The following is a 72089-nucleotide window of genomic DNA, read 5'->3' on the forward strand; positions in this document are numbered from 1 at the left end:
CAGAATAGCCTGAGGAAATCAGGATAATGCTGGAGCTGGTGAACACCTGTGAGTTGCTTTGATGGAAAGTTAGGAGAGAGCTGAGACAAACAGATTTAGAAAGTTAGAAGTGTTCCTTGATGCACTGTCAGGTAGAGTTTAGTTGTCACTGTGCTTGTGGGAAGCTGACGCACAAATCTATGGAACTGTTTTCCACTATAGATTACAACAAAAAAATATCCCAAAGGCTTCAGAGAAGGAAAATTTGTGGATTTTAATTAGAAATTTCTATCACGTGGTTCTCGCTAAGCAGATTGTTAGAATCCTGAATTCCCTTTACTCAGCTTGGGTGAGATTTTTTCCCACAGAGATCTTAGTCTTTAAATTAAGGTATTGTGGGATGTGTGACTGAACTGGGAACTTCAGGAGAAGGAAGGATATCACAAGGACATGTTATGGGATAAACTGACCCAATAAGGCCGGCATTGGAATTAGTACACACTTAACAGTATCTTAAGTTGTCCAAGTATGAAGTTATATGGGAGCAGAACACCACTGGAGTTTGCAGGAAAGCTCACTTCGGGGTGAGATATGCTCAGACCCCAACAGGACAAGAGCAAAAACATTGCCATTTTTTTGTCTCTGAAGATTTACTGCCCATTCCTGTAGCCAGCATTACAAAGTCTTTGAGCTCCAGGAGTCCAGAGGGAGGGGTGTAGGCTTTACAGCCTCTCAAAGTGCAGAGCATTTGGATCAGCTGACTTGTTGGGGATAGGAGGGTAAGATCCCTACCACTCCACCTCTCAGCTCACACAATTCTTATTTTTTCCCTTAAGTGCTCAAGGACTTCACAGGCACTGAATGTGTTGACTTGCATCCTACATGTAGCTGTTCTCTTACTCATATCTTTTTTGTGGCACCCTATATATGCTGGCCTGTCAGACTTGAGACCCTCTGTTTAATGCTGCAAATCCTGGAAATTTTAAAAATAAGCAATTAGAGACACTTGCTTCATTGGAGTAATGGCAAATGAAATGAGATGCTGACAAATTGATCAGCACTCCTGTAGGTGAGGCAAACAAAGGAGAACAAACCAAAAAAAAAAAAAAACCCACAAAAGTAAATAAAGCAGGTTCACCAGCCTTTCATGAAAGCAAATAGAAAAGTATTTGGCATGCTGATTGACTCTCTATCAATCCGCTTTCTGTGTACCTACCAAATCACTGCAAATATTTTCCTCCTGGTGACAGGCAAACAGCAGGTCAATGCTGAAAAACAGATTATGTTGGTTTTGAACTCAGAATTGAATACCTCTTATTTTCTGGCTGGAAAAAAAGTAGAAAAAAGATTCATGGAGGTCAAATAATAATTATCACAGTAATTTAGGGAGCTGAGATTGGACAAAAGGTTGACTGAGGTAGAACCATAGAATAGGCTGAGTTGGAAGGGACCCACGGGGATCATCAAGTTCACATCAATTCAGTGCTGGGTTTATTAGGAGCACTAACACTAGAACAAAGTACACCTTGTTTTTGAGAAAATTTGATTTGTGTCTGACACGCAGTGTCTGCTTTAAGTTCAGTACAGGCTATCCAGCTATCTGGGCTCTGATCTTCTACCCATTGTACCTATAGACAGAGACGATGTGTTCCTATGCTGTGTCCTCTGTTCTGTGCTGAATTTCCATTGAGAGTACCAAATCTACATGGAGTTTTTGAGAGGATGAGATGGGGCTCATTTGTAAGTTAAAAGGAAAGAAGGAGTTCTAGGTAGGACAACAGTACAGAAGATTGCAGAACACTTGGGATACTTTGCTAAAAAATAAAAAAAAATGAGAAAGAAGACCTTCACCCCTTGTCAGCTTTTCCCTTCTCTCTCTTCTTTCTTGAGCATATTAATATTCTATCACTTCTCATTTACTTGGTGACCTGGCTCACATGTTTTTGACACACTAAAAACAAAACTTTCCTCAGTGTAACAGGAACAGCTTTAGAGAAGTCTGCTAAGGCCAGAAAAGGAGCTTTGCTGTGATGGGGAATGGATGACACTGGTGAAGAAAAACAGTGTGAATAATTCATGCAGCATATTCAGATGCCATGTGATCCTGAACTAGTGTGAACACACTATTTGCTTTGCATTCATAATGTTTCATTAGCCACCACAGAGATGAGCAAAGTAAAGTCATTAAGCTTAGTGTAATGTTGTTTTAACACCAATTCTTGGTTGTATTACCATGCAAAGACCGTGACTACAAAGGACTTTGGTTGCTTCCATGTGAGTTTGATTTCAGAAATCACTCCCCACTCCAGGGAGCAGTTGCTAGAGAGCAGCTTCATTCTTCCATCTCCCAGCTCAGAAAATGCAATTGTGTCATCTGAGATTTCAGGGCAGAGTCCCTAGGGCTGAGGAGATCTTTTTCAAGTAAACACAGCGCAGACCTCTCATGCTGCCTTGTCAGAATTATGATGTTCAGACTGAATCAAGTTGGAGAGAACAAGAGGTTCCCACCTATCCCTTTTAAAGGTGTCAACTGAGGTTATTACTGCAAGGTAGTATTTTAGGGTAGTATGGTTAGGTTGCATTTGGATTTGATGATCTTGAAGGTCTTTTTCAACCTGAGCAATTCTATGATTAAATTAGTCTAAAATGCAACGGTGTGAAGACTGAACAGCCAGGACCCTGTTGTGGAAGAGAACTGTGCTTGGCCCTGTGGGGAATAACCTGCTACCCAGGGAGAAAAACTAGATAAGAAATCCTTGCTGGAAAAAAAATCCAAATTTTAGGTACAAATCTCATCCCATTGTTGAATCACCCATTTCAACATGGGTAACCATGTCCACGGCAGTGGGTTGGAACTAGATGATCTTTAAGGACCCCTCTAACCTAAGCCATTCTATGTTTGTTGACACTACTTTTAAAGGTGAACATTTTCATCCAGAACTTTTTATCACCTTTTTGAGAGGTATATCTGTAAACAACTGTGTTTTCTCCCATTCCTGTTGAGTTTGTCCCACCTTTGTTTAGCAGTTAGTGTGACACCTAAGTTTTTTATGACTGCTTTAATATTCAGTTGGCATAACTTCCTTAATGCAGGATCCCTGAGTCCCTGCTCTGTCTCTCGCTCTCTGAAATGAAAAGCATTGATTCATCTTGTTTTATAGAGAAACACACATGTTTGCAGACTTGAGTGAATTAATTTTCAAAAAAACAGGTGCTGAGTTAAGTAGTACCTGTCAAAGAGAATCTGATTTTCCATGATGACTAAGGGGTGAAAAGGACAGGTGATATTTATAGATCAGGCAAATCTGATCGAAGACTTTCTACCCCAGGTTGCACCTGCTGTGATGCTCTTCCAGCTGTTTTAATTTTTGCTTCCCACTGGATGAATTGCAGGGAAGTTTGAGAAGGCATTTACTGCCTGTGAGCAATGAGCCTAGTGGTTTTAGCTCCAGTCAGAGAGAAGTAGAATTTCAGTCACAGAGTCAGTGAGATCAGGCTCTGCGGACTATTCTACCCAAAGCACATTGTCATATGAGCCAACCTTGCAACCTCAGTGGAGTATAAGGTGGACTGGAGCAGGGCCTGGTTATTTTCTCTGTGTACAATGTGCGATTAATATGAAAGGTTCCTGAGAAGTCATGCCAGATCTCGTAATCGTTTTACGGCATTGCTCCAAGATTAACTGTGTGAAATTTATGGCAATTCTGCTAGAAAAAAAAAAACTGTACAGAAGTATCCATGTTTTTCAACAAGAGAAGTAAACAATTTGTCTCAATCCATGCTCAGCTCCATTTCAATGTCAAACTGAACTGCTCAAAGCTAGACCAAGTGTTTGAAGGTTTCTGACCTAATTCAAACTTATGATTGTAGGAGAGGAATTCATTCCATGGAGCGTACAAAGGGCAAACAAGTGTATAGAAAGCAGAGAAGCATGGGCAACATACACACCAAGGAAGGCTGTTAGCTCTCATGTAGTCTATTTTGTACCCAGACATCTCAGAGAGGGGTATGTGAAACTGCGAACAGGAGACTCTGATAAATCCTTATTTGTTTTTTGTTGTTGTTGTTTTTTTCTTTGCAAATTACTGTCAAGCAAACACGTAAGATAAAATATAGACCAATCAATATGCTGCTGTGGGCATCAGGACTGCTCCCTCGTTGCTTTATGCTGTGCAAATAGTAGAGTCTTGCATGAAGTTGAAATCTAAAAGCAACACTGGATTTGGCAAGCAGGGCAGCAAACAAGCACAACTTGAGTTCCCAATAGATGAATAAAAATAAAATTATTTAACATTAACATACAGTCAAGCCTGGATCATAAACAGGAATTAATGATAAAAGCAGAAAAGGAGACTAAGTCTCCTAAGGTATAAGTCTCACTCAGGTCAGTGGAAACCAGGTCATTACCAGGGATTGGTGATGGAGGGAAGGATATGGCAATGTCACCACCTCAGGGACACTGAAACAACAAATCTGGGCCGTGTGGAAGTCATGATTGAGACAGAGCAATAGTTTGTGGCAGACGTGGGCACAGAGATAGTGTGTTGAATTGACCAAAAGTAAGCTGTGCAATAGTAAATCTTTACAGTTAGGTAACCAAACACTTCAGCACCTCAGGTTTTTGTGTAAATGTTCTGGTTTCTTCTCACTAAATCCAGCAATGAATATGGCTTGGGTACAAAGATGATGTTCAAGCTGTCACGTGAAATTCTGTCTTCTCACATCACCAGTTTTCAAGACTCTCTTTGAGGTCTTCCTGCCGGCATTCTCATCAGCCAAGTAACTACCTCAAAAAGCTGTCACTACTTCTGTTCCTGTTCTTTGGTGCTGTTATGTGCATTTCTAGAATTTTTTTAGATAGAACTGCAGGTGGTTTATTTTGTTTGTTACAATAACTTTGGGCCCAGCGATCTTCCATCTGAGGTCAATAATAAATTTCTGTAAATTTAAGAATTCTATCAAGTAACAGATGTACGTCTGCTTTGGAAAGACATAACCGTTAGATCCTGTTAAGGAAAGGAAATAACTTTCCCTGTTAGGGAAAGCAAATAAGTTTGCTTTCCCAATTTTACTCTTACAGTGCAAAGAAGAATTGTAACGAAAACCATATGCCAGGTGTACTGACAGTTAATATACCTTTTGGAATGGAAAACAGAGATGCATATCAAGCAATTCTTTAAACAATAATACCACCCAAAATCTAAGGCTTCTTTTATGGATGGTGAAAAACTCACTGGAGGGTTTTATCTGTTGTATGAGAATATGGAACAATGGGCAAATGGAAAAAATGCAAAACATGAGCAGGACAGCACCTTACAGGCAAAAGACTCTGCTGCCTGATATTTAGGTTTTATTTCAGTAAGATTACTTGACTGCTTGAGGAATCATAAATCTCTGAATTTTTAATCACCATTATTGCCCTGAGCATTGCAACAGAAACAACTCTACGTCATCCCAATCATTTTAGCTAATAATGGACTTTGCAAGTTTAAAATTCAATAGGGAAGTGTCAACTCCATATAAATTAGAGGAGGAGGTCTCTTTCTAAGTACAGCATGTACAGTCATCAAAATATATTCATGATCCTGCCATTCAACATCCACCATTGTTCTGGCAAAATCTCTCCAATGTGAGTCAAATAAATATAATTCATTTCAAAAATTACACTCTGAAGGCATCTGTTATTATAAATATTTTAAACATCTTGTCCACAGACAAATTCCTTATCAGCTGTCTTCCCAGCCCATGAATACCCTTTGTTGTCCCATATCTCTTGGAAAACTATTTGTGATTGTGTCTGGACAAGTCTTGTAGGACTTGTCTAGTCCTACAAGAGACTAAAAGCCCTGTAACTCTCCCTTCCCCTCCCAAAGCTGCATGTTCTTCTTGTTTTCTTAGTTCTTAAGGTGAGTGAACCCTAACTAAAGAGAAAAGATGTACCAGTGCTATCTCTAAACAAAAGGAGATGGTTTTGCACAAGCAGTACTTTCTACAGATCCAACAACATTGGCAAATCTGGGATTATATTTGCCCTAACTGATCTGTTCAGGGAAACCTCCATGTAACAGGACTGGTTTAAGTAGAAAATCTTCATTTTATTACAAAGATATCCGAGCTATCTGTGTATGAGTTATCTAAGTATTGGAAGCATCCTAGGCATAACAGCACAAATCTGAGTACCAACACTGATACCCTGATGCGTTTATGGAGGAGAACTTCTACTTAAATTCTGAGATTTAGTCATTGTGAAAACAATGACAAAAGTTTTTACTCACTGAGGTGCTCAATAAAAACTCCTGTCAGCTTCATTATGTAAGAACAGTGGATATGATGTTAGTGATTCACCTACTGCACAGTTAGTGCATTCACCTACTTCAGATTCTTGGTTACAGCAGGGGCCAGTAGCAGATGCCTCTTGGAGAATATAAAACGAGGTGACTGTATGTTGATATTGTCTCAAAGTACTCTCACATCCTCTGGGAAATTGTCAGTGAGAGATTTCCTGTACCAGAGGTGTTTTTCTGTGTTTAATAGCCCTCCATGGTTTTGTCAGCAATGCCAAGGCATACTTGCTGTGTCATAAGAAGACATGGAATGTATTCTTACATGGTTTTTTTAGCATTAAAATATACAATACATTCAATTGAGTATAGTAATGTTAGCCTCTTTCTGTACTTTCATGGGTACTCTGTGTGGATTTCAGAAGGAGCATAGCAATCAAGTTGCCACTTGGCTGGATTCTGGACTGCAATTGCCTGTCCAGCTCTGCTGTGGTCTCACCAATCACTGTTAAGACTATTAGAAATTGAATAGCACAAGCACAACTACAATTGGCCAAGCAAGGCATTTCTAAGATGCCAGCTGTAACTGAATGAGACATATAGATGTTCTGAAATGCTCAGAGGAAATCAACACTTATATTTTGGCTTTTACCTGGAGTCAGTGAGGGTTGGAATGAGGTGGGAAGAGTGAAACATTCTGGGAACGAGTACTGCAAACTTTCTGAAATGATAGTATTAAACTAATTTAATAATTGGGTAAGGTTGAAATTTTTAACATTTTTTATAAGTCAACCAGAACTTCAGAAAGAAAGTTACATGTACTCACAAGGCAGCACAAAATTAGGAATAGCAAACAAGTAATGAAATTTAGGAAATACAGGGGGTAAATCATACATAAGTGAGTAGAGGAAAAATAAGAATTGGACACCAGCAACTTAGATTCTCTGATATCTGTTTCTGAATTAGACCATTGTTTCAAAGCAATTCATTCAGCATGGATGAAATACTTAGTTATTGTAAGATTTCTTTTTCTTGTTCTTCTTTTCAGTGCTAGTCTTCATCCATCAAGGTCTATCTTCTTTCTCTTCGTATGTAAGAAGTATTAGAATTACTATAAGGATATTCACAGATGATTTAACATGTTAGGATATTTATGTTATATATTGACTTCTGTCTTTGTTCAGTTAGAGAGGCCTTCTCAGGCATAAGAAAAACCTTCTTTGTCTGCTCTTTCTATGTGTTAGTTACAATGCTCCTATCAGAAAACTTCTCATGTCACCAAAGATGTAGACACTGAGATTATCCTGATCTTATAGTTGAAGAGATGAAAGAGATGAGACCTTCAATGAAGGTCAGTACAGCCAGGGGGAACCTCATAATTCAAGGCTTTCTCTGTCTTTGATTCCAGTTTTTGTTATTTTAGGAACTATGAGATGAAAGTCTTATTTCTCTGATATTTACATATAATTCTGTGGTACTTCTGAAAAACAGTGCCGCATGCATCTGCTACACGGTTTTGATCCACTTAACTTTCTGTAATTCACATACTTTTCCTCTTGTTTGAAAGACATACAATATAGAGTTGCGTTCATTACAAAGTTTATTGTACTAAAGAGCTTGTTTTGAACATGAGAGGCATTGCAACGTGTTGGTTTTTTTTAATAGACTACTGTATGGTCATATCCATTAAGAAAACATGTAATTATTTTGTTCAACTCCAAATTAGAATAGAAAATAATGAGGAAAAAATATATATTTTTTTATGTTTGGAGTTTCTTCAAAACAGAAATTTCAGAGCTTGAACAGTTCAATAATAGCTTATTATTTTCATTTGTCAGTCATCTAAATAAATTTTAAACAATTTTAATTAGCTTGGATTCAAGTCAGCTCCTAAGACTAGAATAGTTTTTTGTCTTTCTGAGAGAACTAACCATCACTCCTCTTTTTGTGTGTGTGTGTGTTTTTTTTATTATTTGTTTGTTTTGCAAATATAATCTCCCTTTTTATGCTTACATCACATCCTATGTAACATGACTCTGTGGCTGAGCACAGAATTGTAACCTATCGCCTACTATGTCACTGTGGTTCTATCACCTACTTTGTGACTTTCAGTGTGAGGGTAATCCAGACCTATCTGTAGCTGAGCTGGGTAGATTTGGTTATGTGGCTTGATAGCAACTACTGAAAATTCTCCTTTTGACAGCAGAAATATCAATCTAGAAAGATATTTCTTGTGGACAGACAGAACTTGAACCATTCTCCCCACATCTGTTCCTCTTCCTCTACACAATATCTTCATCCTGGTCATGATTTGGATCACCATCTTCAGTACCAAGTTTTGGCTCTGGCGCACCAAAAGCCTTTAGCTGACTGTTTTGATGCATGGTCACTGCTGGAATTGCACTGCAGCTCCTGTGAATGTCTTGCTCTACTGACTGTTAACAAACATTTGAGTAATGCTATCTATCTCAGCATGACTTTCAAGGCTACCAGATGACATTTTTTTCTTTTCTATCTTGGAGGCTGAACAAGCCAGTTTACCCTGAATATCTATCTGCATGTGCAACTAAAAGTCACTACCATTAGTTTTTGTGGATACATATACAGAGGGAATTGTAGACCCACTTTCCTTGGAAACCATCATCTTCAAGCTCCTCACTCTATGACATAACATGAGTGGCAAAGTGGAAGATACTTTCCACAAGAATATCAACTGAGGGGATAATGGTATGCATTTACCATTGCCTTCCAGCCAGCTGAAAAAACTCAGTTTGACAGGTTATATCAACTGCTGCACAGATTAAAGTTTTAAGGAACTAAATTTTCAGTAATAAACTTGCAGCTTTTGTGGCAATCGACTTTTTTCTCCCTCCAACTATGTTGAGTTCAGTTAACCAGTGATATCAATAAAACACAGTTAGGCATTTTCATTTTCAAATATCAAAGAAAAGCATACAAGAAAAAGCAAAAAGAATACAAGTATTTAGTACTTCTTGTACTAGAAATTGCCTTCTCAGAAATCAGTGCTTTTCTCTTGTAAGAAACTCAATTTACTTGCTGTTTTTTTGGTTGCTTTTTTTTTTTTTTTAATGTCATGTCATGCATCAGTCTTTAATCATCCATATATGAAAGCTGAAAATCAGCAATAATGTACATGTTTGTCACTTTGGGGACTTGAAGAATAATTTGATATTAAACTGCCCATGAAAATATGATCTGAATTGTGAGACCAAACAAACAAAAATATATTAGATGTCTTCTAGTTTATGATACAACACGTGTAATGAATAGTGAGGGCTAAAACATGAAAGAATATATTGTGAGAGAGGAAGGGGAAATATTTGGCCTCTAACACAAATATGTTTTCAGAAAGTCGTTTCAAAGCTAATACATGAAAAGTTCAGAGACAATCCAGTGTCTTTAGGCTACCTGAGAATCTCTAGGAAACTACACTTGCGTAATAAAAACAAGATCTTAGGCATACTGTTGTCTCTTATGTGCCCTTTATCTGTCTGAGACTTTGGTGTTCTTACCAACAAACTTTACTTTCTGTTCATGTTTCGCTCTCCAGCAGCCAGGGGTGTTTTGTGGGCTGTTACTATAAGAAGGAGCCTAATTCTCCAACAACACGTTGGTGTGTGAATACGAAACAGACAACTGCACCCCACTTTCCCAAGTCTTGTTTTGTTTCTATAAAATGAAATCTACCAATTTGGAACTTCTCTTTAGATTAAGAAGCTGACAAATATTTTAACCTTTTTAAAGAGTAGAAAAGACCTGGCTTATTAAATAATTGCAAGTATTCCTACTCTTTTTAATAATCTTTGAATCAAGCTATAATTTTGGATTGAGATGAAAAGCCTGATGGTATCTAACAGATAGTAGATGAAATTCCTTGTACTGCAAAATGAAGATTCTTCAGATGTTTTTAAATGTAAGAGGTTAGGAAATACAAAAAAAAAAAAGGGGGCTGTAATTAGAGTCAATCAACATTGTTCTGTGGAAAAAAGGCCTTGTCACACAAAATTTAATTTGTTCTTTGACAAGGTTGCAAGATTGGATGATGAAGGTATCTCTGAAACTGTCATATTCTTAGAATGAGATATTGATACAACCAGCCCTGCCTTGGGTTTTGGGACAGAACTGATTGTGCTTTGTATTTCCCCAAGCTATATTTTTTCATAATCTATTATGTTAGAGTTCTTTGAAGTGTTTCAAATAGAATTGCCTCGAAATTTCATTAAACATCTGAAACAATCATCAATATGATATACGGACAAAGAAGTAACTAGCAAATCCTAAAAGATCATAGAATCATAGGATGGCCTGGGTTGAAAAGGACCATAATGATCATCTAGTTTCAACCCCCCTGCTGAGTGCAGGGTCGCCAGCCACTAGACCAGGCTGCCCAGAGCCACGTCCAGCCTGGCCTTGAATGCCTCCAGGGATGGGATATCCATTACCTCCTTGGGCAACCAGTTCCAGTGCGTCACCACCCTCGAAGTGAAAAACTTCCTCCTAATATCTAACCTAAACCTCCCCTGTCTCAGTTTAAAACCATTCCCCCTTGTCCTATCACTATCCACGCTCAAACAATCATTCCCTCTCCTGTTTATACGGTCCCTTCAAGTATTGGAAGGCCACAGTGAGGTCTCCTCAGAGTCTTCTCTTCTCTAAGCTAAACAAACCCAGTTCCCTCAACCTTTCTTCATAGGAGAGGTTATCCAGCCCTCTGATGATCATAGTAGCCCTCCTCTGGACCAACTCAAACTGCTCCACGTCTTTCTTGTGCTAGGGGCCCCAGGCCTAGACAATAGAAAATCATCAGCAAAGATGTAACTCTTAAGTAGGTGCTCTGGAAGTGATTTTGCCTTGGGGCTACATTGTCATACATATTTCATCAAGGGGTAGCAGGGAAGTATGAAGTCATTTTTGAGTGTGGATGAATCATTTGGTTATCTGGCCTATACAAATGGCTTCAAGATTCCCAGCAGCAAAATGGTATGTTGTATCATGGAAAACAAGATTCTGAAAAAAGGGTTTAGAAATCAGGAAACAAATTAAAGTAACTGCTTGATAAAGAGATCTGATTATGGGAAGTTTCTTTAAGGATGGGTTTTGCAAATGCCTTTGGAATTGCATGGGTTACATCTGAAAGCAATGTGAAAAGAACAAACTTCTTGAAATCCTTTTCTGTGATTCTTGGCTTCTGTAAACAGAATAGAGATCAGAAAACACGAAATGATTTTGCAGTTTGTAAGCTTAGAGTTTCTATTATGGTGAAATTAAGCCTGTGTTTTGTACAGAAAATGGATTTGTGTGTGCAACAGAGTCCCAAACTAAACCTATCTTACCTGCAGATTCAGATCACACAGCAAAATGTTTTACGGAGTCATAACATCAAGTCCCAGAAACAATAAGGAAGTCCTATCTATAGGAGACAATCTCAGAGAAGTATTTTATACTGTTAAAGTACAGAAGCAAGTGTACACTGGAAATGTCTTTAATCTGGAAAAGTATATCAAGCCAGATGTGGTCAAGTGAGAAGTAAAGGATAATATTTGCTTAAGCTTTGAAGTTAATTAATCACATAATGAACTGCCTAGAGATGTGGTGATCTCCTTACTTCTTGAGGCCTTCAAATCAAATTATGAGGCTGATACTGACTTATTGAGCAATACAAAGACCTCTGGCATACCTCTGAGCGAGAAGACTTGGCTAGTACACCCTTCTGGCCATAAATATGGACCTCATACAACTCTTTTTAGTATAAGTTCCCAGCATCGATTCACTTGTGTTTCACAGGCAGATCCCTCAGCCTCTGTGCATTCCAAAGCTCTTTGGGTCAAGGAGAGGAGGGCATGAAGAAAGCCAGAGCATGATGCTTAATGGCAAAGGCAGTGCAATGTGTATGGCATTGATTTCTAGATGTCATCTCGTGAAGAATTTGATCTTTAAGTTGCACAAAGCGCTTGAATGCTTTGAGGCAACCAGTAGAACTGGCAGAGAAATGCTCTTTTTTTTTTTTTTTTTTTTTTTGGATGTAGTCAAACTTTTGAAATGCCAAAAAATAGTTTGGATTAAAGTGAGGGAAATCTGAATATCTTTTCTCACTCCTGAAAACTCTATCTGCTCTGGATATGTTTTGTGGAGAAAATAAGATATTTCTCATGAAAATTCATTCTAAGTCCATAGTAGAAGAACTACGAGCATAATCTTTCAAATATCCTAAGAAAGTAGTGATTTATTTTAGAAATATAGCAAAATAAGACATTACTTTCTCTCCATATGTGTGTATGCGTGTGTAAAGGAAGGCACGCATATATATATTTTATATGCAAACTATGTATTCATATCCAAAACACATGCTCTGTGAGACTGTGTAGACTTTCTCTGGCTTCCTGTAAGGTTCCCGAGGCTTTAGGATGTGTTCAGCAGGTGGAAAAAATAAGCCAGAAAAACTCAGCTCTATCACTGCGCACTTGAGAGCAGCGCAGCCTCTTAGTAGCAATGTTAAATGCAGTACAGACAGCTACATTGTAATTGCTTCTGTTGAGAGAGAGAGCATTATTTCATCTGGAAGCTTTTGGTTTATGGCTACACTCACTTACAGTAAATCATTCGTTTGCCTTGGGATGAGCTACAGCAAGCAGCAGGAGCCTTCAGATAGCAGGGAGCTCAAGTAAGGTTGTGTTTGGCACCATCCAATGGCATACAGTCCTGTGGGTCTTTATTCATTTCAGTTGTGAATGCCATGGCAAGATAAATTCAGCTTCATTCATTCCTGTGATGGGAATGGTATTTCACCATGCTGTTACCTACTCTCGTGGAGCCCCACGTGTGCTCAGAAAGGCAGCAGATACTACAGCAATTTTAAGATTCACCTTCTGAAAACATCATTTTGAAGCAAAATCACCCATGCTCAAAATGAAAAGCTCCACCATGAATGTGGAAAGAGCTGGAAACTAACATTTCTTTTTTCATGACCTGACCCCTTGCATCTGTCCATTTTGACTGACAAATAATGGGTTAATTTGGATGAAACCCAAAGATCAGAACTAATAATTGTACTGGCAAGAACATCCATGGAAACTAGTTTATTTAAGACAGTACTAAAAAACATTTGCCAAGAGGGAATTTTAAATATACTGTCCTCAAATGCATGCACTGGGAAATCTGGATGCCATTCAACCACATAATGAACAGATACGTATTGTTTCCTTTAAGTGAACAGTCACAGCAATGAAATTTTGATTGCACAGTATTCTCAAAGTGGTTATAAAGCGATCTACTAAGCAGAAGCAATTCACAGGAATAAATCTAAGAAAACAGCACACTGATCCTAAGGATGAGAAGAAAAATTGAAAAAAAAAATTGCCATGAGATATGCAGATGAATGTTGCTTAAGTAAAAACAATGAATACACCGAAGTCAGAGCAAGCTGTTAGGCTACGCCTGACTCTCAAAACCTCACAGCCTCAAAGTGGGTCTGGGTCTGCTCTGTGAGGGGTCAGGTCCAACCTGAGGATGTCCATCGCTGGCGGCTGCTTCCTCAGCTGAGCACGGCTCCTCCCGCTCAGACACAGCTGTAGCACCAAGCACTGCCCCAGGGAAAGATGGGCAGGGAGTGAACTTAGGCTACAAAGTGCAGAAAGTGTAAAAATATTTCTTGGTGTCTCAGAGACTTCTTGTTCTTTTATTTTTATCTTTGTTCCTGCTAGCTCTGACCCTAACTTGCCTTCTTGTCTGGACAGAAAGAATTATCAGAGATTTTTCCTCCAGCTTTTCTCTACTGCATAGAAGCAGTTCTGGGCTCAGAAAAAAATCATAGCTTCATTTTCTTTAAATTCTTCCCTGTCTTTTCCTATATTTGTAGATTTTACCATCCAAAAAAAAAATGTGGTGTTCTCAGCAAGGAATTCTACAGCACTTCACCCCATTGATCCATGCCTGACAGCTCTTCTCCAATCGTCAGCTTCTTTTCCCCCACCTTCTTAGGGACTCAGAGTGGGCAAATGGCTGCTGCTCATTTCACTGCAGCCACAGTCATCATACAGGCCCAGCGGGGGGATACAGCAAATCTGCTCTGATTAACTAAGGTAAGCAGGGACTGTGCCATGCTTGTACCCTACAATGAGAAGATGGGCAAGATTAAGTTATATCCAAGAGAACAACCAACCATTTTTCGGAGTGCTGGCCAAAATCCTTATGTGACCTGACAAGAACGGGGGAGCATCAAAACCTCACTGCTGTTCTCTCTGTGTGTGAGGGACATTGGTTCTGACCTGCCTTTTCCAATACAAACATAGTTTTTTTGTGCGTATTATAAAAACACACACACACAAAGAACTGCTTCGCTGCCCATTCGTCCCATGCTGGGAGGGAACAATCTGAACAAACAAATGGCATATGTTAGTCACATTGCTTCATACACTGCTGGAATGTGTTCAGATACTCTGGTGCCTTCTATTAGGATCACTGTAAATTAAACTTAAATGGTTTTTAAGGACCATATTGTGACATGAAGCCAGACAAATGTGATATCTATTAGAAGAAGCATCTACTAGCCGTCATGAAGTATACATGCGCTGTGAAAACACTCATCTGGCCAAACTGAAAATGACTGAATAAGGTAATTTTGATTTTTTTATTTTTTTATTTTTGTAGTGCTATTCACATTATTTGAGTAACCATAACTGCAAAGTGGCTTTTTTACAGATACTGTGCATCCTACTCTTGCACAAATGGCAGATGTAATATTTTTAAGTGGCGTCACTGAAGCTAGGCAGACAAATGACAGTGGACAAAATTGAGTGGAAATGTCTCAGATTGGTCAAAATCTGCAAACATCTTTGTGAGAAAAAAAGTCCACAATTTCAAATTTTTTTTTCCTTTTGAAGGCTTTGTGTACCTATTTATTTCACTTTTAAGGTTAATTTTTCATTGTTCTTGCTCTTAATATTTTCCCTGAATATTTTACACAATAGTTAAAGGGCATTCTTCAAGGATATCAGTAGCATCATCCATCCTTTCATTTCAAAACTCTCCAGCATTGTGGCATTGTGGCATTTTGCAGATCTGTCAATCTTTTTAGGGGGGATTAGGAACAGGACCAGAGTTTTTACAGCCGATTTCCTCACAAGTCCCAGTGGTTTAACGACTGTAATCCTTTCTCAAACCAGAAGGTGGCAAGCACTCGTAAAGTATGAGCTGCACCAAGACAAGACCGTCTGCTTTCCGATAAATCTCAGCCACCATTGTCATCTGCTCAGCGTTCAGCCTTGGGTTTTCCAGCCAGAGATCTCTGTTTAGCAGCGTCCAGTAAATCACAGCAGGACAGGGCTAAAAGGGGAAACATGGAAGGAATTGAAGCATTTCTTCCGTTATCATTTTAAAAAAAGAAATCTCTGAGACAAATGTAGAAAATAATTGTGCAGAAAAGAAAGCTGACCGGAAAAATGAAATTTCCGCTGGCAAAGGGAGGGCTCCATGGGGATGGGCTCACTGCCAGGACTGACAGAAACACGGGGCACCTGGAGTGAGCCCTGGACAGCCACTGCCCCATGCAAATGGCCATTAGTCTGCAACACGTGGTGTAATGATTTGCGTGGATTTTCCCAGAAGGAAACTAGACCCAAGCCTTAGTTATTGTTTTTCAGCAGTGCCTAAGCTGTGCAATTTTCTGCTAATCTACCAGTCCTAGGAAATGGAGTAATTTGTGTGTGCAAATAACAGTAGAAAGCTAATGTGTTCTGGGTGTGTTAGTAGGAATTTACTTCCTTTCTTTCCAAGAATATTTCAATCTGTAACTTATTCAGGGGAAGAGATCCCCCAGGTCATTCTACACAGGGGGAAACTGAAAGGTGAATTAATACAACCTCCAGATAAATGCCTTACAACAAAACAATATGCCCTCCCCTTTTGAAATGTTTACACTGCTAATTAATTTTAGTACTTGGGCTAAAGACTTCACCTTAGTTGGATTCTTTCTATGACAGCCTATGTTTTATAATACAGTGTTAATCAATAGGTGGAGAAGAAGGTTTTCAAGCAAAGGACTAAATTTCTGAGCTTTTTTTTCAGAAGGCCTCAAAGCACCAGGAGGACAACGCAGCCTTCACTGCCCATGAGAGCTGACAAGTGCTGATGACTTGAAAGCAGTGACAGTACAGTCCTCCCTGACATTAATCTGGGGCTGGGAGTGAGAGCTGTTCCTGCCTCCCCGTGTCCTCCATTATCCACTGTGTGAGTGAGTGCAGTGCTGACAATCCATGCTCACCCACACCAGCCCACTCCAGGCAGCCAGCAGGAAGGTGATCTTGGCCCCTTGCATTTCTGCATGCAAGTATGAGAGAAACAGAATGGAAGGACATGTCGGGGAACAAGGAGGGCAATGCCTCTGTCCTCAGGGCATTGTCTTTCAGGGCTTCCTTCTGGGGAAGAAGCTTGTTGGGAGTTTTCTGCTTTGAGGAGATATTGCAGTAAAGGTGTTGATTTAATCACAGAAGGCTCTGAGGAAGGACATTGATTATGTATGCATTCAATTTATATTGAGAATCCACATAAAACTGACATACCATAGAATCATAGAATGATTTGGGTTCACATCATCTAGTTCCAACCCCCTGCTATAGGCAGGGACACCTCCCTCTAGACCAGGTTGCTCAAAGCCCCATCCAGGGAGGGGGCATTCACAACCATACTGGGCAACCTGTTCCAGTGTCTCACCACCACTATCTCTAAGTGGTTTCAATGTGTCCATCCTGCACTTCTAATCACCAAACCTGCATCCAGGATCACAACCTGCCCCATCTTGCAGGCACACTTAGAATCATAGAATCTTGAAAGTCTGAAAAGACCACTAAGACCATCTAGTCTAACTGCCAACCCACCACCACCACGCCCACTAACCATGTCCCTCAGTACTTCACAGGAAGCATCCCACTGCAGATGGCTTCATAGTCCTTCAGCTCACAGCTTTACCACGGGACTGGCTTTGCTCTGGGACAGAATAATCACAGAATATTTCACCTCTTGTCCTCTGGTTACCTCTCCTCAGGCTGCCAGCCCGGCACTGTTTGCACTTGTGACTCTGAGCTCAGTGGTGAAAAGCCCTGTGTTTACTGAGCCTGTGGGCTAAGGGAGCTCAGAGTGCAAAATTCTGCTGCTCTCTGCAAACTTCACACCAGCCGACTGAGCTGTAACCAATCCACCCACAGCAGGAGGAACAGAGTAGGGGAACAGCTGAGATAGCACCAAGAGATACACTGCGGTCACAGAGGAAAGCTGTGATGAGTACAGAGGAAGTGTGAAGCAAATAGATTTTAATTAGAATATCATTCAGCCCTTTGGATACTTGCTGGGTGCAAAGCCAGATTTAATAAGGCATTGCCTTGCCAGTCATCATGTACATTAAAGATGGGACAGAATGAAGAACAAAAATCCTAAGGGAATTCTAAACAGAGAGACATAAATAGGAGTTTAAAGGGTGAGTTGTATCATTTGCCCTGCTTACAGGTACCTACTCAGGCAGCAAAATGTTATTGCCCACTCAAGCCAGCTTCTGCTTAATTCTGCCAACTGGCAGAATGATTATTATCCCACTTTTAATAGGCATCACTGCAGACCAGGACTGCTAAGTGGGTGCCTTCTTCTGGATTGGACTCAAAGTAAGCACAGACCAAAGTACAGAAGTAATCAAAACAAGTTGTTATTGAATAGGATTTGCAAGAGAGGATTCTTGCAAGCAAAAGGCTGAGGCTTAAAAGTGAAAGCTGCAATGGCTTTCTGACTTTTTAAGAGAAAAACATGGCCTCATCTTTTCTCCTGATACACACTGGTACCCTTTCTGCTCCTCCACACCTGCAGAAATGGATGGATCCTCAAAGTCTGCTCCTTTTTTGTTGGAAGAGCTGAGCTTAGGATTCCTCAGGTGCCAGCCAGAGCATATCTTGCCTAGCAAAGGAGACCACCTTGTGCCTCTGATGGAAGGTTCGGGGGCAGGTTTTGCCCTGGAGAACTTATCTACAGCACAGAGACCTTCCTATGTAGACAGACAAATCAGAAGCCATGCACCAAATACTGGTTCAGGGGATCTCAACAAGTTATCTCCGATGAATATGAAATTCACCTAAAAAATGGATTTCCAGAAGAACTGACAAGTTGGCTGCCGTGTCACGTGGAGGTTTTTGCAGGTGGGTAAGTGCCAAGAAGGGACAACCAAAAGGGACACAGACAATTCTTATGTCAGTGTTCTCAAACTGCAACCTTTCTGTTTTGTTTCTTTGCCTTCTAAATGTTATCTTTACCTCATTAAAATTAAAGTAGATTTTAATATTAAAGAAGCTGTTAAATAATGTGAAAACAGAATAAGTTCACCCAGATTAAAAATGTATATATGTGTCCTTTTTTTTCTTTGCTCCATTTCTCCAGATTCTTCCAGGTCAACTCAAACAAAATCCTTCCCCTACCTCTCGTCTGTCCATTACCAGACCACGATTTATTCAGCTCAAAGCCTATGCTTAAAGGTGTATCTGAAGCTTTTTCCAACTGCTAGTATCACAGTGCTGACACTGTGCTGCAACTTTCCTGTGACTGTGCACTGTGACCCTCATGCTTTCAAACATCCTGCACCTCAGACTTCCAAAGAATAAAGAAATAGCTGTGGTTAGTTTGCTAGGTCAAAAGCAGTCCAGCTGAAAACAGACTCTTACGTTCCCCCTAGCTATGCCTGCAACTGAAAACAGGGGATTTTCTTTTCAAGTTTTATCAGCTTTCCAACTCTTTCAAGGAAGAGATTGAAAGGGTAAAGAAAGGAGAGAGGGATATAAATCTTATTGTGCATACAGCTGTGGTGGGGAGCAAGTGCAGAGAAAATTCGCACTGCAGTCAGTGTGCCCTCCTGCAGCCCAGGCTGAAGCAGCCCCTGTGACTGCTGTGCTGTTGGCGGGTATTCAGTGGATCGCAGCTGAAGATGCTCATGTGAACCCGTGGGAATCCATTCTGCCAAGTTCCTTGTAGCTCTGCTCGGTTCGGTCTCATTTTTATTTAATGCTCTTCTCTCCCCTACTGTGGTTTGGTGCAGCTCGTCTCTGCAGCTTGCGTGGAGATGCAGGGGTGAGAAGTATAGCAGATTTAAGAGAACAGAAAATCTCTCCACCTCTCTGTCATCTTGCTCAGATGTGAGATTCAGACAGGGAAGAATGGAAGACTCACTCAAAGGCGGCCTGGAAGTCTGCTGAGAAAGGATGTTCTGCAGCAGAGGAGGTGATCCCCACTCAGTCCCAGCTCTTGCCCCCAGAGAAGGTACAGACTGAGAACTATCAAGTTTCCAAAGTCCAGTGAAATCCTGAAGTACAAGGCAGCAGTGTGTCTGTCAGAGAATTTTTCAGAACAAAGAGGCCACAGGTAATGGTTTACCCAGACTCTAAGATGCTTCAGAGTTTGCATTTTCCCTCAGCTGTCTGTCACTGTTTGGAAATTGTGCAATCATTTATTGCAATACTCATTCACCATCCATACAGCTGCTGAGGCAGAATCAATACTGCACCGAGTTCTCATTAACTTCTGGGTGAGAAGTGCATGCTCCTGGCTCTGCAACAAAAATGGCTGTTGTTTCCCCCCCTCCGCAGATGTCCCTATTTGTCACCGCATTTGCAAACATGACCCTGGAAGTCAGACTCCATTATAGCAACAACCACCAGTCCAGAGGGTAATTAACCAAAAAGTTTTTCATTTTTTCTTCAGCACCAAACAAGCAAACAGCAACAAAATGCATCTTGGCAAGGTAATTGAAAGAAACTCATCACTTTTAATGAAAGTTGGAGTAACTGTATTCTAAGCAAGTTAATTATATCACTGTATTATTGCCGCCTGACAGATGAATTTAATTTGCAGTCAGTGGGGAGGTAACCCAAACTAGAAGCTCATTGCAAAGATTTCATTGATTTTTAATGGGCTTTGGATTGGATCTTTGAGTAGGTTTGCCTTTATGTTTCTATAATACTGATCCGTGTAAAAATAGACAGTATAATTCTACACTTAGGGCAATTTTTTCACACAGAACTTCTTAATGATCAGCAGTGATCACATTAATAATGTAAAGTGAACTAGATTCCCTTCTGACAAAATATTCCAAGTAAAAAAATATTCTAAAATATGACAAACTATTCCAAACATCCAACGTATAGTTACTAGCATTATGTCTGCCTGAGTGTAGTAATCACTTGTTGAAACGGGTGTTCCTATAAAAAGGATGTTGTTTTCTTGCTTGAAACATTGCTACTTTGATATTCTCATTTTCAGAATGTCATTTTTTTCATTATTTTTTGCACATAAAAGTCTTTATAAAAGCTGTATCACACAGTAACTGAGAGTAGCATCTTCACTTTTAAGTGCTACTTTTCACTTTTGAGGTAACACTCTCTCCTTTGGCGTTACAAATGAAGACACTACCTTCAAAAGAAAGTAAATTGTCATTCATTTCCTGTCTATTTTTAAGCTTTATTAAGGAATTGTTCTACAATTAAATAAAGTAGGAAAAGTTTCACTTTATTTCCGTAAGGCAAAAATACTACTTTATACGAGGAAAACTTGAAAGGGGACCTTTTCCTACGAAAATCTCTTTGGGAAAATGCTCCTCCTCTGCAGGGTATTTGATGCAGCTCTTTTCTTCTTCTTTGTAAGACATTGAACCAAAACTCTTCCCAATTGAATGATGGATGCAATGCGTTCACTGGCTTCGCTTCATGATCCACATGATAGCTGCAGTCTATGTGCTGTCTTGAGACAGTTAGATCAGTTAGATCCACCTGTGCCCTTCTGGACAGATTTTCAGTTCTGCAGCTGCTCAGTAAGACCTAAGCTGCTTTCCAATTAAATCAGTGCTGTTTAATCTACAGTGTTTATACAATCCTTGCTTTGAGTCACAGATGAAATTTGTACATCTAGAGACAATCCCATCTCTTATAAAAATATGCAAAGTAAGAATGAACACCAGGGACAGAATTATCCATATACAGAGACGGGATTTACAGAAGAGAGCTTCCTTGTGATGCTCAAACCAGCAAAAATGCATTTGAAAGTTTACTGTGGCTTTCTGCAATATCCAGACACGAGCCCATTCCTGCTCTGCTCCTACTTTTCCATGGCAAGTGTAGAAAGTAGAAAGTTTCTTGCTGTTGTTCATGTACTTGCTGGGAGAGTGAAAAAAAAGTGAACTTCTGCAGCCTCTGCACTAACAGAAAATAGCTTGCAGGGCTAAACACCTGGCCTAAACTCCCCAGAATTATAAATTCCAGCCTCAAAAGCATCTGACTGATCCTTCACATGTTTACAGAAAGCAATGTCAAATATCACACGGATTAAATGTTCACTCACTGAGATGTGCGCAGGCTCAGCAAGATTTGAAGTTCTCTTTTCTGCTGCTATAAAAAGCGCTACAGCCCCTCACCATTGCCCACAATGAGGGTTTGTCTTGTTGTTTCTAAATTACCTTTTCATCCCACCTGCATTGGTTCAGAGGGGCACTGAGCAAGACTCACTCCCAGCCCCAGAAGTGGCTGCATTGCAGTCACTGGTATTGAAGCATTGAGCACACAGCTGCAAGGCATTGCCTCTCACTAGAATTTCTAGTCCTTTTACACTTCAATTTCATGTTTCTGTTTTATACTGAAGAGATTCAGAATTGAATCCTCTTATCAGCCCAAGGCTTTGGCTCAGAGACTGAGGAGTGTCTGCTCCCTGATGCTAGATCTGCTGTAAGGGAAGGCTCAAGAGAATAAATATTTCAGGAAGGTGAGAAACTCCAAGGCAAACTTGTCTGTAAAGTAGCAGCCAGCAAAAGGTGAAACGTTAGGAGACAAGAGTAGCTCCAACTCAGCGAAAGAAAATCCCAGTTGTTACCAGGAAGGCTCATTCAGGCTCTGTGACAGGAGGAGCTGGTAAGCCCTCAGCTCACAGGCATGTTCCTTAGCCTATGGGCTCTGGAGTACTGGGCGGGCAAGTCATTGGTGTCTTAGTGATCACTGAATTCACCCTGACCTGGGTAATTTCACAGGATTTCAACATATTTATGGAGATGCAGTGTAGTGTACACACAAAGAAGAAGGATGTAGGTTTGATGAGTGGTCTGGAAAAGAGATGAATCAGGGGAGGGAGGTGTTGTACAATGGAAGTCTACTAAATCTTGTGTGGTGTGGGAATGTCTTATTTCTGGCAAAAAAAAAAACCAACTAAGAGACATTTATAATTTCTTCACAGAGGTAGGTTTAAAACAAAGAAAAGTACATACTTCACACAATGCGGAGTTATGATCTCCTTGCTGCAGAATATGTGCTTAGTGGGCTGATGTTTACGGCTTCAGAAAAGAACTGGACAAATGCATCATAGAAACATCCCTTGAGAGCTATGGTCATCACCAACTCCACAAATATACAAACCCAAAGCAACTGATGGTTGAGAAAGTAGCCTTCCCTAGATTAAGAAAATATTATGATACATTTTCTTTGTTATACTCTTCCATAGAAAAAACATCCTTTGTGGGGGGAATGTTGGCCTGTTACATCCCAAGTTGACCCCACATTGCAAATTTGAAATTCAAAGATAAATTTACTTCTATAAAACAAGTTGTAAAACTAGGTCCTCAGAAAATGTGGCCTTAATTGATAGTCATGAGATTAGTTTGCTCAAATCCAATAGATCCGTTTTCAGTGATGGTCATTATTTTCAAATAACAAATGTTTTGTGATAGCCATTTAATGCCTTTTCTTTTACTGCGTGGATATTTGCTTAATGTACCAAATTGCAACAAATTTAAGCTGCCAAAAAGTGAATTTATAAGGCTGCTTAATGTATTCAGTGTATTAACATTTGCCAGGGAAATAGCACACTGTAGGCAAAGAAAACAAGACAGCATATTTTCTTTATAATGGAAATGTGCTTTATCATTTGCAAGGAAATTCAGTACAGAAAGGAGTCAAAGTCTAACTTAAGGTTCAGTCTTGCTCAGGTGATCTCAGACAGGCAGATAACTTGCCCTGAGACAAGAGTTAGCCTACTAACCTGACACTCAATTCAAGAACTGATTCCAAGCCCAGTCCTTTATCAGCTTCCTTTGTCATAAGATTCATCCTTTGCAGAAGATATTTGCAATTTCTGCTTGCAGGAATAATGAAAAATATGAAAAATTGTCCCAGTCCAGGAGAGCACTCCCAGATTCACTGGGAGTCAGGGACATGTTACCGTATTATAATACCTAAAAGGAATTGAATGCAATGCTTAGAAGTCATCTATGCTCTTAAGAGGTTGTACAGAGTACCTGCAGAGATAATAAGCACAATGTCTTACACAGAAATTATGAAGCCAACCCCCTAACTATTTTCATGCAAATTAAAAACTGCTTGTTTAGATCACACGAAAGTCTCCAGATAAAAATGTTCCACAGTATCTGTGGCTCAGCAAATTTCCAGCTTGGATCCACATCAGAGTTCAGCCACAATGATTGTTTTTTTTTCATTTTGCCTGAGAACGATCCTGGTTCATGTTGAAATCTTAAGAATATTTTGAGTATAGGAGTCTTGAGTATTGAGTATAGAGTATAAGGTGGGAAATCACTAGTTGACCTGCTGCCCAAGGAACTGTAATGTGGAATCAGTGCCTGCACCAGAGACTTGCTTGCCTCAGTAGGGATAGCTACATCCCGTGGTAGAATGGGTGCACAGTTTGTGGATAACCAACAAGAAGCAGGTTCCCAAAGGGGGATGCAGACAAACCACTCCACAAGTAGGATTTTCAGTTGCAAATCAGTGTTTGTCTCTCAAGAACTTCACTTTTATCTGTCACCATCAGCTCTTCACCATCAGCACTTCACTGTGGTGATGATGACAGCCAGTGCAGCACAGAGCTGATCAGGAAGGAAATTCTATTCCTAGTAAATGATAGCAAAATCTCTGCTAATATAAATTTCAAAGAGTTGGTGTTACACACACTTCACTCACACTCACTGTGGTGCAAATAATTGCTACACGCTGATATGAGCTGAGTCACTTCATATTACATTACCTAAGGTAGCATCGGGGTGGGAAAAGCAGCCTAACTCCATGATCCCTAAGAATACATAATCCACTTATGTACTGTGAAGGCTTAACCTCTAAGATTCAGCCCTTTCTTGTGTTTTGAAAATTAATCATTTTCTTAGATTGTAAATACACTGCTGCAGAAGCTTTATCTGATGTCTGCTGTTCACATCTATACGGATATTTGGATGCCTGATGTCCAGCCTCATGAGATTAAATACCTGTGTGGCCCGCTTCTAATGTAATGTAATAAAGAGCTTTATATTTATTTTTAGCCCTGCTAGTGCTCTCAAAACTTTACAGGGCGGCTTTAGCCCAAGAGAAAATGAGCTGCTTGTTTTCAAAGCCCTTTTCCTTTTGCTGTGTACTCTTGGGAAATCTTCTGTCACTGAAAATTATCCACCCCTATGGACAAACTCTCCATAGGCATTCACTCTCACTGACCTTTCCTGGCATGTGGGAGTCATTCCAGCCGTGCTTTATGAGCAGCAGTTCTTCATCCTTGATTTGAATTGTCCAGGGGGATTTCTGCTTTTGTAACCCTCTTCCTGCTCTTTTTTTTCTTTTGGCAAGGAGGAGATTCAAGAAGGAAACAACAACCCTAGAGCAAGGAGGTGGGGAGTTAGCCAAACCTCTGGAAGATATCATGCACAGAGGAGGACACACCAACACTCCATGTTCAGGAAAACTGAGATACTTCTGTTAGTAGTCTTGGGTCTGATTTGCATTACCATAAACCAGTACTTAAACATATGTTTAACTTTAAGGACATGGGGTGATTGTGGTCTGAAAGCAGCAAGATCGGTTTATCTGCTTATCTGCTCTGTTCTCTCTCAGGACAACCATCCCCACTTTCCAGAATCAAAACCTAAGAACACGGCTGGGAAAATGAGCCTGGGACAAAAAAAAGAGACCAACAGGCTGGAAAGGGATAAAATAAAATAAAATATGTCACCGCCTATTGTAAAAAATCATTTCTAGCTAGGAAAAACTGACTTGCAGGACTAATTTGAGAATATATTTGTCATAAGCCAGCTAAGATGAGCCAAGATTTTTAAATCAGTCCATCCCTGCTTCCTTTGGCTGTTAGCAAGGAAAAAGAAACTTGGTGTGCAGCAGGAAGACTGATGCTGAGCTAATCGAATGTGCGTGCAGAGGGAGCAGCAGATGACAAGGACAGGATTGGCAGGATGTCGCCAGATTGTTTGATTAGCAATGGGATGGCTCAAGTGCTCCCTGTCCTACCAGGGACTTGGCACAGATGCTGACACGTGACTCAGTCCTCAAGCAGTTCTTCTCTGCAGCACTGTTTGAGAAAGGGCCCTGCTTCTCCAAAAACAGGAAGGGTATTAACAAAAACAAAAACAAGGATGAGAAAGAAAGGCTATGAGCCTGCGTCTATAAATGTTAGATTCTGGCTATTCTTTCTGTTAATACCATCGAAACTTCAGATGAAATGAGATGTTTGACTTGGGATAAAAATCAGATAGTCTGAAATTAAACCCAGCAAAAGTAATATGAGGGAGCATTGATGAGTGGGTATTTTCTTTCCTCTACAGTTGATATCCATGTTATTACTTTCTTTCTGTGTGTCAGTTTAGACCAGACAGCCACAAAAAATTATTATTTTTTTCCTGGGAGACAAATATGGTGGGAAAGGCAGTGACACTATCTTCTAACACCAAAGTTGCGAATCTATTCCAGTGGAGCTAAGTAAAAAATGAAGCAAACTGATTTCAGCAATATATATATAGGCATATGGAGGAAGCCCCAAACATAAAAACTAGCTATCAGCACAAAGCATGGGTAGCAATTGCCTTTGATTACTAACAGCAGGTTTTTCAGTCTACGGACAAAACATGCATGGATTATGAGCAATTTTCTGAGCCATCTAAATCAGCATATTCAGACAGAATCAAATTTTTGATGCTGTGGCATCACAACCACAATCCAAATTACATTGCGCAGATGTACATGTAAATATCTTACTTGCACTAAAGGCAGGTCAGAAAAATTAGGGAATCTGACACCGCCCCTGAGATTTTTTAAGGTAGTTCAAATTATAAAATAAGTAAGTCCCGCAGAAATAAGATGGGCATTGGTGACAGTTTGTACATTCAGCACAACAAATAATCAGCTGCTATGTATTTGGATAACCCTGTTAAAGCCAACAGAACAGAAACAGTTTTTATTGTGTTATAGCTAGTCCAGAGAAATACATGAGACTTGTACATAATGATAGTACAGATATATGGAGAAACTGTAATGCAGACAGCAGGTTTATAGTGGGCTTTCATATGCCTATATACTTCTAAACTGTATGTGTAACTACATTCTTGTCAGTTCTTCAGCATTTTCATATGGATATGTTACTTCTCTCTAACGTGTCAGTTTTCTGACTAACCTGTCATAACAATCTATGACAGCATTCTCTAACAGCTTACCACTGCTTTACATGAAATGTGAGGATTTTTCTGCAGTCCCACATTGGAATCACATTCCTAAATAAGAGTGTGGGGGAAGTGTCTTGAAGTATAGATGTAAGCGCATACGTATGTGTACGTAGACAGACACACAGATCCAAAATATCTGCCTGTGAATCATTAGAATTACAATCACACAGAATGAAGCAGCACAAGGTTGGATATTTCTCCTAAGCTGCACGTTGTTTCTCAGCTTTGTGGAACACTCCTTTTGTGCCGTGACCACAAATGATGTACCATCAGTGGAGTGATACCATGTTGCTGAGAAATGAACTGCTTGTTTGAATGGACTTCGCATTCGTTTTAGAAAAGGAGTAACACTAGGTTTCAGATAGATTCATTTATTTACTTTGTGCTGTTTCCATGACTCATATTCCTTTTAATAAATCAAGCTAAAGAACATAACATCAGATCATAGAATCATAGAATTGCTTGAGTTGGAAGGAATGCTTAAAGGTCAAGGAGGTGCAAGGAGGTACAGGTTCTTGATTTGAGTCCCTCTGGAACGCTTGAAAACATAAGAATTGTTCAAAACATTGTCTTTCCAAATTAATAGGTGCTATTGTTCTGCATTGTGCACACCAACATGACATGATTCCTGGAACTTCCTGCTGATAGAACATGTTTCCGAAGATGAGAAGAGATCCCAAACTTTACATTAGCGTAGTTTAAATTCACAAGTCCATGGCCTCAGCTTGCAGGTACCTACAGATAATGATGCCCCATTCTCAGCTGCAGTTATTTGCATTATATGAGTGTGGCTGATGGGTCAGAATGGGAAAACTCATGGGGAAAAATGACAAATTACAATCTAAAAGTCAATGTTGGAGGTTTTATCTGTCCTTCTGACAACACACAGCTGTTAACTCTACTAATCATGGCTTTCTCTAAGGGTTGGCAGGGAATTCAGCATGACCAAATCTCTGAGGTGCAGCAACCTTCTGGAGCTTATAATGAACGTTTGGATGCTTATGGAAATCAAAGCTACATGCTCCTGCCCACAGAAGAGACGGGCAGTATTGCCACTGCCCTGTAGCCCCAGAAATAGAAAGGAAATCTTTGAGGGACCTAAGAGAGAGTACTACAGAGAACAAACAATCCATGTTTCCTGTAAACTTCTTCATTTTTCCTACTTCCAAATGAAAACAGTCCATGCTGTTCTGGTGTAGGGGAAAAATCTTTCCTGACACATAGCTTAACCTCAAATGCTTGAAAGAGAAAGCAAACAGGTCTCAGAAAGGCTTATCTGCATCACAGAGAGCACCAGTACCTCCTACTCCTCTCTTTTCAGTTGAAAGTTAGCTTGGATGTTTCAGAAAAAAGATGAAGAGAAAAAGAAAAACAGCTAAGCAGGAGAGTGTGAAACACATTTCTGGCCTTTACATTCGTTTTATGCTACCATCTCAAAATCCTTCCCTTGTTTCTGGGCATCCTGTGTGACCCTTGTAATCACAATGAATGTCTCTCAGGCAACATTAATCCCTGCCCAGATCCATCTCTAACAGTGATTGCATTAAAGACTTCATTGTGTCTGCAGCTGTTTAATCATTCATCACCTGGAAAATGCTACTGCTCTCCTGCTCTATGATTGTGGCCATTAGTGGTGACAAGCAAGGTCTTCCTGAAATTAAGAATGTGACAATGTGAACTGGCTTATATTCTGCCTTTTCAGACACATCCAATAATGAAAACTCCTTCACATCGGGACTGTCCAAAGCCCATTGACGTCAGTGGAGAGACCTGATCTCAGTGGGCTTTCAATCAGACTCTATAGCTAAGGCTTCCAAAGCAGCTTGGGGGATTCAGACACATATCTTTCATTAAAGTGAGGGTATATTAAAGTAAATGGAAGATATGTGTCTGAAATCCCCTAGACTGCTTTGAAAATCTAAAATACTGTGCAAGCTGTACAGCTTTCTCCATAAAAATAGCTGCCAAATCTTGCTTTGGTAAAGGCAATAGAACTGCATTAAAAGATCCACAGGAAGGCCTGGTCCTTCTCAACCTTTAGGAAAACAGAGAGAAGAATAGCCAGAGTGCTTTGGTTTTGGCTTTATACCCTTCCCACCTCAAAGACATTTGATGGAGCAATTTGTGGGAATGGCATGCCTCATAGTAGCTGAAAGAAAAGAAATGCCACTGTCTGACTACATAGATGTCACACTTATAGGGCTCATCAATCTGGGAGCAGGACTGCAACATCCCTCATGCACATTAAGGCATAAACCTATGGTAAGGCTAGCCTAGTTGCACATTTGTGTTGACAAGGCTGAGCCCAAGACAGCATCACCATCATTCCAACAGCCCCTTTCAGGACAGGTCTCGATACATATCCTTCTCCTCCCATCCAGCTTTCATGGGGACAGAGCATTCTACAGCTCAGCCCCACGTAAGAACTCCATCTATTTTCTGACCAGTGGTGAGACAAGCCTTCTTTCCTATGGCCCACAATGACAATCTACTTATTACTCAGACACAGCCTCATCTAATTACCTTATTATTTTGTGGCAGGCTAGAACAAGGTAGCACCATTAAGTCAAGTGTCTTCATTTTAGCCATCCACTGCCTTCGCACTCGATTTAGAAGGCAGTGGGTGAAGAGTATTCTCAGTCACACACATCCCATACAGCTCAGGTTGCTATGCCATTAGCTTACCTCAGTTATGTGACTACTTATAGACTTTTCTCTTCATTTCTTGCATTTTAGGACTACTAAGAATGAGTTACATTCTGCTTGAGTGACAAAGAGTAATTGTACTTTACTTGTTATTTCTTGATGGTAGAGGTACTTCATACCTCAGATTGATTCCAGATATCAGGTATCTGAAAGTTTGATGCAGCCAGCTCAGGGTTTCCAATTCTGACCTGTCTCCTGTAAACACAATCAAAACCTTATTATAAGACTCAGAACTCAGGCAAATGATAAGCCAAGTCCAGGGATCTGCCGATAGTTCATATTTTTAGTGCAGGAAGAATGGACTCAAAGGGAAAATTGGTGTACAAGAAGATGTGATAAAGCTGAGGTCCAGATAGCATTTGCTCTGCTGAGATGTTACAACCTGAGCAAGACAATCTGTGAAAGAGGTAATTGAGCATTTGAAAAGCACCTGTTAATGATGAGTAAGATAACAACCTCTATGAGCCACCTGTTAGGGCAGGTGATGAACTCTGCTTCTGGTCTGTTTCTCACTTGAGTTTTCTCCAGGGAAACTGGAAGCACACTCACATCTCCTTCTAGAGAAAGTTCATGATAACAGAGGATTTAAATAAACGGAAGATTGATTTTCATGGAAGGTGAATTATTTGTATTTCTTCTTTCTTTTATCACACAGCTGAAATGTTTTATCTAGCTTAGATTATGAGGAATGTAAACAAATGTATGTTAAATGTTAAATAAACATTTTATTTCTTTTTTTCAATTTCCTTTTCTTTCTCTTTTTCATAACTCTTATTTGGGATGAGATTACGTTCATAAGGGCTATTCATGCAGGAGCAGTAGAGGAAACAGATGCTGTAACCTTTAAATAGAAGTGCTGAAAAACAGTACAAAAGAGAGCTTGGAAATGAAATTCTTTATTATTTCCATTTTTATCTGATGATTTTAAGGTATAGAAGTAGCTCATATGGAATGCATAAACATCTTCCTCCCAGTTCATAGTAGAACTAACTCTGGGTACTACCCAATCACAGTGGCATTCCTATTAAACCACTGGTATCAGCATGCTCCAGGATGAGAACTGAGTGCTCACGTGCAGCCCTATAAAGGGACACCCAAAAGCAGAGATGTGCATCCTGTGCCTGCAATGACATGGCTAGAAGATCTGCACTAGACTGGCTCCATCCAGAAACTGAGTCAGGGAAGCAACAAGGAGCCAATGAGTCTGGAAGGAATTGGCACTCATCAGGGCCTTGGAAACCTCACCTCTTGCAGAAGGAGACAGTAGTCCCTATTCAGCAGCCACATGAGGAGCTGAGGGTGGCATGGAAGGTGAGGAATTGGACCCATGAGAAAAGCAACCATGATTGCAACGTAGATAATTGATTGTAACTATATGATGACTGAATATATTGACCAATACATACAGCATTAAGTTATCTGTAATATCTCACATCACCAGCTGCAATAGCAATACAAAGGTATGGGCACTGGTGTAAATGGCTCATGTGGGCTCATGTAGGACAGCATGCAATTTCATTTTCATAGGTTAGAGGAAAGATGGAGTTAAACTGTAGCAGATATAGGAATCACATCAGAGAAATCTGCAGGAGACCAGCTTGCTCTCAGCCCTGTGAAATAAATAATGTGGCGCAAAACTGGAGGGAAATTAAAGAACCTACCAGAAGACTAGAAATGAGATGATCTTGGACCCCCATAATCTTCCAACAAGGAGAAGAGTAATAGGTTTATTATTCAGTATGTTGTTTCCCTCTTTTGAATTTATAAGCATCACTCAAGTATTTAAAATTAAAAATAATTCCCAAGTCTTTTCTTTCTCATACCAAGACCAAGCTTGGCCATTTCAGTTCCACATACCAAGACTAGAAACAGAACATTTTGAGGTTTCGCACTAGTCTTTGTTTTGAAGCACACAGCTTATTTGGCTCTGGTTGATAGTTTCAGCCAGCATCAGCTAGTTCCTATACGCCCTTCATGCTGTCCAAGCTTGTTCACCACCCCACGAGCAGATGACGACATCTCTGCACTCTGCTTGCAATTAAAATTATCCCACCACTATGTCATGCTGAAACCTGAAGAGAAAAAGCTGCATCTCTCCCCACACAACAGAGCCACAGCTGCAGAATCCCAGTGGCGGAGAGCAATGCCAGCCCACTTGCATCACCAGGCCATTACGCATTGTTACCGTACATCAGCGAGTGGCAATGTCACCCCCACACATGAAAAAATAATGGCCTAACAGATGTGAAGTCATCACATTTTTGTCTACTGCGATTGGAAGATGAACTAACAACACAGAAGCAGATTTGTAGGGAAATTGTTCCAGCAAAGTTTCTTCAGAGAGTTTGATGCAGATCAAAAAGGATCGTGTGAGGTTTTGATTTGTTTGCTGTTCTTTTTATTACTATTTCTGTTTTGAGGAGTTTTTTTAGAGGTAACATTTCTGATTTACATTTCAGATAGCATTGATAAATATGTGCCAGGCTTATGAGAGCTCCCAAACACACCACAGATTTCTCCCCTTGTTATGGAGAACTAATGCATTTACCTGTGATAGCTCTGTGCCATATAACTTACTTCAGCTAAAATTAAAAAAAAAATAACAAAAAAAATCCCTTTGTCTTTTGCAGTCTCAGGAACACGTCTGTAATCAGTAGCAAATCCATGGATGCCAGAGCACTATGGGGAGACACTGCCAGTAGCACTAATAATGGGAGAAATTCACCATTAGCAGAAGGCTGTGTTTTATTCAGTGTCCCTCATAAACCCTTTAGTACCACTCTAGTAAAGCCCCAGTAACTTCTAATTAGAGAAGCCAGCCTAATAAAAAATCATTCTTCAGAGCAACCAATTCAGAGATTTTTATTTCTTTACAATTTTGACATTTTGGGATGACGTGTGTCTTTATAGGAGGTATCAGTCATTAGAAGAGGAGTTTTAATCATAAAACACAGTGTTTTTCAGGCAGCTGTGTTCTTCCAGAGACTGTGATGACTGAGGCAATACAGCCCAGGACCAGCTCCTGAGCCATGCCTTGAACTTGCTTTATGACCCCAAGAAAAGCACACTTCTGTCCTTCATTTTTCCCCTACAGGGAAAACCATATGCACATTAACACTTTTTCTAGCAATGTGCAGCCTAGCCATAAGAATCCATAAGAATATAAGAAAAATACATTTGTAAGATATGCATGTGCATCCATATTTACATACATTGGCAGACATAAGTAAAAAACTCTGGCACTTCTGTCTTCCAGACCACTGGCCATTCTTCTGGGCTGTATTTCAGCCAGTTAAAATTAATTCTGCAGAGCACACTCAAAATTAATTACAAAACAAAGCAAAGGAGTCCAACGATACTCCCTCAGGCTGGCAGCAGACTCCCTGGGACCTCATTGTTTTTGTAGTCATTGTTCTCATGATGACAAGCAGCAACTTCTAGCCCTCACACAAGGCACTGCAAACACCAAATCCAACAGCCTTCTGCATTAACACAGACGAATCAATACTCTCTCAGTGCTGCTCACAGTTCTCTAAGTGAAGCCAGCATATGCTGGTGGTGATTCATGCACTGTTGCTGAAACATTAACTCACCCCACACATTCTAACAGTGCTGGGGTGTGTAATTATAGCCAGCCCCATGCTGACACACTGCTGCGCTTCACCCTTCTTCAACTACTACATGCTTCATGCAATGTTCTGTCTAATGAGGTGGGATACATCAGCCTTTGGTTGAAGGAGAGTCTGGCTAAAAAAGACCTAAAAAATTATTACACGAGGGTTAACAGGCAGTAGGAGCCCAGCATCCTACTGACAAGCTCATCTTTTCTGAAGGGCAGAAGCAAGCAAAACTGACCCAAGGGATGCAACACCTCCCTACAAGAACAGGCTGAGAGAGCTGGGGCTGTTCAGCCTGGAGAAGAGAAGGCTTTGAGGAGACCTGAGAGCAGCCTTTCAGTGTCTAAAGGGTAGCTGTAAGAAAGAAGGGAACAGACTCTTTAGCAGGATCTGTTGTGATAGGAAAAGGATTAATGATTTCAAACTAAAAGAAGGGAGATTTATACTGGATATAAGGAAAAAACATTTTACAGTGAGGGTAGTGAAGCACTGGCACAGGTTTCCCAGTGATGTGGTGGATCCCCTACCCTGCAGACATCCAAATTCAAACTGGACAAGGCTCTGAGCAACCTGATCGAGCTGTAGATGTCCCTGTTCATTGCAGAGGAGTTGGTCCAGATGGCCTTTAAAGGTCTCTTCCAACTCAAATGATTCTATGATTCTACGAGCCTATCTCAAACCACTTGAGATGAGCAGGGAAATTTACTGAAACATGTTGGCAGTTCTTCCTGAAGAGAATTCCAGGGGATGCTCTAGATTATTAGCAAGCCTTTACTTTGGAATAAAGACAAGGTAGGTCATAGTATGCCACTTGAAATGGTACCTCTAATAAATCCATGGCAAGTTTGTTTTCAAGTTGTGGGCTGAGTACCAACATCTGTGTGCTGGAAACCACCCAGTGTGGCCATTTTGAATGTCTTGATGCCAGAAGGGAAATAGCTCAGATGGGCTTTTCTGAGATTTTCAGTATACATTCTGGTTTGGATCAGATCCAGCATATACAGCAATGCACCAAGGCTGAGCAGCAAGGTAATTCATCCTTTTGACAATCAGGAGAGACTCCAGCAGAGTTTGAAGGTGGAGAACGTCATTTATATTTTATCAGCAGTGTATTTCTCCTTCCCATTACTCAATGATGCAGCAACAAGGAGAATTTTTAGGCACTATGTTCTTAGCCAGTTAAGTCATTTTAAAGTTATAAGCTACTTTCATCCCAAATAGCTGCCAAATTAAGTACTTTGAGGGCTGAAATTACTTGGTGTCACGTCTTTCTCTGGGTAAGTTCATTCATACAGACATCCATGTTGCTATGACCAGACACTCATCAGAACAGATGGTACCACAGAGATGAAAATAAATTAATTTGTCTTCTTCAAAATTCCAAGAGGGTTTTGGGGCCTGAAGTTGGGGAATATATGGTGTGCCACAAACTACATTTTGGATATTGGTCAGTGGCATCTCCCATCACTGCCATAAATGCAGTCTCCACTTAGGCACTGCATGTCTGGTGTCAGCTGTCCCATTCAAATCTGGAAGAGAATGAAAAACATTTGAGAAATCCAAAATTAAGAATCTGTAGCATCCTTACAAGCAACATACTTAGTCCCCAGGTGATGTGTCTTCTGGAAAAAACATCTCTGTTTTCTAACAGATCACATTGCTCATTTATCTCCGTATCTGTAACACCAAGAATGGGAATTCCATGGAAGGGCGGATTCGTGACATTTGAACTTCCCTCTTAAGTTGGCGGAGAGATGCATGCATTAGTAGAGAGACATCCAGCTCTCATAAACAGTTCTCTGCAAGATCCCAGTTCGCTCCATTAACTCAATAGAAGCCTATTACTGCTACTATTAAAATCTTCATTTAGGTACCTCATTTAGAAAGTGATGGTATGAATAGTCTTCCTTATCATTCTTTATCACAGCATGTGTCAATGTCTTTTTTTCAGACTGATCAAAATATATTCGCTAGAACATTTTTGCAGTACAACACTACTTTGGAGGTATGTGTAAACATACATTCTTCCAAAGCTTCCAGTGTATCAATCTTAATGGAAAAAAAAGATCCAGAAGATAATTTGATGAGAAGTGAAAGCAAATCTTTATTGAGGAAGATAAAGTTGAAATTTTAAAGAGCTCAAATAGCAGAACACAAGCTCAGAGGGGAAGTTTCATTTGATTCCACACCTCTTCAGAAAAGCCACGGACAAAGACAGAAATCTTTCAAGGACTGAAGGGTTTGGACTCTATTTATCTGAACAACTGGAACACTGAGGGCAAAAAAAGATTTTTATGAAATCCTTGGCAGAAAAAAATGAAACTCAAAAGGTGGATCCTCCTTTCAGTACTGATTGTCTTATCCCACTGTATAGGTAGGTAATTGAAATCCATTCTGTTTTGCACCAACTTCTCTGGAAATCTAGTGATCTTGAGCTCATACGTTTAAATCTCAACTCCACCCTTTTTCCCCTCAGTTTCTTGGCTTCTCAGGTCTGCATGCACAAAATACTTTAAAGCATGGAACAAAAATTTCTAAGCATCCAGACCCTTCTCTAACTTGACTGTTCTGATCCCTTTTATACATCATAATACTGATAAGAACATGAATCTCCTCTGCTGGTTAATAAACCTCTCCTGCTTGCTTTGATGTTCTACAGAGCGAGACAAGCACGTTGCTCATGATCTCATTAGGAATATTACAGCTTCAGCAGGCCCTCAGCTGTGCACAGACAATCTAAGAAAACAGAGATCCCCTCCTGGCGTGTCTCCAGGCAAAGGATTTGGGAGAACCTGTCAGTACCATGCAGCGTTCCCAAACCACTTCCTGAGCCTGTGCTAGGAGTTCTCATCAAGACATTTTATTTTCATAGGGAAGATGGCATGAGGGGAAAACACTCTCTCCTGATCTGATACATGCCAGAGAGTCTGGAAGAGAGAAGGAAAATGTGTGGGACTTATGCTAGCAGTGGTATCATCATTGGGTCCTCATTGGCCAAAATGGTCTCCCCAGTGTCATTTGAGAAGATTCCAATGAAAAATCTACTCCTGTTTCTAATAAACTTGTGTTTATCCTGGAAACACAGTGGTCAGTGTTGCTACTTTACAATACTTCAGAAAAGGATGAACATGTTTCAGGCTGCTTTGCCAAGGAATCAGAATTAAATGTGTCATTGTGTATGTACACATCTTCTTGCAGAAAGTGTTTCTGTAAATATATATATATATATATACACATACATGTATGGGCATGCAGAGAGTAAAACAGGAAAAGATATAACAACAGAGATTTGCTATTCTGTTGTCTGCTCTTGTGGTTTAAATAACTTTTATCAGATTGGTTAGATCTAATGAACACTGCTTTCTAATAGATATTTGTTTTCAATGATAATGTAATTACTCCTCTTCCTTTTCCCCCAAGCAAATTGTTCAGGACTATTGAAAATAGAAAGATAAAACCACAAAATCAGTCTCAGCTGCCTAGTCTAACCCATAATGACAGATGTGTGTGAAACCCTTTGACAGAGGAGGGGGAATGAGAGCTCTATTATAAGAAAGCAGCATTTGCATGAAGGAGAGTCAGCGTTCTCTTACTCATTTCCTGGGTGCTCCTATTCAGAATATTAACGGAAGTTCTCTTTATAGATTAATGGCAAGACTCCATCATTCAGCACCAATCAGCTACGCAGTTCCCCATCCAGGACTCTGTTTTTTTCTCAGCTTGACAGCCTGCACTTTGGGTAGCAGTGCTTGTTTTTTTATATGAACTTTATCAGGAGAAGATAGGTTCTGGTTCTTTCTCAGCTGTCAGTTTATGCTTTCTGTGACTTCTATTTACCTCCATCTCACAATGGTACCTGAGATAATCATTACAAAGTCAGAACCCATGGCCACACAGTTCTTTTGGCTACTCTTTCACCAGCAGATGCTAAAAAAAACCAGCCCCCCAACTCTTTGGAAACTCACAAATTACCTCTTGTGAGACTTGCCATTTGGAAAATGTCACACTAACAGTGAATAAAGCTCATATCATCCATAGCCTAGACTTCTGTTTGTGCTTCGGAGTCAGAAGCAACATCAAACGTCTACTTTCTGAAAGAGCAGTTGTTTCCCTAAACACAAATTTCTATGGGCCTAAAGGATTTGAAAGCAATATTCAGTAGATGATAGGTCACTTTAGTCATTTTGTTACACAAATGTAAATGACAATCTTGTCTTTGTCAGTATTAAAATCACGGGGGAGAATAGAACGCACAGTTCAATTCTTAACCTACATAAGATTATCCATTCTTTAGTTATAACCAAAATTTGGTTTTACATTTATCTAAGACTCTCATTACTAGACACATTCTCCTGGAGGATACAGTCGCCTGTGGGCTGACATTCACAGCTAAGCTCCCGGTAGAGACTTTTAGCTCAGCCTCTGACCTTCAATAAGCAGGTAGTGCAGGGACCTCTTTGGAAAGTTTTACTCCTATCAGATTTCTTTCCCTAAAGAAGAAGTAATGTGGTGTTTTATCAGAAATTTCTAATAACGTTTTCTTTAACATGATTTGCAAAAAATAATAGGAAATACATTAAACTTAAGGCCAAAGAGCTTTAATGAAGACGCAGGGGGCTGGCAAATGGAGGGGGAAGATAAGGAAGAAGATCTGTGAATCTTTACAGCTGAGCCCAATAACAGAACAGCTGTATTTATTTATTTATTTATTTGTTCATTTATTCAACAAAGGGTAGGGGAACAGGTATATTAGAGAGGTTGCTGGAGAGTATTTTTCTTTCTCTTTTCCCAGTGGTTTAGATATAGCGCAAAGATGAAGTTTGAGTCAGGAGATATTTCTGAAATAATAATAATAGCTGTCTTCTAGAAAGCACATTTCCTTCTGTGCTGAGCTTTTACTTCAGACTAAGGAGCTTAATTGTAGGAGAGGGAAGGAGCTTTTAAAAGCAGAACTTATACGGCATCAGGATTTGTCACCTCTATTCAAGAGCTATGGGAGTTCAGGATGTTTTGTAAAGGTAATGGCTACCAAGGGTTGCTCTTGATTATTTTATTGAATTGGAAGATAAATGAAACAAAATTCTTCCTTATATCTGAAAGAGGCAGCTGGTATGCTTTCATTTGATTCTTCCTTGTTAACATTATACCTCTTGTATGCCTTTAGCCTGTTCAAAGCAGCTGTCAGTGTCTTTCCAGAGCGTATCCAGAGACCTTGCTGATTCTTCCAGCTGCAAATATCATGATTGCAACTGTATTTGAGGTTCTCAGAGGGAAAGCTGTCTGTGTAGATCACGTGCTGGGGAGCAGCACGTTACACTTTCACATACAGACACGTTTTTGAGGGTATGGTTTGAGCCCAGCTTTGTTTTAGCACTTTCAGACCCTCATAGAGAGTTACTGTTGGCTACTCTAGCACATAAGGGCACGTGAAGCATTCAGACCTTCTAGCTGGTTGGAGCTGTCTGTGCACCTACTGCACATCACCTGCCATTGTAACTCCTGCAGCAGCTCTCTGCTTCCAGTTGTGCTACATCTGATCTCCGTGTGAGTGACTCCCATCAGTGACAGGTAGCACCTGACTGTTAAAGAGCCCCAAAAGTTCATCTCCTGTTGATACAGGAAAGGAAAAGTGTTGCTACAGGTTGTGCTTGCTTCTGTTAGTCTGTATTGATTGATTGTCACAGAACTACTCTCACAATAGTAACGCCATGAGCCTGACTTTATCCTGCCTTGCCCTGACCTTCCCTCCTGCCCAGAGCCACAAGACCATGGTTTTAGTAGTGCTATGCATGCCTTTATTCACCTTCTTCAGCTTTCGAGGTAGGCTGTGACTGTTTCTCAAGCAGGTGGTTATCTCTTCATCAAATTTCATACCTCGCTGCATAGAACCTCAAGCCAAGGCACCACATGAGTCTCTGTTTAGTAGAGAGCTCAGTAATTTTTGAAGAAGCAAGCTGATTGTTTTTATGTGAGCACCAAAAGAAATAGAGATAGGAGGACTTTTTTTTCTTCCCCAGAGATACCTGAAACTGAAAGCACTGTGTCTTCGGGATTTAATCTATATTAAGCATCCTTGTTTACATTTTGTTTTGTCTAAGGGGAGGGGGAAGACAAACAAAAATAACTGTATTTACTTTATAATCAGTTCTGAGCAGAGTCATGTGTATGAATTAGTAAAGTAGCTGTGTACTGTCCAGCATTTTGCTGAGAAGTGAAACATGGAGAGCAAGAAATCTCCATGCTGTTACAGAGCAGGAGCAGATACTGGGCTCTCTGACAGCTTAAGCACTTGTGTATGTATAAATGAGTTGTCTCCAAGCTTGTGTGCTGACATAGCATATCAAGAGGACTACAAGACACATTTATTGTAAAGATAAGGGGTTGATTTATTTCTCGTGGCTCTTGGAAGGCGTAATGTAAACAGGACAGTGGTTAGTTTAAGCGGTTGCATATGAATAATTTAATAAGGCACAGTTAAGAGCAGTTTGTTCTTGGAGTTAGTATTCAATCTCTGATGTTGTGAACAATGCCTAAGAGACAATGTAAGGCTACTGAAAAATTAACTTGTGGATGGAGGCTGTTTGTGGTAAGATCCTCAATGCTGAAACATGAGTGGGGTTTCTTTTTTATATTTTTCACAAATTTCTCCTTTGGCACAATTTATAGCACCCCAAAAACTAGAATACGTGTCATCTACATGTTACTCTTCACACATTGCTAGGGTTATGTTAACACTTTAGTAGCTCTAAGCAGTTTCATCTGCGTTTGAACTCCTGATGTCACCCAAAGCATTCCTTTGTTTCCTCTTGGCATTCCTATGCTTATTTCTTTGGTGCGATCGATAATGAACACTGTTAGGTTTATCACATCTTCTGGTCTTTTGAGAGTGATACTTAGATGATGAGTTAATGTTTGGGAAATTTAATTATGTTTTATTCCGTCCATTTTTCTTGGAGTTCTCACATGCTGCAGCAGATAAAACTAATGCTGCTAACAAGGTTACCATCCTTGCTCCTCTCTGAGGGTGCCAATCAGGTTTTTCAGGAAGCCCTGAAACTTCTGCCGTAATAAAGTGAATGTTTCCCTTCCATTCTTTTTTCATTTGTTTCCTTTCTACTTATTTCTACTAAACTCTTAGACATTTCTTTGTCTTCTGTGCTTGGCATGGATAATGTGTTGTCAGATTCCCACTGTTCAAAGATTTTAGCTAATGGTTTTCAAGGTTGAATGTGTAAGGCTCAGTTCCTGAATTCAACAGAGACAAGTAAATAATTAAGTTGCTGGAGGTCTTCTTGCTGTTTCTCGCTGAGTTGAGACAATGAAACCTACTGGAGTGCATCAGACCTGCCAGAGCCCTTGACCTCTTCAGCTTCATTTTAGATCCTAAGGAGACGCGATGCATGCAAATGCATATGTTGTAGGCTCCGGAATATTCTAGCCAGCCTTTCAAACATTAGATTTAGATTAAAAAAAAAAAAAAAAAAAACACGCACCCTAACAAGCATGTTTTCATCTAAAGTACAAGAGCGCTTTCAGAATCAGCTACAATCAGTGGAATCTGCTGGTTATGTGGTGAATGTGAATAACTTGGCCACTCAAATACATCAGAGTGGCATGAACCCCAAACTTTAGTTTTGCTTTTAAAAATTACTTCTTCTGGACACGGTGAGCTTCTTATGTGAATGACTTTGTTCTCAAGCTCATGGGGACCTTGTCCCTTTGATCTTGTGTGACTGCAAGGCAGGTGTGATGTATTTCTGTGAAAGAGGCAATTTGCTTTTATCTAGCCAGAATACTTGTCATCGGGTTTAAAGATAAATTCCTGTGAACGAGAGTATTGCGTTTGTTCTGAGTGCTAGAAACTAAAGCAGGAAACAGAACAGAATATTAAGCTGCTGTTCATGGGGATAAAACAGGAGATTCAGAACTGAGCATGGTGGTGGATCATGAAGGAAATGCAAATGAGACATTCTCATAGAATCACCAAGGTTGGAAAAGATGTACAAGATCATCTGGTCCAACTGTCCACATATCACCAATAGTTCTCACTAGACCATGTCCCTCAACACAATGTCTAAACATTCCTTGGACACATTACATACGAAAGCAGTTTGAGCTGATGCAGCTGATGTATGTAAAAGGCTCTACAAAGCAAAGGACTTCCTTCCAGGCTAGTGAGGCAAAATCCATGCTAGTAAAATAGGACACTGAGAGTATGAACTTGCTACTGAAAGGCTGTTTATTATGACTAAGAAGGAAGAACTGGCCTGGTTTTACATTCAATGAGCAACACCTCAGCTCTCACTGTTTGACAAGGGCAATGCAAATTAAACATCAAGACACTAAAAGCTCTTCAAAATAGATAAAATTCATTGAATCCCTCTCTAAAGCCAGTTACGAAGAGGAGATTTTTATATGAAGCCACCTTATTTGGCAATAATCCAAATGTAAGTCATTTTGTAGTCACTTTGTTATTCTTGAGAGGCTCATTTTTCCCATTTCAAAGGAAAGTATAGTTTTGTTTTATTATTTATAATTTCAACAAAGATATTAACAGACTAGCCATGTAAGTAAAGTAATCCCTTATGAGAATGCTGACAAGATATAACCCCAGAGATAGCACCCAGAGTTGACTTCTCATAGCCCAAATAACATCTCCAGCAATTCCACAATTTCTATGACAATGAAATACACTGTGTGAATGACTCTGATGTTATTCCAGGGTTCATAAAAATATTCTGTAGCATCTTACTTTGACTTCCCTCTGGAGCTCCACAGTCATGCAAAACTTCCATCAAAATGCATCTCAAATTATACACTCTTCTTGCAGGTGTAATTTGTCAAAAGTGGTTTGAATTAACCACTTTTCCTATCAGTGTGCACATAAAGAAAAAGGCTCTACTTCCCAACCCAGACTATCATCCCACATTTGATTTGCACGTTTGATTTGCACAAAATTTTTTATCTGAACTGCTGTTTATTCACTCACTCTCTGCTGCTAATGATTTCCATTGTCAAACCACCTATTTGTTTTTCCACGTTGGTAGAAAAACTGAAAATTTAATCCTGATGAATATCAGTTTTAAATAATGTGCTTATTTGCAAATACTGAATATAACATGTCCTGCTGCGTGGAAGCTTTGGCCAAGAAGGTTTTTGTAATATAAAGATAAAACAGGAGTATTTTAAATAGGGTTACTCTACCTATTGATGTTGGTATCACTGATGTGGGATTACAGCACCTGGATCACCAGCCATAAGGTCAAGAAATTTCCATAGTTACATGTTTATGGAGAACATGCTGGACTTTCCTATGTTCAGAGATCTCTTGCCTATTATTCCTCATAGCAAAAAGGTTAATAATCACTTTTGCATTGAAAAGCAAAAAGCTGGAGTCAAAAATAGTTCCTATGGAATTACTGGTATTGCATCCCTTTCACAGCATGGCCTTTCTTGGAAGCTCTATGTACACGAACCAACTTAATCTGACCTTGCTCTGTCTGAGACATCTAATGAGATCACAGCTGGAGGTGGTATAGTTATGAACATTTGGTTATGGGAAAGTCTGTGGAACTATTTTTAACAAACAAAAGTGGTAAGTTTGCAAAAGCGTGACGTGAGCATTGTGTTTTCAGTACTTGAAGTTCCCTTCTCATAAACATGTGGAAACTCTTTAGGTATATATATCAAGATCTTCATTCATTTCTTTTCCCAGACTGCATGCTGCAAAGCTTTTTTTCTATACAAGAAGCTAATGCTACAGTCCAAGGTCATGGAAAGCAAGGGAGAAAACTCTTGGCTGGATACACTTAAGTGTTTCATTTTTAGATTTGGTTTACTTCTGTAGCAAATTTCCAATATCAAAGAAGGAAAGCTGATACGGTGATTGTGTTGGGAAACTAGCTTTCTGTTCCCTGCATATGTTTACAAAATAATCATAAGCACAGATGAATACACAGTAATTTGTAAAGGAGAAAAAGAAAAAAGTTCAGCAAACACAGTTTGTGTTCCCCTTCGAAAGAATGAAAAACAAAACTAAAGAAGAAACTAGGGGTTTTGGCAGACTGAAAATACCAACTTATGATTTCCAATAGAGGAGGAAATCAGTTTGTAATTCATAAACCTGGTCCATCTCAGGGGTTAGTGGACAAAATTAGAGTGCAATCATGCAAAGATAACCAATGGACTTTATGGTACCAGCTATACCAAGCAGACAAAAGAAAACTGGCTATTGGGTTCCCTGTGTTAGGGGAGATACCCTAAATCCGTTGCCTTCACATTGGAGAATGAAGCTCTAAAAGAAATTGAGACCTGAGACTTTCTACAGTGTCATAAAAAGGTTGTGTTTGTTACTCAGAACAAAGCACTCCTTGCAGTTGCCAAAAAGGGCCCAGAAAAAAGAAACCTTCTGAGTAACCACATTCATCCTCTCTCAATACTTCAGTAAAGATACCACTTACCTGGAGCTAAGACCAGAACAAGAACACTGTACGTGCCCCCCTGTTTCATTCTCAAAAAAAACGAGTTTTAGACAAAATATTGACTGAGGTTGCTAGATCAAGATCTCAGTCTGAGAACCTAGAGAAGGTAATTAAGGGCATTAGACCAGGTGATTAGGACACTGCCTTCACACACAAAGCTTCACCCCTTGCTGTCAATTTCTAAGGGAGAGCTCAGTTAAGGTGACGTTTTGCGCCAAAATTTTATTTAAAGAGAGCATGGTGATGAAGAAAAATCTTGTGAAAACCAATTGCATTTAGTGTAATTTAGATACTGAAAATCTCCAAAAACAAAAACGCAGAAACATGAGATAATTATTCCACTGGCAATGAATGAAGATCTATATCTCTGTACATGCTTTTCCAACCTGAGTGATTCTGCGATTCTATGCTCAAAGTATCAGAATCTCTCATTATTTTGCACAAAAAGATGGGGAATAAGAGTCATTTATGGACTGAGCCTCCTTATACAATGTATGTTTTTATCTATTGTATTTTAATTTTTCATGTTAAGTAGTTACATGAAACTGAACTATTTTTAACAGTAACCCTACTCTTACCCTTTAACGAAGCCACACCTGCAGACCCACAAGGCTTTGCACTTGTTTTACATTACTCCTGTGAGGGGAAACAGGCTTGGTATTACAAGGAGTTACTGAGTGTACTGATAAATTTAGTCAAAACACTTTAGATCAGCCATAGACACACCATCATACAGTAAGACTTTGAATTTGTATAAAATATCCTATTGGTTTGTATGCTGTTCCTGGATGAATTTTAAAAAGACACCACAAATATCCCTTGTTTAGGGTTAGAGCTCTGCCTCTGTTCTTCAATAAGGTAATGAGACCATATGGCAGCTTTTGTCTGTGTAATAAATTCATGTGAGCTGGCTCAGCAGTCTCAGTAAGGCTGTAGTCAGTATGCAATGCCTATATGTTAACAGAGAGGATATTTAAATGTCTGTTTGTTAGATTAAAACAGTGTCTCTGACGGATCTATGGAAAGTCAAAATTCACACTGGAAATATGGAGTTATCTTCGTAACTACTCACTGCAAAACCTATCTGTCTTTCAGGTTCCTACTGTGAGCATGTCATCTTGTCCCAGGTCAGAAACATCTTATTCCCAGCCTGTAGCATGGAGGAAAACTGTGTTTTTTCTCATTTGTGGTTAGAACTTGCTTGCAACTTCATCATCCTGGAGGCTGGACTGGGAGCTTGTCATCAGTGGCATGTGGGACTAAGAGCTTTTCTAAGATGCATTTTAATTACCTACTGGGAAAAAGCACTAGAGAAAAAGGATTTGAATAAACGGGAATATTTCATTTCAGCTCTGATGATGCTTTGCAAGCTACGTTAAAGTGGCTCTCCTCGTAAACCACAAAAATAAAGCAAAACTTGCTGTCATAGTTTTAAGAAGTGTGGACTTGACTCTGCAGTTTCAGGAAATTCTTCAGTGTGGGGGGAGCCCAAGTGGGAGAGAAATTTTGACTTATTTGTATGAACCCAGTTATGGTGTGGATAGTAGCACAGAAGGAGAATCTGCCTTCTCTCTCAGGCAGGTTTGTTTTGGTTGGGTGTTACTCAAGAAGAATGCAGCTCTGTTGACTGCCTCAGTGCACAGACCAAGGCCCAGCATGTGGACCTAGGCCTTGAAACTCTGCTTCTTGAAGAGCGTGTTGAAACCACCTTCTCCATGCACATCCAAAATGTTTGTAAAAGTCAAGAGAGGAAGTGGATTAATCACTAGGCCACAAGGTGAATAGCTTTGCCAAGCTTTATCCCTCTTTTCACATTGCCTGATTTTTATTTGAATAGATTTTAGGGACTATTTTTCACAAACTATGCTTTTCAATGAGAGATATCTATGGACTTTAATGCTTGCATGTGCAAATATCCAGCACAGCGTTTGTCTTATTATTTGGGCAATAAACAAATACTGATCCTTTTAGTGACAGAGGAATTTAATGTTATATGTGGAATGGGCAGCATATTATAAAAATCGCTCTGGATATTTCCATGTGGCTTGTACTCCTAGTTCATCCCCTTGGGTACCATGGAGACATTGCATGAGAGAGAAATGGGAACAGTTGGATGCTTCTAGTAATGTCTCTTTAGCAAATCATTTTGTCAGGTTATTCTTCTCTTTGGAATATAAAATCATGTTATCAAGAAACTTGATATTCCCTGAGGCTGCATGAGATTCATAGCATCTGGATATTGCAGAAACATATAATACAATTTTTATTTTTCTGTCAGGTGACATTTCTGACTTTTACATACAAGAGTCAAAGCACTGTTTCTCATTCAGACAACTATAGAATTGTTTGAGTAGAAAGAGATTCTTAAATATCATCTGGTCCAATTCTCCTGCAATGAACAGGGGCACCTACAGCTCAATAGGTGCTCACAGCCCAGTCCAGCCTGACCTTGGATGTCTCCAGAGATGAGGCATCCACCACCTATGTGTTTAATCCAAATGAAAATGCCTGTCAGCAGTGTTCTGTTGTTTCGTTCTTGGCTGGCACAGAGCTGAGCGCCTCCAGGCAAGCAAGGAAAAAGGAGGAGAGTTTGGGTGTTTTGTCAATTGATCCCACATGAATCTGTCTTTGCCATTACATTTTGCTACCCCAAATAATCTTGGAAAGTGTTACAGTAAAAGAGTTCTAATGCCACAGAGCTGATATTTCTGTGTTACGGGACTGTGATGTGTTTCCTGCCAGAAGATTCCTGGGGAATTCTTGGGCTGCTTTCCCAATTTGGCTGCTAAATAGCTGATTCATTTAAAGGGACAAGAACACTGTGTGCCCTCAGGATTGAGACAGTCTTTGGAAGACATGTCTAAAGATCTCCCCATTTCTCCGGTGGCTCTACTGGATTTATCACAGAGAATGAAAAGAGTACACCAATAGTGGTGTTCTGCTGCGAAAATGCCGCATGCACCAGGGCTGCAGGAGCTGAGAGATGGAGAATGTAAGGGGTGCTAAAAGGGATGGTATGTGTTCTCATGGCTGAATTATCATCCCAGAAAAAAAAACTGGGGTAGTTCAGATACAACCATACAGGCAATTCTGTGAATAAGCAGAACTTCTAACCCCTGATTCCTCTTGAGGCTTTTTCTGTGGCTTTTGTTTTGTTGGTGGTTATGTTGGTGGGCTCTGATAGAAGTTTCTTTACGGTTGTGGCATTTATAGTCAGTCCCTCTGTTTGACGACACTGATAACTAATGCTATTGATCTGCACTCTGTCTGTCAAGGAGAGCTTTAATTGTTTTTTTCTCTTCTGTATCCAGGCAATTGTTCTCAAAATATACGTCAAAATTTAACATCTTCAAAACCCCTGCCAGTCTGTCTCATTTACTTTATCAACTAATGAGGGAACTGGCAGCAGATCACCTCAGTTCTGTGTTTAGGTTACACCCTGAAGAAGTAACATCTGTGATTTATTATTTGGATAATGGTTAATCTGAACTGAAGTTATAAACATTTTTGTTTTGCAGACCACAGGCAGAAGTCCAGGTAGTGACAGAATTGTCCCCAGGTTACACAAATAAATGCTGCACACACACTTGGGAAAGGAAAAAGACTTCTGTTTATGAACAAATTGTTACAGGCTTCACATGCACAGAAGGATGATTACACCACTACTGCCATTTGCAATCAGCAAAGAACAGTCTCCAAAAATCGGTATGATCGTTTTGTGCCCTCTCAAAAAGCTTGCAAAGCCATTTTGTTTGATTCTACTCTCAGTGTCCAGCCAGGGGTAGGACACGGGCTCTCTTCTGACCAAGCAGTGAACACTTAGCAAGATCGCTCTAATCTGGATGAAGACCTCGTCTGCTCAGTGAGGTTTTATCTTGTACCCTCCAGTCCAGATCTTAGAGGCAGTCCTAGCACAAGAAATGTATTAGGTGTTATCATGCAAGCAATACAGCTATATGAAGCAGTGTGATGGTTTTACACAAAATCCCACAATAGGAAGCTAATAGGGGGAGCAGCAGACTACAGCTATAAAAAGAGCAGGATGTGGGAAAAGGCAGTCTGGGGGAGAAAATAACACTGTTCTACACATTTCCCACATTTTTTCTCCTTTCTGAAAATTCAGAAAACCTCACAAAACATATGCATTTTTTGTTGTCTTGGTTCTTAGGAGATGTGTATGAACGGTAGGTGTGTCACTGAGGGACATGGTTAGTGGGAATAGGTTGATGGCTGGACTAGATGATCTTAGGGGTCTTTTCCAACTGTTATGATTCTATGAAAATGTGCCAATGATCAAGTTGCTACTACACTCCTCAGTGGTGTGTTTGCCATCTTCCTGTTCTGTAAGATGCCTATGGATATGACGTGGGACCTGATCTGCTGAGCAGTGGGACTTTGTAGATATTATGTTAATTGTTGCGACAGCACCCAGAGAGTGCAGCAGGAGTCAGAGTCCCAATATCCTGAGTGCAGAGTAGACTCAGTTTTACAGTGAACTTCCTCAGCAGAAATCTCCTTGTTCATCAGCACCTAGAAGCAAAAGATCCACAGGCTAAGGAGAAAACAGTAAAAAGCATCTCTTCTTCTCCTGTGAGAAAAACTTAAGTTTCACCAGTTCTCAAAACTGAGTTTGGGTTGGGAGACACAAGTTTGTAAAGTATCAGGGGAAAACACTTCCACGGACAGACATAACTGAGATAATGTAAGAGTCCAGTAACTGAATGAGGACAAAAAATCTATTTTCATGCCATATTTGTTTTTTTTCTCAGGCTACGTAAGTTTCAAGTAACTTTTTGTAATCCACTGACTCTTACAGATGTTTGTATTTGATGCTAGATATAAGTATAAAAGTGTAACATCTTTGTTAAGGATGCACTCTCCTTTGCAAGGAGGTCATGGAGGATGGAGTTGATTATGAGCCTAGGAAAGCCTTAAGGGCTTTTCTTTTTTGTTTTGGTGATTCCATTCTTTATGTAAAGTGGTTGCGGGGGAGAGAATATTAGAAATTAATTGAAGCAAGCGTAGGACTCAGAATCATAGTTTATGCTTCCGAAAAGGAAATTAACTGTGAAAAGTGCATCATTAATATCAAGTCCTTTTAATGACTGTTAATGAAAATGGGTGTCTTTAATGCCACACAGAGAGGAAAGCCCTTCAGGCTCTGTCTTAATGGCTTTCATAGACTACATGGATTTTAAACTTTGTTTCAAATATCACAACGCAAAGAAAATGATTTGTTCTTGTTTTGACAGCCTCCTAAACGTTCCTGAAGTTAAGGCAAGATCTAAAAACATTTCATGCTTAAATAGTGCATCATCAAATGTCAACTGCTTTACATGTTATACTACATTTTTTCCTGTGTTGCACCACAGATTTTATTTAACTTTACATTGTGATTTACTTGTCAAGCCTAAAAAGAAATCCTGACAATGCCAGAACTGAAGGTTTTTTCAGTAGCTCACTGGCTTTGTGCAAAGAGCTGTTCTTTACATCATCTTTATTGGGTATGAGCTGGCCTGAGTCAAGGTAAACTATTTAAATAGAGGGAAATTTTCCTTTAATCCTTTTTCTGTAACTCAGCTTGTCTACTTAAATGTCTTTTTTGATTCTACTGCACAATTCTTTATGCTATCTTGGAGAATTCCATGTTCTTTAATCAGAAAAAAAACTTTTAAATAAGGATGTTTAAGGCAGAGTGCTCCATAGAGCTGTCATATTAGAAATTCTTAATAATAAATTATAATTCATATTTTTCTTCCCAGTTACACTGACATTTTATAAGCTTTATAGTAGCAATATACACATAGAAATACTTCTATCCCTTTACAGCCATAACAGTAGTCAAATTTGGGTCGGGAAAATAAACTAGTCTTGAACCAAATATCACTGCAGTCATTTGTCTTATCAAAGATAGTACAACTTCCTGCTTTCATGATCACAGAAAAAAATCAAGCCTGACTTTTTCCTCTAAAGTAAACTCATTCTCATCTATCACTTAAGCTCCAAATGTACTAAATTTTTACTAAATTTTACTAAATTTACTAAATATTTTTACAGAATAAAATCCCAACGTTTCTTCTCACTACACTCTTTTCTGTCAGTATTTTTCCAGTTCTGTGCTGTTTCAGCTGCTCCTTATGCTCATCTGTGAGCACAGCCACCCATTAGCGGAAAAAACCTCAGACTGCAACCCAGACATGGGAAAGACTTTCTGTGTTTGCTGGAAACATCCTCAGTGTGTTTGTTGGGAACTTCTTTCATGAGCCAGTTTCATAGACGATCTCTAATTTGTTCCTCTATCAGATTTGTTCCTCTATCATCTGCCTGCTATAACTTCAGTTTCCGAGAGCTCAATCCACTGCTGTCAAGGGTTTCTAGAGTCTTTGATTGGAGGGCTGTGTCATTCTCCACGTTCTTATCTATTAGTCCACTCCAAAGGTTCTCAGTTTCTTTTGTTTCATACAGATTTCCTTTTAGGAAAAAACTCTTCTTCAGATATACACACATTTGCACATCATTTTTCATATTCAGTGCAGCAAGCTCTTCATGTAATAGACCATAGGTTGATAATAAACTCTGAATTAAGTCCTATACATACTATTTTTCAACTGTGAAAACATCTGCTTTTCATGCTTTTCTGTCACATGTGTTATCATTTTCTTTCAGTTTTAGCCCCAGTCTTTCAGTCCACCTGACAGAAATTATAAAGGACCGCCTTCTTCATTGTGGCAAATGGCATCTTTGATTATTTCCTATGAATGGTAAGTTCCATCATCCATTCAAAAAATAAAAATGTCATCTTCTGAATTACTTTGTAAAAACCGTAGGGAAATGCCAACATCTGTCAAATGCAATCTATGATACATTCTCCTCAGATTAATAAATTGCTTCATAGCTTTTCAGCAATGCCAGCTAACAAAATAATGTATCTAATAAGCATTCTCAGGAAAAAAAAAATTATTTACATCATCAAAAGCACTGCTTTCTACTTTTGTACGTCTTAAAATACAAGCTTTCATGCTAGTTCCTGCATCAAGAAATCTCTGGATTCTCTGAGACAATTATATATGCAGACCATCAGCATTAACTTGCGAACTGGCAAGTCTTCCCACTATAAGGATCCTTGCATTTACTGATGCATTTCTTTTCCTTTTTCTCTTCTTTCTGTTTAGTATTCAATATTTGATCTCATTATCTAAAATAATCTTTTCCAACAGTGTTATGTATAATAATTTATTCAAACAAAAAAAAACAGATAGGACCTGAGGGAATACTTCTGAAGCTGCAAGACGGAGGGATCAGGGTGGGCATTAGGAAAAGGCTCTGCACCAGAAGGTGGTGGGTACAGAACAGGCTCCCCAGGGCAGCGGTCGTGGCATTGAGCTGCCAGAGTTCAAGAAATGTTTGGACACTGCTCTCAGAAATATGTCTTGATTTTTGGTGTTGAGCCAGGATTAGCTGATTCTTGCGGGTCTCATCCACAAGGACATACTCTACAACAAAATGCTGTCACTCCTGATTGACTTCATTGGTACTTGGTAAATAAATCTTTTATATTAAACCAGTAAGATAAAAGCTTGCAGTATAAAAACTTGCAGATCATGAGACCTCGTCCCTTTTTCCGCCCGTCTCTCGTCTTGGCAGCACCTCGCTCTCCAGCCGTCTTATCGTCGGTAGTAGAGTAAGGCCTACCTTGATTTTGGGACATTCTCTCTCTCTGTATTGGATTTATCAGCTTAAATCGTAATTATATTGTATTATAGTGTGTTGTTTTGCATTCCGATATCTTATTTAGTAAATAGTTTGTTTCTCCTCAGATTGTTGCCACTGTTCTTTGCTCTCAGGGCCATCTCCCTACCCTTTTCCCCTTTCCCCTTTTCCCGGGACGTGGGCCCGTGGGTCCCCCGTCCCCTTTGTCACGGAATTGGGCTTAACGCCCGTAAACCATTGACACATTTGTTCTGAATTTCTAATGGGAAAGTTTGTTATTTAGAATGAGACATTTCCTGGTAAGATCTGTCCAAAAAATATCAAAGCGCTTTCAAGTAGTAAACAGATCTGACCTTGTGTGTCTTTAAGAGACAACATACACAACTCCAGCAGTGTATCTTACAAAAAGTGGTGAAATCTCCATCCTTAGAAAGTTTCAGAATAAAGTTTGTGAATAAAGCCTCAACCACCTGATCTGACTTTGAAGACAGCTCTGCTTTGAGCTGGAGGTAGGACTAGCAACCTCCCGAGGTTTCTTCCAACCTACACGTTTCTGTGATTGTTCCCACTCTTCAGTCTCTCATATCACTTCCCGTTTACTTCTACCCACTTTTGAACAATGCATGTCCTTTAGCAAGGACATAGTTGTGTCCATTCAAGACACAACTGCTTGTCCATACTTGTTCTGTTTACCATGTAGCTACTTTAATTTTCTACATTAATCAGTCTAGTTCCTTCTTTGCTGCCTGGTTCCTTTGAAATACAATATAACAATCTATCATTTGTATCATTTCTCTTAATTCCTTCAATTTCTCTATCAGATTCTTTCATTTAAAACTATGGTCCAAATAACTGTTCCTTCCATGGTAGCACTTCATTTCTGTAGGTTATACTTTCTTCTCCTCTGTTTCTTCAGTATGTCCTTTCTATCAACATAGAATCATAGAAACATAGAATTGCTCAGGTTGGAAAAGACCTTCAAGATCATCAAGTCCAACCGCAAAACATGTTGTCTCTGCTCTATTTCTTCTTCTCTCCCGTGCTCTGCCTTATTGCCCTGGTCTCACTCTTTCTAGGTAACAATAATCTGTCCTTTTCTTTTGTCTGTAAAACATCTTTTCAAAAATCCGTGGGCCTTAAATTATCTCCTTAAACTCATTACATGTCAAAACTCAGGGTTGTCGCCATACCCATCCTTATTCTTCATGCCTTGTATTCCATTACTCTGCTGCTATTTCCACTCAGAAATCACTCAGGGGTTACAGACATTCTGTATTTCTGCATCCACATCACCTTTCTGCCTTCTTCACCCTGGCATTCGGATCTGATACTCAATATGCCCTCTCCTGGTAATGATGTAAGGTATCACGTGCGCAGAATTCAGGGCTTTGTGTAATGCATAAGCAGACAAAATAGTCAGCTATCCTAATAATAACATTGGGGCTATTAAGGGCCAGAAGTCCATATCTACAACAGATATGCTATAAATGGAAAGATCTTTGGCAAATCAACAAATATTATCAATAAAGAAGGAATAAAGTAATGAATATTCACCCGCTTTTTAACTCAGTCATCGTATGTCATGCTGAATTTCTATAGCTACGCTTTCCTGAGGGGTTAGTATTGCTCATTTGTTGATATTATTTTTCCACCCTTGTTTTTCCTAAAAACTGAAAATTTAAGCAAACTGTCTTTTCAGGGGATATAGAGGAAAAAAAATTAGAATTGAAGTTATACTGTCAAGTATATTTACCAGGTTTACAACTAAATGCCCTGAAATATTTTTAATTGTCATTAGATTTTTTTTATCAAGGCAATTGATATTCCAGAGCTGTAATTTGGTGATTATTTTGTGTTTGTAATAAAATGGAAGATAATGGTATATTTTTTTCCAATAGATAGAGATGGAATTAGAAGAAATTATTCCCTGATGTGCTTGAGAGAAGGAAGTGAGTAGGAAATTTTTCGAACATACACATTCCCCCACCAGCAATTCAAGTAATCCCACCAGGATATTAAGGGAGTTTCAATTCCTGCACATTAATATATGCACTCTGATTCACAGGGTATTAAGAGCAAGCGTGCAATAGATCCTCTGCCTGGCAGCTGCTTCCTTGTGTCTAATATCTCACATTTTCAATGCAAATTGTACAAGCAATGATTTAGCATAACACTTTACTCGCCGGTTCTGTTTTGACTTTTTACTGCTGGAACCTTGTCCCGTTTCCTCTGAAATCAGTGCTTGAAATTCTTTTGTTTTACCACCATCAACATGGAGATAGACTGTATTCCAGAAACCTGATGCCAGAGCCATGACAAAAGAAAAGAGCATAGCTGAAAGAAAATCGCTATTACAATATTTTCAGAGCTGAAGAAAGCATTCACCAGATAAGCTCAGCACCAATATTCATAGCTTAGGAGGATATAGACTATAGATTCATACAGTGCTATTAGACTAGAGGCCATTTCAACAGGGGCCATCACCAAGCCTGAACTGTTAGGGCAATACTGAATGCAAGCACTTGGGGTATTTTCTGAAATAACTGTCTTATATTTTGTTGCCTGAACCTGGAAACTTCAGTTGTTCTTCTAACTGGAGTTCTTCTTATTGAGAAATTTAATGAATTAAATGCAATGATAACTAAATGCAATCTGTAGTCCAGCTGTTATTTAGTTACTAAATTCCTACTTAGAGAAGTATGAGAGGAAGTTTGGGATCTGTCAGATGAGAGAAGTTGGATCAGTTTTCATCTTCATTCACAAGCTTTACAGGACCTCAGAACTGGTGACACAATAGGTCACTACTTTGCAAACCCTTGTTGATCACTCTCACTACTACAACAATCATTTTATTTAACCAGAGAATACATGATAATATAGTTTGATGAGTACAAGACAAAACTTAGACAAATTTAAAGACATTGATTCATATTCCTGGCACAATTGGCACAGGATCTCCTAAGGGAGGGAAATTTCATGGCCATTCTGAATGCTTTATATTGATTCTCTTCCAATCTTTGTCCCACTAGTTGCCACTATATTCCCCATATCCTTCTTTTAGTTAACAAATCAAACTTCCCTTATGTGTAGACATAGTTGTGTTGCAAGAGGTGGACATAAACTGTAAAACTCCATCCCAGAAGCTGGAATAGAAACATTTTAGGATTAGATTTTATGTTACATGTTAAGCTCTACTTCTAGGAGTTTTACTTTTGCCTAAACAGCGACAGGAAATATCCTCTGCAGTGAAGGCAGAACTACCTTTGCCAAGGTACCGAACAGTTTGTAAACAGTTGTCTTGCACTGGCAGGCTCTCCTGAGCTAGAGTGGCCACTTGAGGTTGTCTGGTATGCTTGTCTTGAGAAGCTAAGCGGTGCCACTGTTTTAATTTTGTCATCCTAGGCAAATTTTATATTGGGTGTTGGATATTATGTGCATTCAACCCCTTAAAAGAGCAAAAAGACTGCACTCTTCTTCTTAGTGCTGCTCTTGTAATGTGTCCATGGGCTGTTGAGTAGTCCACCTCCTGCACCAGAGAACCAATTATATTTTGATTGTCAGTGAAATAACTCCGGAATAAAGATCACAGTCTCTTTAAATACTTAGCTTTAACATAGTGTGATAGTGTGAAGAATACACACCTTGCAGATGGGAATATTATGTGTTTATAGGTGGCTCTCAGGGCAGCTATAACAGATGTCTTTGATGATAAGCAGCTTGTTGACATGTTGAAATCTCTAACAAAGCATTTATTAAAATATTGACACTTTGGAAGCGTCTTCAAACCTATTTTGCCATATAAGGTGGACGTTTAGAAGGCTATGGCTTATGTTGATTGATGAGATACTGGAATGCACAGGAAATAACTGAGCTGTATTTTGGTTATACTGAATTTCCCTCAGGAAATAAAACAGAAATTCCCTGGCTGCTGTTTAGGGGAACTAAGAAAAATGTGAGACAGATGTGGCCAAATTCTGGCTATCAAGCCAAGCGCAAAAGCCAAATACTTGAATTGTGTGGGTCTCAAACTGGCAACAGGACTGTACTGGCATGGGAAACATCGGTTAATTGAAATCCCTGTCAACAGGATGAAATAAAGCAGCAAGTACTGCTGAAACTGACGTTGCTCCCTGAGACCAATCTGCACATCCAGCCTCTGCAGCCTTTGGCCAAACAGGCAGCAGTGGAGCCCATACTCCAAGGCTCTCCAGTTCTTGGCTCTCTAAGTCTTTGGCTCTTGGCAATACAAACATTCTGTCACAGAGCTCACAACTGCAGAACTTGGGGTCATCTGTTCTTGGTGTTTGCATAGTATAAAGCAGGAGACTCTTTGCTTTTACCTCTACCGTACAGTCAAATAATAGCATCACCCAGCACATATACTCCACTGTAACCTGTGCTGTGACCTCTCTGAGGCATCATTCCCTTTTCTGGTAATGAGCTGTGACCCTTGAGTGGATGGCATGTGGTGAGTTCTGGCAGCACGAACTGAATTGCATCCACAGCCAATCCATCCTCATTTACAGGTTGACTTTTCTCATTTAATAGCCTGCTCAGATGAGCTGCATAAGGTTGTGTATGAGAAAGGCTAGAAGTTGACGTGTGTCTGCCAACCAACTTCCAGCTGGCAAGAGACCTGAGTAATTACATAAACTACATGAGATGGGCTTAGAATACATTTCCTGCTGCTGTGCCTCTGAAAAGGGAAATAGCTGTTTCATTACTCAGGAGTGCTGCGTGCCATTCAAGGGCTATAGAGCGGCATGTATATTTGGTTAGAATCACATGGGGCAATGAAAAGGTTTTTATGCACATGGGCATAAAAGCCACATACACTCCTACAAGCAATCTAGCTGCAGTAAATTAAAACCAAATAAGCAAGCTGTTTCCTAACAGTAACTTACTGTCCTGGCTGACATCTCAGGCTTTTTACCAACATATGCTGTCAATTTCAGAAGTTCCAAAATCCAAAGATCTATGAGATCTGGGCTAATGGCTCATTCACATTCCTTTCCTCCTCTCAAGTTTGTGCTCCTCAAAGGCAATGCCAAACAGTGGTAAGCCAGGAGCTGAATTTAAAGTAGAGCCCAGAAACTTGGTGCAAATATCTCTATCAGCATATAAAATGTCTTCAAACTCCTCAGTTTTCCATTATATCTCCAAAGCCATTTAATTGAACACAGAATCTTTTCTTCCTGCAGCTGAGATGGTCTGTATTTGAACTGTCAAAGAACTATGACACCGTCACACCTAAAACCTTCAATCAGAAGCAAGAGCTAGAGCATTGTCAAATTAATGGCTGGAGCAAAATCAAGGTCAGTTTATTGCCCCGGGTTTTTATTGTCTCTTTTGCCTCAGGAGAACAACACTGCACCTGAAGCAGTGAAGGCCATCCCATACGCCAGTGTTCCTTCCTTCATTACAGAACTCACTGGCTTTTTTCCACATTTTAGAAATATTCACAATCAGTAATGAAACGAAAGAAATGCTTAGTTCTCACACCACAAATTTCTTTTCATTTCTTACTACTTCTCTGTAAAGATCTTAACACTCAGAATAAAAAAGAATGTCTGGTATAACTATCATAAATTTGGCCATTCTGTGTAAGGTCCACTGTGGGGGCACTTGCGGACATCTATAATACAAGGTACTAAATTTCAGGTCATCAATAATGGCAAAATAGAAAATGGTCTGAAAGTACTTATATTTAGAGTATCAGTTTGGAAAATTTTCTAGTTAAGAATGAGTTGCTGGCAACTCTATCAGATTCCTAAAGAAAAACAAACAACACAGAGTAACGAAAAGGCTCCTTCTGGCCTCTAAAATTTGTATACAAGCAAACAACATTAATCACCATAACATATCTTCATCTCCCACCTATGGGTATTATGGGTTCTGTGAAATCTCCACACCCCACAGTCTCTATGATACAGGGTTCCTAAATGAGCTGTTCGGATAAGCCACTACTCTGGTATCTCTACTGATCTCCCGTAGCAAGCGATTTTCTGAACGCTCTTTACGCTCCTTTATCCCAGCTGCATAATGCAGTCTGTAAAAAGCATTTTTTTTTCTGAAATACTGTTACTTTACAGATCACTAAAAATACCCCATATTATCACAATAGGGTTCATACAATAATATAAGCAAGGAGAATACAGATCGTCTCTGTTTTGAATTGCATGAAATCACTTGGCATCTAAACTGCTTGGTTTTGAACTATGAGGAAATACGATTTGACTTTGTTTTTTAAACAAAGAATGCTGCATATCAGAGCCATTTCTGCCACAAATTAAGAAAAAATGTATTTGCATTTCAATAAACATCACAAAGTTACCAATACAGAAGTTTTCTCTTCAGAGTTACCTTGTAATGCTAGGTCATCCATCCTACCACAAAGTTCAGAATTCATCCTTATAATTGTGTGAATAGATTCTCACTTACAAAAACTGCTACTACAGAAATGTTGTTGAAAAATTCACATGCTGAGCTGAAACCACAGTACTGGGTTTCCTCTGTTTTGTGGGAAGCTGTGCCATACAATGGCCTTTCATACTGCCATAGAGGCAGAACCTTCTCCATCACAACCAGGTGACAATGCTGCTGGAGCCTTTCTAGTTTTCCTAAGTGAAACACCGAATATTTAAGAAAATATCAGTGATAACCACAGCTTGCAGAAAGGAATAACAAAGATGTGTTCATTCTTTGTAATACAATAGGACACAGTTGTGATGCTAGGACTTTTGTTGTAAATGCTGGTGAAATATTGACAGAAAAAGCTTTAAGGAAGAGAGCTGTTAGTCACCTAAACAGAGAAGACGAGAAAACAGTGGAAGGGAAGCTAAAGAAAAGCTTTGAAAAGTGTGTAAGACATGCAAAATGCAAGCAGGACTTCAATGTTTTGCGGGGTGCAGAACCCTATGTGAAATTTGTTCTGCATGTTTATTGCACAAGGGAGCTGTATTAGTGTTGTAACTCATCAGATGGATCAGAACTATGCACAGCTAGAACTTGGTGCAGGAATGACAGAAGTATTAAATTAAATATAGATATGTCTCATGAGGAATAAGCTCCAGTAAAGAACACATCTCAGGAAACTCTTCTGCTTTATAACATTGCATGAGCAAAAAAGTAAGTTAAATTTATTACATATATATTCTGTGGATAATGACTCATTCTCTTCTGGAGTAAAGCAAGCCGACTTATAATGCATTTAAACATTGCACTAAGAATATTGCTTTACCATCTACACTCTGTCAAACAGAAATATTTCAGAAATATTTATTGAAAGTCTTTCAAAACATTGACTCATGTATTCCTATACAGTTCATCAAACAAATAGGTTCTGACTGCTTATAAAGACAAACAGCAGCATGAAGGTCATAATGTTTAAGCCTTAGGTAGCTATAACATTAGGTCGGCATAAATTCCTCTTAATTAGATTTTAATTCTGTTATGTGCATCACACTTAACCTGATTCTTCCAACGAACCACAGAAGAACAGCATGGAGGGGATGGAACATGTTAAATTTGATATAAAATTGCATAAGCTAGGAATCAGAATTTCCTGTATTGGTAAATATCCATATCATAGACTCTATAAGCAAAGGCTGTTTGATTTGGTGATATGCTGGGTTGTGCTCTGTGTTTGTGTAGGCCAACCGGATTGTCTCTCCAGTGACACCGGAATGACGCGACTGAAGTCTACTGATTTAGAAGTGACTTGTCTCAAAGGTACAGAGTTCCTCCTAGTCCTTTGAGAACAACAGCCCAAGGAAAGGTACGAGAGAAGGTCCAACCATCAATTTACTCCTTACTTTAAATGGTTAAGGCCACAAAGGTGAGCATCTGTGAGACACAAATTGTTCCAAAGCCTGACCCTCTTAATTCTAGTTCTCATGGCATTCTTTTCAAATGTGACAGATATTGATTTGATAACATCTTGTCCATTGAAAATCTTTTCTGCCTTGTTTTTTTTTCTTGTCAAAGAAATGCCCACTTAATCAAAATGAAAACATCATCTAAAGCCCATGTAGTTCAGCTGTCTGAATGTTAACTGACCCTTGGTATTATCTCTCAGCCAGCTTGGCATGCTTATTTCAAGAAAGCCTGGATAGCCAAAGCCTGGGTCTGCTCTGTTAGGGACATTGCTTGAGTGAGCAGCCAAGGGTTCATGGTCTCTGGCAGCCCTAAATCCTTGAGAGGCCTGATGGCTCCCAGGCTGCAGGAGGACTCTTCCCAGGTAGTACTGCCTTTTAGCCATATGCTCAGTCCAGGCAGCCTAAAACTCTCCAGGATCAATAAGCAACAAGAAACTTAAAATCTTTGGGAGCTAGATGGCCTAGACATTTGGGATTTGTCTTTAAAGAAAAAATCTGATTAGAAAGCTTGATTTAAAAAGATGGGTCAATTACACTTGTTTAAAAGAATAATCTTTCACTGTTGTTTATGAGGATTCAAATTTTTGTTTTGCATTCCAACATTATTTTTCTCTACAAAATAATGGATTTTCTTGCTATACAGGAGTTACCATTAACCAGGCACTGTAACAGGCTCACCAGGATAGTGGTGATGGCCCCAAGCTAACGGGAATTTAAGATGCATTTGCACAACAGCCCCAGACATAGGGGTTGGATTTGGTGTGGTTCTCTGTGGAGCCAGGAATTGGACTCATTGATCCTTGTGGGTTCCATCCAACTTGGGGTATTCTATGATTCTCTGGATTCTTTCAGGGGAGTAAAAGCCAATATGGTTTGATTGGTGCTGGGAGAAGACCAAGAGTGCGCTCAGTTCATTCTCTATTTGCATAAAAGCTCTAAATTCTGTTCATGGTGTTTTGCAAACAGGAAGTATGGGATCTGTTTGTAATTTTGCTGTGTTTTGATTTCAAAAACTACAGAAAAAGTCAAAGACCTGATAAAGACCCCTTTATGCTACCATATTTGGTCAAATGATGGTTGCATGTATACTATGTGTGAATATTAGAAATGTATTTTTAGATGACAAGTGAGACTTAGGTAGTTTAAAAATAGCCAGGGATAAGGACCATGCTGACTTTTTTAGAAGACAAAGTACAGCTGTTGCATGAGCAAACACAAACAAGTCTCTCCCTCAGAAAAACTGAATTCCATAAGTATGTCAACAAGGTCATAAAAACAAACAGACTGGATAAGAAAAATTATTCTGATTTAAGTATGCATGTCAGCAAACTCACTGACTATTCTTATTCAGCTTGGTACCAACAAGAAAAGAAAAGCATTTGGCAGCGCTGTTAGCTTGTTGCAGTTCTATTAATTTTGTTTAAGACTTTCTCCTCTGCTTGGCAGAAATAAAGTGGGAAAGCAGGAGTACAGAGAGGCAAGGGCAGGTCCAGAAACCAGTCAGCCACTGGTGGGAGAGCTAATCTGCACTGAAAGATCTAGTGGAGAAAGGAAGGTTTGGTTTTGGTTTTCTGAGGAATGAACAGCTGTTGACGTGAAGCACGTGTCGCTTTCCATAGAAAGGTTTCCATTTTAGCAATTGTACTTGCATTAGTAAAGAAGAATCCATGTTTATAAAGGCATTAGCCCCAGAAACCAGAATCTCTGCTAGCATCTAGGGTAGTAAGCTATCTGAATAATCTACCTTTTATATAAAAATACACGAGTTTTGGTAATCAGATTGTATGTACCTTCCAACCAGCCAGTCACTACTGCAACACATTTAGACTAACTGAAAGAAAGTCACTTTGATGTGCAAAAGCGGTGTTTCAGGGGACAAACTGTTTGACTTTTAAATTATTTGCAATTACAATTTTATGCTATTGTGATGTAAATGCATGGGAGGTCAAGGTGACTAATGGGAGATGGCACCTGAGTCGTGGAGTCATGAACTAATGAGCAAGTAATTACATGAGCTGTAATTAGCTCTTTTGGGGATATGAAAAGGGCTAAAAAAAAAAGGGAGGGGCAGGGAGACTTTCTAGAGCTATTCCACAAGAGGTCATCTTGATCTTTGTTATTTCTGAAATCCCAGGCTTTTGAATAAGAAAGAAATTGTTTCTTGTTGGAAATGATTTTTTACTTTAGCACTAAGGTTAATCAACTTACTTGAGGAGGGAGAACTGCTAGGGAAACACAGCTCAACAGTAATTTCATGTGGGTTTTTTTAGAGCAGCACAAGACACCTTATTGAAACTAACACATTCATTAGAAACTTAGCTAAGCTATTATAAAGAATGAAGCAAATGGTATCAGAAAAGCAGTGCAAGAAGGAACTCAAGCCTATTGGGATTTTAAATAAATACATAGGACCAGGATTGCTTTTTTGACATAACGTTAGCACTATCAAAGCTAATTGCCCTGATACACCTCTGTACAACCAAAACAAATCCATCTCCACTCAAACTATAAGCCTCACAGCCAGTAGAATTCTGATGCCCAAAGGAAAGGTTTATTTCTCTGAAACATTAGCTGCTGCAGCATTGATGTGTAGCTTAAAGTCCACCGATGACAGAGCACACATTGCTAGCCAAACCTTTTCTTGTCTCAAAACCACAAATACTGCTTTTTAGATTGTAGGAAGCAAGTGATGCTCCTTCAAAAATATAAGTAAACCATTTCGACTTCCAGACTGCAGATTCTCAAGTAGCCAATGAAGCTGTCAGTGACCAAAACAGGTACTTCTGATAAATGATCATTCTCAGCCAACTTTATTGTACTTCATGACTACAAAAAATTGTTTGTGAGCCTCATAGAAAGTTTTAGTGAGAGACTGTAGGCCCAGACCAACTGGGAAGAGAAAGCTGTAGACTTGAGTTCTTTGTCTCAGACAAAAGAGAAAAGCTTATTTCCATTTGCCTGCACAAGAGGGAACTGGTCTTCAGGTCTAACAGGCTGGTATTTTTCATAAACTATTTAATTCAGTGTGGGCATGAAATAGTTTTTAATACTAAGTGATTGTTTCGGTGCTAACAGAGTGCCTTGGTGTCTTGTCTCTTGGGAATACTACATTTTTAATAAGTAGTCTTTTTCAGAAGCAAAACGAATAGTAACATTTGTAGTTCCAAACAAATACGAGTTTTAATTAAGAGCCCAATCCCCCCATGCCTTTCTTTGACAGTCCACAATGCTGGTTTCACTTGCAGTTGTCATGTTCATTATTAATCTGCAAAATGAACACTCACAAGACAAATGAGAGGAAAATACTCATAGGGTACATGTAATTAGCACACAACTTATTATGAATTGTGATGATCTCCTTGATCATTAATCAGCCTCACAGATGATGTCTGGAGACAGTCCAGCCAGGAGGCATTTCAACAAATAAGACTAAATTCCCGTGGGAACAGAGGAAGACGTGCTGAGAAATAGGGAGGCAAAAAACACAGGCCTAGAAGAAATACTTGGTAGGCTCTAGCCTCTGCTAATCAAAGCTGGAATCTCATGGTTCTGTAGAGAGGATAGCCAAGTGCATCTTCATGGTTAAGGAGAACATGCAATGGAGCAGCTCTCCTGGTGTACTGATTTGCCTTCAGAAGAAGATTGTTGCAATTCACTACCTGTACAGAGACAGGGTGCACTTTGCTGTGAAGGAACAATAACGAGATGCAATAGTAAGGGCTTGGGTCTTTCCTCCATCGCCCAGAGTAGGAGCAGGACCTAGAGAGTGTATGTAAGAACAGAGTCACGCTGCAGAAAGGGGTCTCAGGCAAAAGAAGATGCTGAGGGCAAAGCTCAGCATTTGCATGTCTCCAGTGATAGCCCTGAATTTTTTCCCAGTATATGTCTACCCTTCTTGGTTTCTGCTCTCTCCTTTAAAATGCAGCTGAAGTAGTTCAGAAGACTTCTCAGTAACATGCTGGAGCTCTTGCCCAGGAGAAAGGGGATGAGACAGTGTGGACCCATGTGCACCCTGACACCAGAGTGCTCTCAGTGGGGCACACATCCCTGGGAGCTCGGCTGCCACAAGGAGAGACCTCCAGTCACCTTGTCACCTCCAGTCACCTCCAGCCTCTTAGATCATTTGGTCTGGGCAACAGAACAACACAAGACTGTCCTGAAAGGTATTTCAGCTCATAGTGAATTTTCTGGTATTCAACACACATTGCACCTTTCCACTGGCATCCACTGTGGAGAAAATTTGGCCATACATGGTTTTAAGTTGATGTGCTCCTTTATTTGGCCTCTGCATGCTATCAGTTAACACCACAAGTGTCGTCAGCACGGATGGTAATATGAGATCCAGGTCATTTAGGAACAGAAAAGTGATCTCAGCCTGTGCCCGTCCTTAAGAGTGCCTGTGATTAAGAGTAACTGGAACTGACTTTAATTTATTAGTTTTATCTCTCCTCCTACCACACTCCTAAGCACCTGCCTCATAAAATTGCTGCTTGAATGATTAAACACACGCAGGCCCCTCAAGCTGTAAGAATGCTGCAAGATGACAAAGAAGAGAGTGGCAGTAACAGTTTGTGTGTCGTCAAACAATCTTCCATCCAGGGGGATGGAAGGGCTGGCCATCTGTCACTAGGAAATACCCAAACATTATTCAATGGTGCAGTAAAGCTCTCTGTGTCTCTGGTCTGAGATATTCACCAGTTATTCCCATTCCGTTTATTCTGCACAATGCATTTTGCATGCGTATGTTGCAATGTGATGCTGAGCCCATGGAAACCAGCTAACCTTTGCTTCATCTCTCACAAAATAGATTAACATTCCTCTGTATTATAGCTTATTTGCCATCGTTGCTTTGTACATGTGTGGCCAACAGTGAAGTGTTTTTCTCAGGCTTCCCTGTAGAAAAGTAGATTTCTGGTGACTTGAATCTCCCACTTTGAAAAGTCATTACGACAAAATGTCCTCTTCTTCAGTATTTTGCTGGTAAATTTGCAAGCCATTACCACATCAGTGCAGCTAAAGACACGCTACAATTTGTATTCAACCTGCACCAAAAAAAAAATAAAAATGAATGTGAGATATTGCAGGTTGTTGCATTCATGAAGCTTTACATCTGGAGAGAGAAAAATGCTGAAATTTGATTACAATTGTATTTCCTGCCATTGTCACATCAAACTGGTAAGCACTTCAAACATGTCCAGAGGACATCAGCCTGATAAAGCTTGGCACGGCTACACCTAGCTGCTCCTACTGAAATGATGAAACTGTTTAGTCTGGACGGCACTAATGCTTAGTCTGCACAGCACTAATGTTTAGTCTGCCACAGTCACGTACCCTGCTTGCTGGAGGAGATTTTCCTCCGTAGGTACTCTGTAGTAAAGAAGTGGGGAGGACCTTATGAATCACTCCAGACTTGAGGTCATGCCTCTGTGTCTGGCTACTGCAAAAGCACCTGATGGAGCTGTTGGACAACCAGTAAATGAATTCAGTACAGCATAGGCCAGCTTACCAAAAAAAATTATTGCTCTGCCTCTTGTCAGATCAGTTCATGTGCTTAATGTACTTGCAGTGGAGTGATTTCTCTTCAGTTCTGCTGGGGACAAACAGCCTCTCAGGGCAGCAGAGGCTTGGCAGCAAGCACAGGCTATGAATTACAATGCTCCAGCCCTGAGAGGAGGACAACAGTCCAAGCAGAGCAGTCAGGGACAGGCAGGAGGAGAGAGCTCTGAGGTCTTCCAGAAACGCAGGTCCAGCTCCCTGTCCTTCCACCCAATATCTCTCTCTCCTTGCTTGGGAAAGCCATGCAGCTCTCTGCACTTCAGGCCATTACATTCTCATAGAATAGCCACTAAAAGTGTACAGGGCACACTGGTAATGAGGCCCAACTGCCTTCACACATGCGATATTCTTCCTTAGCAAATGTTTCCTCTCCAGTGGGCTCAATGAATGGCGAAGGCTAGCAGGTACCTCAGGTGCATCTACTCCAGCCCCAATCAGAGCAGGGTCAGCTGCAGCAGATTGTTCGTTACATTGTCCAATCAGGCTTTGAATAGTCCCAAAGAAGGAGACTCCACAGTTAAACAGGAACCCTGCTAGCAACAACTACTGTTAACAGGTGTGCCTGAGATGAGCCATGAGATAGGCTTGGATTTCTACTCCTGTGTTTTCCTCTCCTGGGCTGGTACCTGGGAGTTTTATGTGAGTTGTACATTTTGACATATTCTTTAAGAGTATGCCCATTGTTCTCTCCTCCTGGGGGGGGGGGAAAGGGAGAGAAATGTTGGATTTAGTGAAGGCTGTAGGAAGAAGAAAGTAAGACTTAGTAAATAGCTTTTTAGAAGTGAATAAACAACTCTTCTCCTTAATATTTATTAGTAATAATCTGGTTTCAGTCAGATCTGGTTATTTCCCTGTTTTGACTTTTCCTTGTCATTTTCCCAGCAGAATGCATAATTGAAAGAGTTACTGTTTTCTTTGCACAATTATTAACTACAACTATTTTAGTGAGCTTTGAAAAGCCAAACTTGCAATGCAATTTAGTGCTTCTAGTGTTTGAAAAAGTACAAAGGCTTTAAAAAGCTACAGAGCAACAGGACTAGAAGACATGCAGGGGTGGAAGGAGGAGAAATAGACAAATCATAAGAAAAGCCATTTGCTTAATTTCCTGGTGATCTAAAATGATTTCCTTTGTAATATTTTGAACAAGCTGAGTAATTCTTCCATTGGAAGATGAAAAATTATGTCCACAGTGCCTGCCTCCCTGCAAAATCCCAAAGATGGACAAATGCACACACTTTTATTGAATATCTGTGCCAGGCAATGGTGTTTTCTTTCCACATACCATTAGGAGAAGGTGAGAAAAGTCATCTTGGTTTCTGGGACAATGGAGGTAGGCAAGTAAGGCCTTTGAATTCCATGCAATATTTAATGACCATACCCAAGAGGTAATTATGCAGTGAGCAAGGTAGATAGTGTCAACTGAACCAACAGCCGAAGTGATGACAAAATAAATAAAGGTGAAAGGTTATGAAGAGGGAACAAGACTCGCTATCTCATTCCCTCCTTGAATGAGGTATTCATGAGGGAGCAGGCAGTAAAGTTAATTAACTGCACCTGAGATGGATGGGCTTTGTGATGCAGTTTCCCAGTTGTCAGGAGAAGTCACCCTGCTCTGCATTTTTTCAACTAATTGCAATTAGCAAGCAAGTGATCCTTCTCATCAATTGATTAGGCTTCCTTAATGTCATGGGTATGAAGGCTACCTGACTTCCCTTGTTTTTTCCCCTACGCCTTGCTGATAGTTATCCACCATCAACCAGTTATTTGCAGTCACTGAGCTATGCTCCCATCCTTCCAGCCAGTAACAAATTCTCCTTGGGCTTTGCCACAAGCCAGGAAACAATTAGCTGGTGGCAAGTTATTGTCCACTGTCAGTAAACAAGGCGCTATCAAACTTGGAAGTGTGATTAGTGAGATTATCCTGACTTGTGCACTCTGTAGGGTTGCCTGGATTGCTTACGTTCACATCCCCAGTCACAAGAGGCCAAGGCAAAGCTGAGTAGCTCAGAAGAGTGCACTGAACTTAATATTTTAAAGATATTTAGGCTTTGAAAAATGCAAAATGTAGCCTCCTTAAGAGCACAGAAGTGGGTAGATTTCCATATAACACATGACTTGTGGGGACTCAAGGCAAAGAACTGGCAGCCTGAGCAGAGCTGTGAACCCCAGTACTGACTGAGGAGGTTTTTTGACTAGCCACTGGGAGAAACAGTGGAGAGGATTCACAGTGAGAGAACTGACACCATAAGAGCGTATTCTCTCTTCTGTGGGGGGCATTTCTGTCCATTAAAGACGATAATGGTTTATGGATTGAGCTCAAAATTCATTCTCAGCATTAATAACTCCCTTAATTACAAGCTGATAATCCAAAAGCGTATCCCACCGCTAGCATCAAGTATTGTACTGAACAAGCTGTCCTTCTGTGCCTTCTGGGGAGAACTGAGGGGGATGTTTCCACACATTGCTCTTTATGACTGCAAGCAGACACATAAAGCCAGCTTTGATAAAAAGCTTTATCGTACACCCCAAAACAGTTTGTCACAGCAACTGTAAATACCAGAACATGGTATAAATCATTTTATGGTACCAGGAGCTTAAAAGGGTAAAAGCTGCCTTTCTCCGGATGCTCTAAAATATTCTGTGAAACCTTACCTCCGAAACTTGTTAATTTAGGCAGATTTCGTCCTTACTGAAGTGGCTACTTGTTAATGATATTCCAAAAAATTTAAATTCTGAGTCACAAATTAAATGAGAAAAATATTTTTCTCCTTTGTTACATGCGGTCATTGTATTCACCCACTTCATATTACTCTTACACACAAAGTCATCATGTCTCATCTGTCTATATATACTTACGATCTTAAGTACACAATAAATGAGTAAGATATTTTTAATCCTTCCTGTCAGGAGCCTACACTTTCTGACACAAGTTCCTCAAATTCACATGATTCTCAGCTCATGTCTGGAGATTTCAATATAAAGCAGCATGTAACTGTAAAAACAAGCACTGTCATGCCCTATACAAGCATCTGTGTAAGCTGTTGCGCAGTTTACACTTCAATTCTTAGCACAGAAAGATCCCAACTAGATGATCCCTTTCCATTCAGCTAGTCCACTTCAACAAAGCTCTGTAGTGTGTTCTACAGACTGTCAAATCTGTTTCATTACCACGCTTCTCTTTTAAGGAAAAAATGCCTTTGCTCATTTCAAGTCTCAAAGCAGATTATTTTCACTGGATGTGGAAAGCAGTAATGATGAACTAGGAGAGGAATGAGGACTGGGTTCTGTCTTTCAGAACAAATGTTCTGTCTTTATTCCTGTCCTGTTCCTCAGCCAGTCCATTCACCACTCTGCTATTGAATGTGTCTCAGCCCAGAGACTCTCATTTACTGTAGCAAATGAGCCAATAAATCTAACATGTCATAATCCCAAAGCCAAGCAAAAAACATGGGGCTGAATCTTCCACCAGAGTAAATCTGCACAGCTAGAGAATATCCTCTGTACAGTTTTGATTAATATCAGGTGAGGATATGACCAAACCAGTGTAGATCTTACCACTAAAGCTTTATTGTGCAATTTATGTAGGTTTTATTTGTGTGTGCTGATAGCTTGGGAGAGCTGGTCATAATGTGTATCAAAACTGGGACCTCTTCACAATGATGCCTTCTTTTCTTCTCCCTGTAAAAGTCAAATTGTTGCTGGTATGCCTCTTCAGTTGTCATGTCTCCTGCCCTAGGAGATGCATTTAAGAATAAACTTCAGGGATTTTCCAAGGCTCGGAGAACCTGCTGCTTCAGCCTGGACCAAAATTCAGTTAATTGCCAAGGGGAAGTTGTACATGGATGAATATATGTCTTGAGAAGTAATTTTCTTGCCTTGAGTAAACAGGGAAATAAAATTTTCTAGAAAAGGGCAGATCTACCCACCATATCCCTCCCAAATGTCTTTGTCCCAGTCATATGGGACTAGTGTCCCAAGTCATCAGTTCAATAGAATCATAGAATTATTTGAGTTGGAAGGGACCCTTGAAGGTCACCTAGTCCAGCTCCCCTGCAATGAACAGCTAGATCCTGCTTTTCCACCTGAGGGCTGGAGAAATACATCACAAGCCATCACAGCAGGACAGATGGCTCCACAGGCTCTTTATCTCTACTTATGATCAAACTCTGATTGAAATAGCCAAGAGAATGTGGAAAGTGTTGTCATAAATTCTCAGGGAAGGGAGGAACTGATTTCTTCAGATTTCCACCTCTGTTTGAGTAAAGTCTAGTACATGATCCTGTTTTTCACCCTGTGATTTGCCTTCTGGAATTTCTTTACATCCTAGAGATACGTTGTCAGCACATCCAAATATGCTGGCGTTTTCTCCACAAGGCTTTGCTGTAGTTGCTTCTTGCCTTCATGCCAGCTACCATATGCAATCAGGCTGCATTGAGGATGAAAGGTATTTTTAAAACGGGAGAACCTAAAAATCTATTGAAACTCTCTACTAATCTCCTCCACAGTTGTGTTACAGCTGTGCAATAATTTCTTAGACTCATTATTACTGAAGCATTTTATGACCATATTATGCAGTCCAGCAGTTGCCAATGTTGAGTCTTCATTCACTTGTAAATGATGCATCATCTCCATTTCCACATGCATAAGAAAATGATTCTATTAATATGATTACACTTCTGATGTTTCCTAACCAAGGCAGCCTGTCATAGCATCTGCAAATCCCAGAAAAAAAACAGTTTTCCCTTCATTTTCACCCATTTTAACTCCATTGCTTGTGTTCTAACTTCCAGGGAGGAGAGCTGTGTGGAGGAGGAGATGAGAAGATGACTGTAGTAGCACCTGTAACCCATCAGATCAAGAGCAGATGTGATTGACAGCAGAAACCTAGGGAGGGAACAGAGAGGAAAAGCTTGGGACATCTTTCCCCTGGTATTTTGTCTCAGTTTCCAGTGGAAACACCAAGATTTTCTGTGTTAAAAAAAGTATATGTACAGTAGTGTTTAGCAGCTAAACCTTTCTTCCACTGAATGTCCCATCTATTTGGAGCCTATGCCTTTTGTTTTTGTTTTCTTGGAGAAAACAGCCTTTTTCTCCAGTTGAAGAGATCAATATCTGCAATATTGGTATGATATCTGTGAATGTCCTTCTCTTTTTGTTTGTTAGTACTATTGCTTCCTCTTTGAGATAAGGGGACTGTTAGATGCCATAATGAAGATTCTCCTGATTCTTTCTTTCCTTGGCTATTCTTTTTCTAATACATCATACTGCTTAGTTTTTCTTTTGTCAACAATCAGGCTGACCATCTGTAATTTGTTCTTTTTACCATTTCCATAAATGATCTGCATGCGGGACTTGAAGTTATACCAAGTAAGCTTGCAAATATTAAATTAGGAGGAGCTCCTGACTCCCTGAAGGGTGGCAAGGTCTTGCAGAGAGATCTTGACAGACTAGAGCAAACAGTAATTTAATGAAGTGCAATAAGAGCAAGTGCTGGATTCTGCACTTGGGACAGGGCAACCTTGGATATATGTACTGACTGGGACATGAGAGTCTGGAGAGCAGCCCCACAGAAAGGGATCTGGGGGTTCTGGTTGATGGCAAATAGAATATGAGTAAACAGCATGCCAAAGGAGGTTTGATGAAGGTTCTAGACAAGACATATGATGACTGGCTGAGATCACTTGGTTTGTTCAGCCTAAAGGGGGTGACTGGGGGGACATTTCCCCACTTGAGAGAATGGGGATGGCTGTTAGAACTGGAAAAATGTGTAGGGCTGTAAAAAGTTTCTTGGAAAGGGACATGATTCCAACATCCCATCTGCCTTTGAAACTGCGTGGTACATTTAGAGCAGCATGTTGGGATGTCCTTGAAATGTCAAACCTACCGGACACTGGAAACTGTTTAGAAACCATCTTTAATGGCAAATAATTAAACAGAAACTTGATTCCTTTTATTCCTCTCCATGCAATGAGGAAGTGGGCAAGCAAACCAAGAGCATTTCATAGGACTAGAGCAGAAGTCCCAAGGCCCACAAACACTACTACAGTGTTGCACGTTGCTGTGTAAGGTCCTTTTACACTGCAGTCTCTGTTGTCCTGTGCCTTGGGATGCTGCAGGCACTCAAGTTGTATACTGTTACTCATCTTTAGTCATGGTTTTGCTCTGAGGCAATCATTTTATTTTCCTGATTTGTCTGCAAGGAAGAGAAGGGCAAAAATGTCAATACTGCTTTGTTTCAGAACTGCTCTCTTGCTTGTCCTTTATACTCCCTGCTCTCTGTTGATATTTTTCCCCTCAACATCTCATTTGACTGCTTATTCCCTGAAGCTAAAATGCAAACCAGGCCCTTGTTCACCTCCCAACCTTCCTGGTATTTCTCCCTTTTTCTACTAATCAGTACCAACATTAAATGTTCCTACTTCATATTCCTTTGTGTCAACCTCAATGCCTCTCAACCTCTCCACTGCTGAGTTCTACAAATGGCTCCCCTACCTTTACCTTCTTTCTTCTGTTTCTATCCCTCGAGAACTTCCTGTTCTCTTCTCCTTTCCTACTCACTACTGTAATTTTTTCCAATCGGTTATTTATGCCAGGATCAACAAATTTGCCAAGAAGCACCACCTGCTTTCTTCCCTGTGCCCTTTATAAAACCTATACAAACCACAGAGAACTGAGTCAAACGTTCCTGAAAACCTCACAAACCATTAAGTAGGAAGATTTAAACAGGCAGTAATAGCTGGAGTTCTAAAATATTCATTGACTTATTCATTATGAGGATGGAGTCATGAGGGCTCTGAGTGGCAAAAGCTGAACAGTAGAGGGTAAAGATGGAGTCTGATTTATCAGGCTGTGAATGAGGTAATGAATGCCACATTTGACTTTCTTTCTCTACCAGGAATCAGACACCAGTTCTATATAAGCTACTTAACACTGGTCTGCACCTTGTTTATTCCTGCTTCCATATTCTGCCCCTGACCTTGCTGGGCAACACACACAGAATCACAGCTGGAGCTATCTGGGAAACACTTTTTGAATCTGAAAGCTGCATTTGAAACTTAACTGTGCAAAAGCACATTGCTTAGGATGGACAAGGGCAGCCAAAATCCTACTAAACTCTAGTTTGTAAGCTTAATTCTTGGGGGAAGCATTGCTGGGAAGAAAGAAAGTCAACCAATTGCACAATATTTTCATCTGGAACGGTAATCCTGAAAAAGTCTGGATGAATACTGGTCCAAAGTTCCTCGTATCTAACAGGTAATTGCTGAAACCATTGAATGGTCATTGTGGTTACATTCATTCTTACAGTCTAATTTTTTTATTATATGTAATCGCTCAGAGCTTCAGTCTGGGTCTGT

At 39.9% G+C, this 72089-nt stretch overlaps 1 long non-coding RNA gene across 2 annotated transcripts; it reads left to right on the forward strand.

The window, feature by feature from the left end:
- On the forward strand, positions 10970-30235 carry LOC110400217. 2 transcript variants are annotated; one of them, XR_002439707.1, is made up of 2 exons: positions 10970-18454; positions 18693-30235. It is a non-coding gene; the product is annotated as an uncharacterized LOC110400217 (long non-coding RNA). The 2 variants fall into 2 exon arrangements; XR_002439708.1 differs by having other exon boundaries at positions 19440-30235.

Source organism: Numida meleagris, chromosome 5, assembly GCF_002078875.1.
Source record: "Numida meleagris isolate 19003 breed g44 Domestic line chromosome 5, NumMel1.0, whole genome shotgun sequence".
In the NCBI taxonomy this organism is placed as follows: Eukaryota; Metazoa; Chordata; class Aves; order Galliformes; family Numididae; genus Numida; species Numida meleagris.